General features: G+C 40.3%; 1 protein-coding gene and 1 long non-coding RNA gene across 5 annotated transcripts; one reads left to right on the top strand and one right to left on the bottom strand.

Annotated features, from left to right (window-relative positions):
- Positions 1 to 7,148: 7,148 nt before the first annotated feature.
- On the bottom strand, positions 7,149 to 33,011 carry MARCH7 (membrane associated ring-CH-type finger 7). 3 transcript variants are annotated; one of them, XM_014966527.1, is made up of 11 exons: positions 32,876 to 33,011; positions 27,061 to 27,217; positions 23,108 to 23,266; positions 20,736 to 20,907; positions 18,967 to 19,134; positions 15,345 to 16,139; positions 15,023 to 15,176; positions 14,593 to 14,762; positions 13,287 to 13,396; positions 11,971 to 12,084; positions 7,149 to 8,291 (listed from the first exon to the last, which is right to left on the bottom strand). In XM_014966527.1, the coding sequence occupies exons 2-11, from the start codon at positions 27,205 to 27,207 to the stop codon at positions 8,130 to 8,132; spliced, it is 2,151 nt and encodes a 716-aa protein (XP_014822013.1). In that variant the 5' UTR covers positions 27,208 to 27,217; positions 32,876 to 33,011; the 3' UTR covers positions 7,149 to 8,129. The 3 variants fall into 3 exon arrangements, with proteins under 3 accessions (XP_014822013.1, XP_014822012.1, XP_014822011.1); XM_014966526.1 differs by having other exon boundaries at positions 15,267 to 16,139; XM_014966525.1 differs by adding an exon at positions 10,107 to 10,155 and having other exon boundaries at positions 15,023 to 16,139.
- Positions 33,012 to 33,078: 67 nt separating this feature from the next.
- On the top strand, positions 33,079 to 36,890 carry LOC106902751. 2 transcript variants are annotated; one of them, XR_001414583.1, is made up of 3 exons: positions 33,079 to 33,316; positions 34,585 to 34,732; positions 36,008 to 36,890. It is a non-coding gene; the product is annotated as an uncharacterized LOC106902751 (long non-coding RNA). The 2 variants fall into 2 exon arrangements; XR_001414584.1 differs by having other exon boundaries at positions 33,088 to 33,220.
- Positions 36,891 to 70,620: the final 33,730 nt, after the last annotated feature.

A 70,620-nucleotide genomic window follows, 5' to 3' on the forward strand; every position in this document is an offset into this window, starting at 1 on the left:
CTCAGTTTCTTGCAAACATGTAGGGGACTCCTTTCACTGAATGTCCAGCTGCACGTGCAATTGCTGAACTCCTTCCTCTTTATTTTCTAGCTCCCCTCGACACTGCTCCAGCTGCTCCTCAAGGTTTGTGACCTATGTTTCCAAAACAAATGGTGGAAGAGGAATAGACAGCCATACCAAAAATTAAAGGTTGTGATTTTCCAGAGAAATGCCTACAATAAGCTTTTTTGCTATGCACAAACATATGTTCCTCTCCTACCCAAGGGGGAGGGACATCTGCCTGGTGGCACTGCCCAAGGGAGAGGCTACGGCAGTGCCGGGGTAACGCGCCACTGAAAGGCAGGCAGAGAACTCTGCACGGATTCCAGAGGCCAACTCTCTGCAGTCTCTGTTTGTGGCGCTAAGAGACATAGAGACACAAAAATGCTGTTGAGCATGCAAGGAATGACCAGCCCAGTGTCCCTGCCCTCCGCTACCAGGCTCCCCTCAAACCCTCACCCATTTCAAAAGGCAGCCCACAGTGCCTGCACCCCGCGCACAGACACCCCGCCCCGCAGCGCCACGGCCCCGCCCCGCCCTACCATAAAGGTTTGTTTCCGGAGGACTGAGAGGCACCTCCGCCGCTCTGGTGCGTCAAATGTCATAGAGGCGGATTTCCGGAGGACTGAGGGTGAACGTCCGGTGCCCGGTAACACCGCGGCACCATAGAGACGTGCGCCGGAGGACTAAGAGACTTCCGGTCCTGGAGGACCGCGGAACCATAGAGACGTACGCCGAGGGACTGACGGGGCACTTCCGTTGTCCTGGAGCACTGACAGGCCATAGGACCGACCGGTACTTCCGGGTGCCCCGGAGCGCGGTGTGAGGCCGTACCGCAGCACGAACGGCCGGTCCCGGGGCTGGGCAGCACCGAGCCCGTTCCGGATGGCGGGAAGCCCATCGGAGCTCCGTGTGTATGGCCGCTTCTCCTTCGGCCCTTCTCCTCCCGAGAGGGCCAGGAGGCGGGGCCACTGCCCGCCCGCGGCTCCGGCCTGTGGCTGCCGGGTGCCTGGCCGCCCTCCTCGTCCCCCTCCGAGACCTCACCGGGGCGAGCAGCGGTGACCGCTCTCAGCCCGCTTCCCTCCACACGGGGACCGCAACCCCTTACCGGCGGGCAGGGCTTCCCGCTCGCCGCCCGCAACCATCGCCTCGGCACCAAACCCCTGCGGTTTTCACCCCGCAACCGGCCCTAGGGACGCCGCGGCGCTCTGCCCTTGGCCCCGGCGGCGACAGCAGCGAGTCCGGGGCCCAGGAAGGCAGGCGGGGGTGCCGCCTTCTCCGCCACAGAAACTTCGGGGAGTTTCGCGTCCCTGCAGGAAAACCGGGGTGGGTTTTTTTCCTCCTTTCCCGCTGCAGAGAATCCAGCTCCCCGGAGCGGGAGGCGAACGGGGGAAGGGGCAGCTTCTGAAAGCGCCTGGACACCGTCAGAGAGATGAGAGGGGAGGGCCAGTTCTGAAATGCCTTCTAGCAATAGGCCGCCTTTGCCGTTTAGAGCCATCTGCAGCACAGGCATGTACACCTCTGCGTTCATTTACACCTGTATAAGACTTAGAGAAAATGTATTCTCTTGTTACACTTCAATGGAAGATCTGTTTAGGCTTAGATTTACACATTAACATACACATTAACACTTATGTAGGATATCTATTTAAAATACCTGCTTAGACTATCCATTATTACACTAATACCTTTTATAAACATTTAAAAAATATTTTTATAAGATCTTTTTTAAAATACAGAATCATAGAATCCATAGAGATACAGCGTTTTGTTCTGAACTCCTTTTATACACATAAATTTATTTTTCCATCTATATATAAATGAGAGATGGTTCTCTATTTCAACACTTCACACTTATATTTACAAGTTTTTGTTATTTTTTAACCCCACCCCATGAATTTTCAAACATTTTGAGGCTGTGACCCACCTCTTTTAGGGGGGAACCCCATGTAACCCCATATCCCCAATTCACCTGCTCCTCTGCTGCATCATCACCCTCTTCAGTGATGCTGGGATGGCCCCAAATGACATCATCACTCCCCAGATACCCTTCATTTTTATTCACCACAAAAAGACAGCACGAAACGCCCAGACCCAGGGCTGGCTCCCCCTCAGGTGGCTCCACCAACCAGCCACAAACCCAGGCTGGGGCAGCTATCGAGCAGCGCGGGACGCGGACAACGAGGCACCTGTAAAACAAACAACAAAGCCCAACTGGAGTTCAGCAGCATCAAACAAAAGAGCACCCAAGAGAGTAGGGCAATGCCCTCCGACCGAGGGACAGGACAGGAGCCGAGCAACAGGAGGATCCCGGGGAAACAGCTCCGCTCGAAAGACGGCACGGCCTGACAAAGCCGGAGCCATCCCGACGCTTCAGGTCCCTCTCCAGGCTGATCCATGCCGCCTGGAACACCCTCTCAGCCTAACAGTGAACCTCTGGCGGGTGCAGGGAAATGCCCGGCCCCTTCCTCTCAGCGTGGTGCAGGGAGATCACTCTGCAAGGGGCAGGAGCAGGCTGTGCTGTGACCAGAATGACGCTGAGGGACCCAGCACTGCCGCTACAGCCCTGGCGCTGCTGCTGCTCTTCTCGCTCAGTCAATGCGGCTCAGAGGGAAGGGTAAAACCTTGAGGAATACAAGGAACAATAAAGAACAAAGTTCAATCATTTACTTTATGCTGAAAAGGTATGCCTGTCTTTATATACATTTATGGTAAAAGTATTTTTATTGAAAGTGTCTGACTATCCTTTGGCACTGATTGAGCTTGGACAGCTGTGCACTGATACCATCGCACCGTCCATCTCCAAAACACACAGTTATTTGACTATGGGGTTTTTTGTGCACTACCCAACGAGGAGTAGTTTTTGAGTACTCCTATAAGATATTCTAAAAAGCTTATATAATGAAAATAAAATCTGTTTCTTCTGAATATCTGCATTCTAACAAACAGTTTCTTCGGTCTTTTAATACAAAATTATTTTCATGGTATCATTTCACTAGTAAGTGCCCAGAAAGAGAAGATTATGCTTTCAGGAAGAGAAGCAGGAGGAAGTAAGCTTTGTGTGGGCATAACATGCTCCAGAACAGACATTATTTATGTTAACTTCAAAGTTCACACTATAGGGACCTTAGGAAAATGCAGACACACATCGCAGATGTACCTTGTACTTGCAGAGCACTCTGGATCCTCTCCATCTGTCCTGTGCTGTTGCAGCAGAAGAAAGGGCAACCCCAGAGAAACGGTGGCAGTTGACATTCTGCCGAGAAAGGAAAAAAATCCTTTAGCATAAAGCTGGGCAGGAATCTAAAGCTTCCTTCTTTTGTGAAGGTTCGCAAAGACCACAGCCAAGTGGAGGAAAAACTATTGGCATCACCTCTGGCACAGCTGTGGATATGGGCCATTAGAGCTTTTGCATTTTTTAGACTACCCTGCCCTGTTTTGACTCACTGGCAGCTTCAGTTTCACTAGAGCCACTTTCCCAGATACACGCAGGGGACAGGCACAGATGCCTACCTACCTTTTCTCAAGCCTACATAGAGCCAAGGTTTCCTCACCCTATACATCCCAAGTTGAAGATTGTTGTTAAAAGGTAGAGCAATCCACCTGTCCTTGTAAACTGCCTCCTTGCAAAAAACAAATTATTTTTTCCAGGCTGTTTCTCCCAACGGTCAAGAACTTTTCAAACTGCTGTTGCACCACCAAACCTGCTCAGGGTCCCTCACAGCTTTTGACTGCCCTGGGATTCCCCAGGCCCACGCTCTGTTCTGTCCCCCGACAGCCAAAGCAGGGCAGCTCGCAGAGCAAAGCGCAGCCCCGCGGGTGCCCATGCACACTCTGCTGTTTGATGGGGAGCCCCCAAGCACCCCGACAAGCACAGCCCACAGGCCCGAGGGCTGACTGATGGCATACTGACACATATGCCATCTTTAAAGGAGCCACCAAAGGGATAGGCCACTGTGCAGCCAGTGATTGGCAAGTGAACAAATTCCCAGTTTGGCAAACCGGTAGTGGGAAGCAGCTGTTAAGGACTGGAGAACAAAGGGTGATACACATTGGTTGGGTAGAAGGACACGATCATTCAAGCTCAATCACTGCCCAGTCCAACCCATGTGTAGACAGCCTCACGCGGCTGTGACAAATCGATATCATGAATGATGACCAAGAAAGGGAACACTAACGGCTACATGTGAAGCGTAGCCACATGGGACAAGCTGATTTACATGGGGAAGGCATAACCTGAGGATGGTGTGTAGCAGTTAAGCTCTGCGAACAAGTAGTGGCTGCCTGTTCACAATGTCATTTACAACTTCACAAAGACCGTCCGAGTAAAGCACCTCTCCTACACACCCAGGATAAGAAAACATTGTGGCATTCCCGGCAGATCAATTATATCAGTCTGCTGCAACCATCAGGTGGGAAAAAATATGTCCTGGTGGGAGTAGAAGTTATATCTCGTCTCACCATGGCCACTGACTTTACATAAGCCACTGGAATGAACACAGCAAAAGGCCTTGAAGCATGGTTCAGTACACTTTCCTTTCCAGAGGAAATTCTGGCCATGACAGTTCTCATTGAACGCGACCAAGCTCCCTAAATTTGGCCACGCTAGTTCATTCAATGTGACTAGACCGAAGGTGCATCACTCTATTATGCATCTGTAATCGTGATAGTTCAATACATTGAACATACCAGATCTGTAGTGCTGAATTGGGCATCACTCAGGATCTAAGCCCAGCCGCCACCAGCCCCCTTGATACCCCTCTAAAGACAAGCTGAAACACAAGGGGGTTTATTTTCTGCCAAATTCCTCTACCCCTTAACGCAATGATGACACTCACCGAACAGGTCCCAGGAGTGAGGCCAATCCACAACAGAAGTCTCACTTCAGAGATCGTCGGCATCGTGGGGTCTGGAGCCAGCCAGGCATCCCCGGTGAAGGTCCAGTAGGTCTCCTGCAAAGACGCTCAGGAAGGGAAGCTCATTTTGGGGAAGACAGCAAGTTACTTTTTATACCTTTTTGCTGTGGATACATAAGTGGGTGTAGGACATCAGTTCCTGGAATAGTTGTTGCTGACTCCTGTTGTCCAAGACGGTCAGTTCATTATTGCAGCTTCTTTGTCCTGCACCCATCAAGTGTGGGTTTGTTTGTTTGGGGTTTTTTTGTCCTGCTAACTACTCCTCATTAAGGATGTTTCAGCTGAGGTTATCAGGGACATCTCAGGAGAGAGATCTGTCTTTCACAGTATGTTCACCGTGTCACCTTCGTGGCAACTCCATCCTATGGGCATGACTGGAAGACTAAAGTAATCATTTATTAATGAAAGCCCATAAATGAACCTGGGACTGAGTGTATCGCACAGCTTGATGCCAGCACACTCCCCCTTCCCCTGTTACACCCGAGGAGCCATTCCACTGCTCATCAGTCCAGGAGGGAAGGATTGCCTCCTGCTCCTACCCTTGATGAGGCAAGAAACTTCATTAGTCATCAAACCAACCCCCCACCCACTTTTTTCTTCAGGGACAGGATTCAGCTCTGGCCTTTTAAGAGGAAAAGCCCCAATTTCACCATTCTGTACTTGTGCCCTACCTCTGGCATAAAGCCCCACAAGACACTTCCATGGCTCTCTGCTCACTCCCACCTCTGTGCAAGGTGGCTGTACTCACACAGTACAGGCTAGAATTTAGACATTTCCCTCACCCCCAACCCAGAAGAAGCTGTAGAAGCCCAGGATGGATGCTTGAAAGTATCTCCACCTGAGGGTGCCACAGCCCTAAGGGCTCACAATGGCATTGAGCAACACCTTTGGGCACCATCAACCCCACAGCTCTTAACTGGCCCCAGGACAAGATGAGGCACTCAACTCTGCCCTTAATTCCCATCCACAGCATGATGCCATCCACACCTGGACTAGTATCATTGGCCTCGTTGGGGAGATCCGGGCCCACCCCTAAGGATCATGTACACCTGGGAACAGCTAGAACCAACAAGCTGTCACCATTTCCTGTGTGTCCAAACCCAGGGAGAGAACATGGTGCAGGAGTGACACAGCATCATCAGGCAAAACAAATGTATGCTTGCAGAGACACCTGCATCAACATGTATATGCTTTGTGCCAACACAAACACACTTGCATGGATCCACAAGGCCTCGCGCAGAGATATGCTCCCACAGAGAGAGATCTCACTGCACAGGCATATGGAAAACAACAAACAGTGGCTGTTCCAGCCTCTACGCTCCTACCACTGTGGGGGTCTAGGTTGCAGGGCAGAGCCATCCTCAGGGGAGGCAGATGGGGTTGGCAGCAGCCTTCTTCCCAATTGGGGCATTCAGAACCTCTGCTCTTCACCAACTCCACCATGAGACTCCCTCATCACTCCTTCATTCGCACTGGAGCTCAATAAAGCTGCAGGACAACAGAGCGACAATTCACTTGAACAGCGTTTGTATGTGGAACCACAGCTACCTCAATTACTCACCTCTATGAAATGCTATTTGTTACAACATCAGGAAAAAAAATTAAAATATCCTTGAAGTCATCAATTTGTTACGCAATCAGAGCTCATGCTTGTAACTCTAAATGTACTGAGTGCACATGAAATACTCTCTGCTTCACTGTATGTTTTATTAAGCTACACCAACTAACTCAGAAAGGATTAAACATTTAACTTTTATTATAAACCTGAATTCACTTCAGAACTGAGTTAAAAATGTTTTCACAGATGCCTGGACCTTCACTTTTCAAATGAATGTCTGAAAGAGAGTTGTATTTCAACTGATTGCTGGAATGATACTTTTGAGTGTTGGCACTGAATACTCAATGCCTAATGTTACCACAATGAGCACATAAATGTGCAATTTCCTTAGCATTCCATTTTCTTTCAAGTGTTAGAGATGATGCGCCACCTTATGTAATGCTTGCAAAGTTAGCTCTTAAAATCACATGAGTTCATTTCACTGTTAAGGCACATCCTTTCTCCTGCTCAAGTTAGTTTTACATACTGTAACCACAAACCAAACTCAAGGAATTTCAACATACTGTGCTCTTTACAGATATGCTGTTACTGCAGTATTTAAAAAAGCTAACAAATATTTGTAGCAAATACAATTCCAAGACGTGTATGTCAATTTATTGTACCACCATTCATATAAAGCATTTCAATCCAAAATGGTCAGAAACAATCTTAAATATCTGCATAAGAATTTACAAACGTTAGTAAAGATATAGGACAGGCTATAGCTTTCGGAGTTTTCAAGTGTAAGTTCTGGTAGGTATCCATGTTTAAATAAAATGGACAATACCAGTAGAGATGCATACCTCCATCGTCTTTATTTATAAAGAAGTGACAACACTAGAAAACACATTGATAACCAGTGCTTTGAACAGTGAAGGTGGGATCTAAAAAAGTCTGGTTAAACTAAACAACCTTAGGTCTGTATCAAGTTGCATATCTGCCAGGAATGCTGAAATGCAAGAGTTTACACCTGCAATATTCCATAACGGAACAGCCACATAATATCAAATATAATCTCCAATTTCCAAATCGGTACATAAAAAAGCCACCACTAACGCTAAGTATTAGAAGACCACTGCAAGTTCTTATTGCTTTTTGAGTTAAATAATAATCTTCAAATAAACCGAAACCCAAACAATCTTTACAGTATCTTGCTCATCATCCTGTTCATTCATTAACACTGGAAGCAATCAGTTATTATATGATGTGGCAACAGAGGCATTTAAAAGGAAAAAAAAAACCAAAAACCAAACCAAACAAAACCTATTTTTAAGTACATGGACATCCCCACCCTCCCTGCCCACCCTCACCCTGAAATCCACTATAACCACTTAGTGCCAGTAGAGGAGCAAAACTTGATAGACAAAACCAGAAATCTGACTACAGTAAGAAGGAAACAAAGGGATATATAGCTTCCTTAAATATTCAACATCTGATGTCTTCCAAAACAAAGCACATCATCCTCATTATTTAAAAAGGGAAGTTGCTTTATATGTATCTAATCCTCGCGCATGCTGAGTAGTTCTCAAGTTCGCCTGTTCCACTGTGCAGCAGCTGATTTTGAATTCAACAATACTTCAAAAACTACAGTAATATTCAATGCGCTTTTTACTAAGGAGAGGAAAAAAACAAATGCATGTTGATGATGTTCTTGCCAGTTCAGCATTTCTGCAGCAATTCCATTTCTCTTGCAGTATGGAAGTTCTACCAGCATCAGTCTTCAGAATCATCCTCAGAAGCTGTTGGAACAAGAGTATAATCAGAAGCCTTGACAGAGGGCTGTGAAATTAGAGCACTTTAAGATGACTACAGGAAAAGGTAATTTTATAATATTACACAGCAGACTGTAATACCTGCCCAAACCTTGTACAATTACATGGCTTAATTTTCAAATGTATCTCACTTCCGAAAAATATAGCATTTTCAAATCAAAACTCGGCATTACAAAATGCAGTGTCCTCCTGCTGTTCTTCCTCAAAATAGAAGGAAGAAAAATTAATTACGCCAGAGATTCAACTTTTAGGTAGTGTTTACAGTGGCTAATTCCAACAGTAGTCGGAGGAGAATATATTCAATCCATGACAGCAGCACCCAACACAAGGGAAAGCAATTACTCAAGAAGTTAACAAAATGGATACTAAAATGTCTTAAAAGGTTTAGCAGTCTTAACAAACAGAAAGACCCTTAAATTTTATATTTTTTTTTTTAACGTATATATGTTGCTTAATGCAATTAAGTCCCACCTACTTGGAAGCAGCTCCTCTCTCCACCCCCACTCTTACAGCATACGCAAAACAAACATAAAGCTGACATACGCACGGGATTTTGTTGTTGCAAAGTAAATTAAGAGACAAAACCACACTTGTCAACTATGAGAAAACAGTCAGTACACACATCTACAATAGGTTTGTGAAGTGTTAGCTTGTCCGTAACAGGATTTTAATCTGTCCTCTTAAGCAACCTCTGCAGTCAAAGCAGTATTTACACTCAAGTAACTTGTTCCATCTCTGAACATAGAAAGACGCATGGTCTGTCTCCTTCCTTCTCCAGTTCTCAGAAGAGAAATGTAACTAAAGTAACATCAATTATAAATCTGAAAGTCAGTATTCCTCACCTGCCACTTAGATAAAGCCTGAATCAAATGTAAATTAAATTACTCCAATAAGGATGCACATAACTTAGGAATAAATTCTCAACTGAAGTCCACCTTTACCTGCTCTGAATGAAGAATAATCTTCTGCCCCTTGAACTAAAAAGATTACACACACACAAAATTCCTTACTGCACTCCAAATACCTCCTATGCACTGAAAATTCATATATAAACTTTGAATGTTGACAGATGTTCACATGCACACTTAAAAAAAAAGTTAGATCAACTACACTTCTACTGTCTATTCATCATGCCCACAAATAATACTTAGATTCAGGATACCTTTACCAGAAGTCAGCATACAGTTTTGAATTTAAGCACGCTGAAGAAGCCATTAGGTGAAAAGTAGGCTAGTCCTTGGCCAAAATTGCCAACTGTTAAATTTAATTCCTATAGTAAACAGGTCTGATCAAGGAACACACACAACTGAAAAGTGTGTGTGGACATAAAAAAGAACGGGGTGAAGAGGGCAAGAAAAGGAAGGGGAGAAGATGAAATGGCAAGAGAAGCACGGTAATTTAAGCACAGTGAAATACAACTTTAAATGTTTCTTTTCTATTAGGACTAGTGTAAAAGGCTACAACCTGAAAGTCACCACCAACTCCATAACTATGTACTACTAGAATTACAACCCCCAAACTGTAACTAGTAAGGAATCTTTTTTCACTTGCAGAAAATACTTCTGTGATCTGAACAACTCTATGCCGTTGGGAAATTCATCATGGAGAATTAAAACCAGTTCCCCCTCAGAATAATTCTACTGATAATGGAAAAAGCACTGCTGGGTTAAGTCAAATTTTTGGTAATTAAGTCCAGTATTGTGAATCTTGGCAAGGAGGATTGTACTTATTTAAGTTTGAGTTGATCTAACGGGAGAGGAGGGAAAGAGGGGAAGCACCTACTTTCAATATCTTCCATATGTGCCTGAAGAGTTCTTGCAAGGTTAATAAACTAGAAACAAGGCAGAGAGAAAGTAGTTTAAAAGTTGCAAAGTTATCTGCAGAAATTTGCAACAAGTTAGCAAAGTTTTCTTCACTTTTACAACCCAAAGCTTCATCCCAAATGTTGATTATCCTAACACATTTTTCCAATTTACATAAATCAATACAAATTTTAACATAAATCCCCACACATTAGAGTTCAAATTGCTACTGCACAGTTATTTCAGCTTCCGCTCTATGTCAAATGTTCCTGGTGGCAATAAGCGGCATCATCTTCACATTCTACAGTCTGTAAAACACATCAATATTGAAAGTAGCACACATAAACAAGTGCCAGTTTTATGAAAACCGTTCCTAGAAATTGTAATGCAGAAAAACATAATCTGTAAGGACTGCGCTAGCTGGATCCACTTCATTTACTTCACCACTGACATAGCAAAACAGAGCCCTCTGACTAAGGTTAATGAAGAACGTACCTAAGATTTTAACTGTAAATAAAAGGCTTAAGAGCAGGATTACTATTAGGCAGTGGTGGTAGTTTAATGTTAGAATTACAGAGTATCAAAAACCAAAGCCAAAATCCATAGGAATACAAATTCCTTGCGCAACTTTGGAAGTCTCAGCCAAGTGTATTTTTGTCAGTGACAAAACTGTCACTGTTTCAGAGAGAGTTCAGATGTTGAGACACAGCAAATAAAATTAAGGGAGAATAATAATGCTACAGTTTCCACACTTCAGTTGTATGCTCGGTATCAAACACGCATTGGTGGTTTAAAATGCAGCGTCACACAAATGTAGTACTGCCTTTGATGAAAAACCCGTAAAACCATCTTACTTCTGCAATACACTCAAGCTAATAACCTGTACTGGATACTGGCTACTTTACATTATAAGTCTTCTGTATCTCTACACTTGTAGTGGAGAAAACTGGACAATTCATTTGTGGATCATGGAACACAAGCTCTATGTTAGATGTGCAGAGAAAAGAGGATCACTGTTCTAATACAGTAGGATATTAAAGCAGAGTCCTGCCTCTACCCCATAGGCCTAGTAACTGCTAACAACCATTCCAGTAAGCATTGGACAAGCTTAACATTGTTAATTCTTTATATGTCATTAAAAAAAAATAAAAATCAGCTTTTCAGGAGCTCAGTTGACTAAAAGAATTGATTCATTATCTTGTATCAAATAAACATCTAGAATACTGGACTTCTGAATGAGTCACTGTGCAGAAATAACTTTCTATGATGATCTCTTACTGTTAAAATGTGTATTTACTGCATTTCTAAGTCAAGCCATTTAAGTGTCAAGAATCCGGTCAAATACAACTAATAAGAGTTTTGACTAATGCCAGAAAATCACCCTAGAGCTAGTAAGTTTCAGAACGTAACATTCAACAGCATATTTGAGCACAATCCAGCTGATAAGCATTGCAAGGTCTAGACCTTTGCAATGTAGACTGGCATAACAAGAAAAAATTCTCAAGGTAGTCGAACATTCTCAACTGCGTGTTTTGTACAGAGGGAGGTTAACCTTCCAGTTTCGCCTAAGTTCACAATAATCATGACAACATACATGCAAAACAACGAATTACCAACAACCTAGAAAAAAATTATTTTGCAACACAGTAAATGCAGTAAAGTAGTACCTTCAGTTTCAAATCAAACAAGGTCTTACTGCATTGACAAACTCAGACCATTTCAGACCTGAATTCATTAAATAAGCTTGCTTCTTGGGTATCTAGCTCCTAGGTCGCTCAAGGTTGCAATCTAGTTCCAAGTTTTCTGTACAAGCAATTCCTGCCACAAAATCACCGCGTACTTACTCTGACACGTGTGCTGGCCTCGCTTGCAGTTCCCAGCATGTCAGAGAAGCGCTGCTCACATAAGTGTAACAACACTACAAGGTAGAGACCAGAGCTGATAAATTCATAGTCTGCCTTAAAGGAGAACAGAAGAAACATTCAGAATGTCAGCGATCTGTCTGCATATACAACTCAAGAAGTAGAACAAGAATTAAATTTTACTGGAAATATTATATATATTTGATCTCTAGTTCTTCCAAGAGAATTAGGGAAATGCAATACTAAAATATTTTAATTACTTGAAAAGCTATTTATAGTTCGTGTTCTTCCTAGCCATCCCAGACCTAACATGTTATCCTCGAAGACAGAGTTCTACAAATAAAATTTTAGCCAGCATGATTAGTTCACAAGGAGCAATCTGAGAATCAGAGTATTCTGGGGAAAATAAAACCAACAAACATTGTTGGTTTCTCTTCAGTGGTCCCAACACTTTACAGAAAGCCAAAATAAAGGGAAATATTGTAAGAACTTTATCATGTCATAAATATTTTTAGAAATTACTTACAGAATCAACTCTAGGTAAAAGTTTAAAAGGTCTTATTTCTACCAAGGTGCACTGACAGTAACCAACAGTCAGTAGTGCTAAAACACTGGAGAAAGACTTTTCAGAGTCTGGCCCAAGTGACAGGAACTAAAGTGGCTGAACGACCTCCCCTGGAGGTATTTAAAAGCCAGGCAGACATGGTGCTGAGGGACATGGTTTAGTGGTGGTTTTGGCAGTGTTAGGTTAATGGTTGGACTCAGTGACATTGAAGGTCCCCTCCAACCTAGACAATTCTATTATTCTAATGGACCTTCAATTATATTTTAATTTATGAAATTACTTGAAGGAGCAGCAGGAAGCTGTTAGAAGAGAGGTTAGTTTCTACCACTCTAATGAAACAAAGGAAGTTTTTTATGGTATGTTTAAAAACAACTGCTTAAGTATGTTAAAAATAGTGAAAAGCAAATACAATTCATGACTTAATGTGAAATTCAATCTAATCATACTGGTACTGGATCTATGTGGCAGAGACACTAGACTGCAAAGCTAGACGATGTACCTGCAACTAAGAAAAGGATAAGAGATGTATTACACTTACTGAAACCTCAGCTATAGGGAACACAGCAGGAAAACAGATTTTGTCTGAATATTGAGGAGAAACATTTGTTCCATGTTGATGTTACTTTATGTGCATAACAGTCCTTCTGAAAAGGAGATGCATTTTCCTTCTCTAAAGAAGAGTGCCCTCCCAGCACTAAACCAACACTTACCAAATTAGGTAAAATATACTAACTTGTTCATTTGCATGTGCCCTATAGAGTTCATGAATGTCAAAGTCTTCCAGGTTCAGGTGCAACTTCTCCTTGCACAGTTCACAAGTTGTTACTGCTTCCAAAGAAGAGCCTGGTGGGGAGAGGCAGGGGAACATCAGTGTCAAGTTGTAACAGTCTTTAACACAGATTATACACCTATACAAGCATTACAAACTCTAACCGATTCTTGGCTTTGTTTTGCAGAGCAAGATTAGAAGAAAAGAAAGCCTCTAATACAAATATAGTGACTGTCTACTTATGTCAGAACGTAAATTGCATAGAAAGTTTATTCGCTACCCAGCTTCACATATTTTGCCTCATGTTCACTCTGGACACTACATGCCTCTTGCTGAAAGTCTGGCATAAAGTTGCCGCTTGAGCTGTTTGAATTCTACAGTGTAATCCAAATGGTGTAAAGTTATTGCCAGAATACCATTTTTTCTTGAAGTATCAGGTTTAAAACAAGCTGCTCCATACACAACAAGATGAACAAAAGCAAGTTTAGGGTAGATTTATGTCTTCTATAGTTAAATACTTCAAACAATTTCTCCTACAGGCTGAGGCTTCTAATACATCCCTACTCTGATGTGCGTCCTCTGATACTGAGTGAAAAAGCGATGCTAGCTCCTTTGGTAAAAGGTATTCCACAATCTTCATGTCTTCTACCAAGCCACCTATTTTTAAGTCTTAAAAATAGTACAGATAACTTAGTTGTAAACTGGTCAATTAATTTATTACAAAAACATTTGTACAGTGCACACTTTCTGAAGTATTTCTTAAAAAAAAAAAATCTGTATGCATTTTGAAGTAATTTTTTTGAACTAGTGGTTTTAACTGCCTTGAACAGGAGTTAGTATCTTAAAAAAAAATTTAAGTATAGTTACAACAGAAAAAGATTTCTGGATTTTCAAATTCCTATCACTCTGTTACAGTCAGCCTGGCTATAAAAGCCTTACAAACTTATGTCACATGCATGAGGAAGGATGGGAAACAAACTCACCCAAACTGGTAGAGTAGCTCTAAAGCTACACTTCTGCAATGATATAGTTTATCTAATATCTTAGCAGACGATACCAAAAAAAGTAAATCTCTGGATGATAAATACAGTTCTTGGAATTACCGATATGAGAAGCTGCACAGACACACAATAAGGTTGGAAGCACCACAATACCGTTTGTCCCCAGCTGCTTGTTTTGCAAATAAATGCCATGATATTACTAAGAGTAATCCTCCTGATAAGCCTCCTAACGTAACTGGAAGTCTACCTCAGTCTAGAGTCTGCTTTACCTGAATTAATCTTGGACTGTAGCCATTTTTTCATGCACTCCTGGTGAACATACTGCAGACTTCCAGTGCATTTGCACGGCTCTATTAAAAGGTTGTCAGAACTTGCAGAGGACATCTGACAGATTCTGCATAAGTCACCCTCTTCATCTTCAGAATCTTCTAAAAGCAGGCTGAATAAAAAGGAATATTTACAAACGCTGTGACACATTTCATCTAAGACTTTCTATAATGACAATTCCATTCATCAAACACCCAAACCTACAAGAATTAAAACAAGCTTCTCTAAAGACAGAAGTGAGAACACTAGTGACAGAGGACTGAGTTGCCGCCTTCTCTGAAGGAAAGCCTCCTTTCAACATCATGGTTACAGAAGACCCTCTCATGTTAAGTCAGGTACATTTTCTTATCTCAAAAGAACATACTAATTTACCTCTCTTTTATCTTCTGGAGTCTTTCTGGATCTCTTGAAGGCGGTATTTTAGACTTGCTGCTTTCTTGTCCATCAGACTGATTCCAGCCAGAGGGAATAATATCTACAGTTATCATAAGATTGTCAGACAGACTGCTTCCTAATGTTGGAGGCACTGCAAAGCGAAAGAGAGAACCAGGCAGAATTCCAGAACTTCTCCTACTGTGGACTGAATCTGGAGGGGAGGCAGTAGCTGTAGGCATACCAGATACTGCAGGTGTTGGTGGTCTGTTAAGAGAAGCCCGAGGAGGGCCATCTGATGCTTCAAGAGAGGTCTCCTCACCTGACTCTCTTCTTCTGAAGACATGTTGTGATCTAGCAGTTGTATCAGAGGTAGAGATCCTTGCAGATTCATCTCTTCCTTCTCTTCTTCTTCTGGAAAAGAGAGGTGTACACCTGTTCCTCAAAGATGATGATAACCAGGATCCCGTGCTCCTACTTTCAGAGTCTGGTCTGTAACTTTCCCCATCTGAATCAGAGTTATGATTTTGTGAAACTCCTGATAAACCCCATCTTCGTCTAAGAAAACTAAATCCCTGAGAAGCTTCAGATGCCTGAAGTCCTGGAACTTCTGGAGTTGCAGCTCCACCAGTGCTCGATAGAGTAGAAGCCTGAACTCTTGGGACCACTGTTGACTCTTCAGAGCCTAATGACCTTGTATGCAACGAATCTTGGCTAGATCTTCGAGAGAAAAATGTAGATGACATACTAGATGCTAAACGAGACAGCAGCTGTCTGGTTGTGCGCCTCCCTTCACTGTCAGCTGCAGGTTCATTCAATGATCTTTGAGAAGATAAAACCCTTTCAGAACTACTTGAGGAAGGAGTTTCATCTCTAATGGCAGTAAGAGAAAATGCTGGCTGCATGCTCCTCTGGGGAGACTCCAATTCATTTCTCCTTTGTCTTGAAGAATAGTTGGATCTTGAAGAGCTCATACTAGAGTCTCTGTTGAAAAAAGATGGCTGATGATCAGAAGGCAACTGGCGGTTCATGGATGCATTCAGCCTCAAAGTGCTTAAGGAGTTCTCTTTTGGTCTTGCTCCCTCCGCATATGAAGACGCAGGTCTGTCTTCAAGATCTGTTGCAGAAAAGCAGAGGAAAATACTATGACAAGGTGTTCTCTAATTGTTGCATTCCAGATGGATAACTCTGATGTGTAAATACAGAAGTTCGTGATTTCGTGATCCTTACTCAAATTTTTTTCAAATTTGGCATGTAGATTCCAGAGCAATATTATGTTTAAATTTACCTATTAGAATTCCAAAGTTAAACTGAAACCTAGACTGGTTTCAGTCCATTTGGAAATCTAAATCCATTTGGAGTCTAACACCCCCAAATTCTTCAGATTATCAAGGTACGATTCACTTTCTTACAGGCAAGTATGAGAATTCTGACCATCTGTCAGAAGTTACATAAGAACAACATCTGAACTAAAACCAGGAAACTATACGCAATACTATTTTTAACTTAAAGGCCTGTAAACTAAGATGGGTTAATAAAAATTTCAGCAATGTAGCAGACACCAGAGCACCTAAAACAAACGTACGGATAAAGCCAAGCACATTCTTCATCTATTACAAGAAGCTATCCTTCTCCTTCTCGTAAGAACAGCTGCTGCTACAAACACTACTTAAAGGTAGCATAAAATTATTGACTTTGGATAACAGAAATTGAGTAGCATCTAAATTCAATGTGTATCTTAGTATAATAATGTTTTAAACCAAGAACCTGAAGATAAAAAGAATAACCCAAAGATACTGTAATTCCACTGCTCCAGCCCAAAAGGGTTATCAAAGAAATGCAACAGCTAAATTAGTTCACATATTCAGCTATGCAACTGGCTTAAACACAATCAGATTTACCCATTCTGGATTAGTAATCTCATCTGCTTTCCCAATTACCTTGATTATCTCCAGTCAATTAGGTAACTATCACTGCATTGTTGTGTCCTCCCCTGCTTTTTAGGCTATGTTTGATCATCCAGTGTTTCACAGTGGCCAGCAGTGCAAAGGAGGCAATTCTCCCTCCTTGCTCTGCTCTGGCGAGACCCACCAAGTTCTGCCTCCAGCTCTGTGGCCACCAACATCAGAAGGACACGGACCTGTTGGAGCAGGACCAGAGGAGGCCACAAACATGATCAGAAGGCTGGAGCCCCCTTGCAGTGAGGACAGGCTGAGAGAGTTGGGGGTGTTCAGGCTGGAGGAAAGGCAGCTCCGGGGAGATCTGATTGCAGCCTTTCAGAACTTAAAGGAGGCTTATAGGAAAGATGAGGGGGGACTTTTTGACAGGGCTTGTAGCAATAGGACAAGGCGTAATGGCTTTAAAGTAAAAGAGGGGAGATTCAGACTAGATACAAGGAAGAAATATTTATTATTTTTTTTTACGGCCAGGGTGGTGAAAGACTAGAACAGGTTGCCCAGAGAGGTGGTAGATGCTCCATCCCTGGAAACATTCAAGCAAGGCTCTGAGCAACCTGATAGTAGCTGATGATGTCCCAGCTCCTGGTGGGGGAGGGGGTTGAACTAGATGGCATTTAAAGGTCCCATCCAACCTAAAACATTCCATGTTCCTTATAAGCATATCTTCCGTAAATGCTGCATAAGTAACTCAACACACTGAGAAGAATTTTACTGTAGCTCAAGTTTAGTTAAAATTACATGAAGCAGCTGGGGAGGCTAACATCAGCTAGTCTCCTTCTTACATAGCTGGATTTGGGAGGGGAGATAGGTTGAAGGAGAAAGCAGCTGAAGCCTGCTAAATACATAAGATGGCAAACTTCTTCAATATTTTAACTATTTAACAAGCATAGGTAGATTAAGGTAGGAGGTAGAAGCTTTATGTATTCTGGAATCGAAACTTTCCACATTTAATTTTGGTGGTGTTTTTTTTTTTTAACGGGTTCTGCATTGCAATCACCATTTATTTTTGAAGCTGAAGTTTATGCAGCTGACAGATTCTAACTAAAGAAACATCTGCACAGATGCCAAGCATCTGCCATGTGGTTTTGATTACATAGCAGGAACTCAGTTGGGAGTCATTTTTGTAACACTATACAGTGGCACTACCACTAGAAATGCAGCATGGACAGTACAAGGCTGTCCACCCATCCATTTCTCCCATTAGGCCTCTACCAGGTAAACTCCAACCATCCACTTATGAAAGAAATGTAGAGTACGATGAAATTAAAATATACTCTTCTTGTAAGGTAAGACTGCAGGATGAAATCTGGAACCAGTTTTCATCTTTTCTGCTTTTCATCTATACTTGTAAAAATGGTAAATTTTTTTTTTTTAAACTTCTGCATTATAAAATACCACTAATGCATCTGGAAAAGGTGGCAAACCAAGACTGATGACGAGCTTCCCCCAAGACAGCTCCAATAGACCACAACACTCTTGAATAAACAGTGAAAAGAACAGTGCACAATTCCATTCTAGTCCTAACAAGTTACCAGGGAACAAACCTCTTACCTCACGTAAAGCATGTGTTTATTCATTTTTACTTTCTGTGGTTTAGCAGTTTTACCTAATAACCACTCAAGAACCCAAACAGGAAGAGATAGTATGATATGGGAACCTTCATGAAAAATCTTTCCTGAGATCTTAAATACAAAGAGATCTTAAGATGAACAAAAAGAAGAGGCTGACTGACTATTCAAGGTTACAGTGGCAAACACCCATACCATTTTCTTGCAACTGAATACACCTACAAGCTAGACCATTCATATCTACGTTGATGATTTAGCCAATGCATGGAAAGTGGCCAAACAACTTTATTTAAAAGGATACCTTAAAAAAATAGATCTTTTGGCTTTGTGTTTTGAAGAAAATATTAAAATAACATGTGAAGAAACTAACAGGCAAGCAACCTATGGGTTTACAAGCTTTCAGTTGTACAATACATACATGTTGAAGATGAAAAGTCACTGTTTCTGTAGCTGTGATCCACTAGGTTATTAACAGAGAGATCTGTTCTTCTTTCTAACTCTCTTCGCTCTCTCACCAGCTCAGTTCCAAGGGAGCCAAGCATCACTGAAGAAGATCTAGGAATCCTACTGTACCTCCAAGACGAATCTAGAAAGGAAAAGTAAATAGATCCCCTGTTTTGTAATAATTTAAAAATCCATTAAAGCTAGTACTTACGCATGCATTCTGGTTATACCATATCAAGGGAGAGTTTAACAATACCACTAGGCTGATCAAGTGGCCAGCTGCCAACATAAAGCCAAGAGTAAGCAGCACTCTGCTGATGCTGGCACTTATTTAATCTTGCAGTAAGTTAGCTTTGAAAGCTAAACCAGAAAAAAGTTGTAATACTTTTGTGAAGAGACAGACCCATTAACACTCATACAGGACAGGAGGAAGAGAAACCGCATCTTGCTTTCTAATGGTAACTAGTTATTAAATAAGCTTCATAATACAGATAAACAACAGCTTGAGATTTGGTAAATGCTGCCACTCTAATGATGCTTCTTAAATGCTCCTAAAATTCTGCTGAAGTTTAAATGCAGCTTAGACACAGCTTTAAGAACAACGACCAATACTGTTCTTGATCATATTGCAGAGTAAAACACTTCAGTTTAAAAAGGGACCTTGTTTTTTGCTAACAGCTTCAACAACTAAATAGAGAACTGTACATACCTCATCTGTGAGCAAAACTCTTGTTCTAAAAAAGTGTTCTTACATGCATCTGAAAAATCTACCTTGATTTTCCTTTACAGCTAACTTATAAATCAAAATGCGAGCATTCATTGGTCAGCAGTGTGATGACCAACCAATCTGGAAATGTAAAGACAAAGATAGTCCTACACCATAATGAGAAATGTAATGGTGATCATTTTATTAACAGAGTAAGAAAGTATCCACAATACTGGTTTTTAAAGAATAATTTAATAAAATTTTATCTGGTTGGCTGTGTGGTTCCGTAAGAGGATATAAAAAGAACATTGATCCATACTCACAAGGGTAATCTGAGCGGGTCTGATAACCTATTTCAAAACATCCTAGGAATAACTTCAATATAAGTTTTTCACCATTATTTCCTGACCTTTAGACTTCCATTAACATATTGCTTAACTTACATTTATCTGTGTATCACATACTTACTTACAGCTTCAATGAAAATCTCAGGTTTTTACTGAAAGAGCTCCTCGTGTAGAATGTTTAATTTGGCCCAGCCTATAGAATGGGTTTAGGCCCTTCTAAAAAAGAACTCCTTCGTCCCTGACCCCTAACAACAGTGCTCTAACCACCCATGACACGGTGTTTCTTGGAACACAGAGCTAAATAAGGTAAAATTTCCTTTCTGCTGTCCCTGGCTTATGTAGGTTTACTGACACAATTTGACCCATGAAATAACAGCAGCTGCACTCATTCTTTCCTTGAAATCTTAATCAATTAAGACATATTTGAGCCATGAAGTTCAGCTTCCTCACGGAATAGGTACAGTAATAATTTTTTCTTGACATCGTACAACTGGGTTTTCAAAAGACTGTTAACAGCACTCTCAGTACTTTGGATACCGCTACCAGCGTGAACATACTCTTCCGTTAGGCATAGCTTTTTAAGAATAATAAAAGCTTAATATTTCTAAGCAAGTCTTTTAAACCTTTGTAAAACTTGATCTTATTATTCAGGCTATTTTCACATAACAGCTTTAGTAATCAAACTCTCACCTGAGAAGGCAGCCAAGCCATTGCTTCTCACAGAAGAGGTAGATGTACAAGATAGCTTAGGTCTCTTTGAATCGCTGTCTCGCTGCTGGCTATGCAGTCTTGAGTATGCTCCCTGAGTTCTCTCAGACTCACCATAACACCCAGATGTAAAAGGAGAGGAAGAGGATGTAGACTGAAATAGCATTAAAAAAAGAAAATTACAGACGCGGTATTTCAGATGTACTTACACTGAAGTGTACATAACATAAGACTCACAAAAATAGTAAAGAACAACTTTAAGATGTAAAGTCTTTTTATTTAAAAAAAAAGTAGGATTTATACTTGTGCTCTTGATCAGTATTCCCAGGTTTACTCAAGACAGTCCTACCAACAAAAGCCATTTTCTATTACGATCAGCATTACTCCTCCCTTATAGGTAGATGTAGCTTACAGGGAAAAAAAAGATATTCCTTCCTTACTTTTAAGATACTATAAAGATCATCAAATATAGCTTTACAGATCTCCAAGGAAACATAGTTTTGCTGTCCAGAAATGGCCCAAACTGATCAGTTTTGTTATTTAACATTTTAACTAATCCAGTTTAATTTTTACCAACCTAAAAATATACTTAGCTAAGGAGTCAGCTCTAGCTTCTAGTAAGCTGTTTAGACCAGACATATTTTGATTATATTAAGCTCAAGTCCAACTTAAACAGTTCAGAGTAAAGAATGAGTACAAAAGAATTTTTGCAGTGAACAGCACTGAAATAAAACTTCTGAGAAACTAGTACTAAAAAAAAAAGAAAAGAAAATTGGGAGAATCTATAAGCCATTGGTCTGGTTACTTGCAGTCAAAGCATTAATTTTCTATTTGAAATCTGTTAATTATAAAGCATTCGAGATCAATCAAAAAGCTCAATTGAGCTGTCTGACCTCCCAGAAAGTATCTACAGCCAAGATCCTTTAAGGATCAACCAAATTAAAGCCGATGTTTTTGTGGTTGTATTTTATTTTGTTATGTTTCTGCCACTACTTTTTACTTTTTAAAACTAAGAATTATCTAAGCATTTCTCTTATCACATCATGAAAGACAGATGGGGAGACACGGAAATTAGTATCACAAACCAAGTACAAAGCTAGGTTAACTTCCTTCATGAATCATCTGCTTAATATATAACTTATCTTTTAATAATTTGTTATTTTATAAGTGGAAGTTTCAGGGTGTCTTCTGCAATGTTCACTTGCATTAGAACTTCATTTGAGAGAAAAATTAACCTTAATGGGAAAAAAACCGTATCATTTTGGAAACTCTACAGCACCATCTTAAGTAGAGGTGTAGACCACTTACAAGGACAGACTCCATTTGCATTTTGATTCTATGTAGAGACACCAACCATGACTTCCCCAGAACGCCTGCATCTCCACATTGCTCCTCCCTCCCCCTGACTTATGTAAGTGTCACAGTAAGAAAACAAACACCTATTTAAGGTGCAAGCACTCCCAAGCACCCAAACAACTTTCAGTCCGAAAGCGAGCAGAATTTTCACTTGTTCACTTTACTATCTTCCTGCCAACACTTTCACAGTTTTGTGCTTTTCCCACCTTAATATTTCTACTGCAATTGAAAGTGTTTTATTGTCACTCTACAGTGAGTAAGCATGTCAAAGAAGCAAAGTACTCATTTTGGGAGTTAGGAAGGCACATTCTGGAGCCTTGTTCAGACAAGCTATTAAGGCCTAAGCCTTGGATCTCAGTCAGGTGACAGTTCAGCCTCAGGATATGAACTGTTCCTCCACAACTCAGTTTTCTAAAGCAAGTTGCAAAAAGCATAAACATTGTGCTAACTCCCAAGCTGGTACCATTCAAAAAACACACCCCCTAGAAATACCTGATGGAACGAGTATAAACAATATTAATTTTGTGATCCATAGGACTACAACATGTATGAGATTCTAATCACCCCCTCCCCCTTTTTCTTTCTAAATGGATACTTGCAGAGCCACTCCCACTTCAAATGTATTCTTTAATTATTAGTATATCTAATATATATTATTATTACTTTAATTCTCGGAATAATTTCTTACTATCATCATCTTCTTGCTTTCCGAGTCGTTTAGATGTGGTGTTGGGGGATATGGTGTAGGGGAGAACTTTGTAGAGTAGAGTAGATGGTTGGACTCGATGATCCCAAGGGTCTCTTCCAACCTAGACAATTCTATGAGTCTCTGATTCCCTCCATCTTGATTTAATAAGATGTACTTATCTAGAAACATTACAGTGAGCCCTTGCTAGCAGGTTTTCAGATTGGGAAGACTAAGGTAAAACCTTAATTTTATATTTTTTTTATATTTATATTTATTTTTTTTTAAAGCGTTACACATTAACAATTCTCACCAATCTGCTTCTGCTTCCCAAAAATCTTCCAGAATGTGGATGATCAAGTGTCCCTGAGTAGCGAGTTGGAGAGGATGTTGTAAGCTTCCAAGGAGTTTCATGGGTGTCTCTTTCTCCAATTCCCCAGTCTCTACTGGAGCTATTCAATACACTGGATTCCTGAAGAACAACATACTTATCATATGCATCTCGTAACTCAAAATGAACTCAATATCTGACCTAAATATTGAAAATACAGGAAAGTGGAGGTACTAATAAATCTGGAAACCTTTCATGAGAAACCTCAAGAGATAACCAAGAAGAAATGAAATTGGCTTAAGAGAGAACTGCTGGCAAAAGGAAAGCTGCTTTTTTTTTTTTTAAATTACTTTCTAGTAATTATCAGCTCCTTTATCTGTCCTCTCATTTGACCATGGACAACAAAGAGTTGAAGTGTAAGATTTTTGAGGCATCAGCCCAACTTAATTCCAATTGCTGGAGCACCTAAGGACCTCATTTTCAAGTGTTAAGTAAAAAAAAATAAATCACACACACATTAAAAAAAACAGTCTCCATGACAGTAGAAGTGTCACAGCAAAAGTGGCTTTTAGGCCACTAAAACAAGCCATCTGTCTTGTCCTGGTCATCATATTAATACAGGAATGAGTGGGTGCAAAGAGGGGGAAAAAGAAGAAAACACATGTTTTATGCCTACTAACAGGTAATTAGTTTTACATAAGGAGCATGATCTGTCCTAGGAAAATAGATGGGACAACAAATGTAAAATATGTCCTCAAGTTATTCTTCCTTAAAAAAAAACACAAACCAACCACATACCACTGTACTGCAAATTACACAGTATCTTCTCAGGCTCTTAAACACTTCTTATCACTGCTTAAGTAAGCTCTTTATTTCTCTGCAGTGTATGCTAATATTCCATCATTGTGCTATTGGTAGGGAAGGCTTGCAAATTAGTAATTCTTAATTCCAAAATTAAACCTGAAAATAAAGTATCAGTCAGTAAGTTCTCTCATATTTCAAAGTCTCAGTAGGATTCATCAGGTTTCTAAATTATTTCACATATGGAGAATCTGCCCATGGGCACAAGACTACACAATTTTAAGAGAAAAGTAAAGCTCTCTTAAAATGTTCTTTATACAAGCCATACCTGCAGATCTGGAAATACTTGCCTTTCCTTTCTCTCCAGCTGTTAGATTCTGAACATCTGAGAATTTCATCTTATTTTAAGTGTCTGGATCACCACAGTAAAGACCTTAATCCAAGAACAACACACTCACACTAGCACAGCACTGAAAGCCAGTTCATGGAACCACACCATCTACTGATCTAATGCCAGAACAGCTTTTGGGAGCTGTGACATCTCTGCACTGTGCTCATTTCTTTGAAAGATGCCCCAAGGACAAAAAGCAACACATTGGGTATAAAAAAAAAGTGGCTGTAAGAGAAAGTAGATGATCAGGCATGATGTCAAAAACTCAAATAAGTTGCTATATCTGAAAAAAAAAAAACAAAAAACAAAAAACAAACAACAACCTAAAAACCTCAGTTTTCTTTCTTCCTTTAGTTCACCTTAAGACTACTTCAAATCCTTTGTCAGAACTTAACAATTAAAGCATTACAAAAGGTATTCTATTTTTGGTGTCCATTTTCAGTAGCAGAGAAAGATGATCAGGAAAAAATTCAAAACAATTTTATACATTACACTTCAACTCCATTGCTCCCAAACTTTCACTTCATTTCTCATGAAATGGTTAAAATATTGTCTCATAAAGCATAGGAATTTTTCTCATACCATTATACCAATTTGATTTTTGCATTGTAATTCACCTAGAAACAGTGCTATGTCACATGCATCAGATTAGTTTACAATTAACCTGCTTGTCATGCCTTCTCAGATGAGCAGACGCTACTGATCTCAAAAGTGTATGACATACAAGAATTCATACCTATATGAAAAAAAAGGAAAGTGGAAGGAGAACAAACCCCTCAGACAGAAGCCTGGTTTATTTTTTTAGCCCTAGTCAAAGCTGAATACTCAAAGTTTGACTGCTTTGTCTCCAAGAATTTTTGAGTTAAGCTATGATCAAGTATACTTTCTAGCTGCAGAAATTATTTTATACTAAAAAGGCAAGTCTCCAAGTTCTCTTTCCTCTCTATACCCAAAGCACTACTGATAGTCATACATTTTTTCTTCTAAATGACAAATCTTTTAAATTATTTGGAACTGTAGCAGCTCTTAATATTTTAAGGTATGCTTTCGAATGGATTAACAAAGCCAAAAGGCTTGCCTGTTCCATTCCTATCTGACTGGACCTAATCTTATTTAGACTGTTTCTTCTTGCCCCAGCCACTTGTAGTCTTAATCTGCAAGCAATAATGGAGTTTGCTCCTACCAGCTCTGTAAGTGCCAAAGGTTAGTCAAGAAAGAGAGCTTCCCTATACCTTTATTGCTAAGCACCAGTCCTGTGTAAGAAGGTCTCAGAGTACCTTCTATGAACTGGAGTGGAAAGAAGGGATACAACATTATCTTCTACACAATTATTTCTTCCCCCCCCCTTTTTACTGGAAAACGTTATAAAGATCATTCCTCAGATTAGAAGCACTTTGCTCAACAGGCAATAGTCAAAATACAATATTCAGTGCAGTGAGCACACTTCAGTTCATGTAGTAAATGAAATAACATAAAGCACATCAAATTATAACACAAGAAAGTTATAACAGCAGTAACACATCTAACTTCATAACACCAGTTCAGCTCAAGACTCATCATCTGATCAACAGCTTTCAGCATGATATGTAGACTGTGTGGGTCCATAAATCCCTACAAATGAGTAAGACTATCTGATTTGGTTTTGCTGAGCAGCCAGCCAGAGAAAAAAGTGTAGAAATCTAAAAAGCAAAAAAAATGACTGAAGACTACCCTTAGACACACTCTGTAGGCTTTATACTGATGAAGGCATGCATGTTACATATGACAAAATACAATGCATACACATATACTAGTGCTAAAAATAATCAATGGTCTATTACTTGTAAAACTGTTCCTAGAAAAGGCATTATATAATAGAATGTCCCAGATGGCTTGTCAGCAGGGACCAAACCCATAGCCATTTTATGAAAAAATGCAAACATTTAATCATGGAGTTAAGTTTCTGCAGTTTCAAAGACCAAGATGAGCTTAGATTTCTGGGCCCAAAACTGAGTTAAGAACTGCTGACAGCAGCAGAAACAAAATAAGAGAATTCTGCCGAACAGCCACATGCTGTTTGCAAGTACCCAGCATTATTTCTGAAGTAGTTTAATCTCTACTTCTCATAATACTCTTTCTAAGTGAAAGTACCTGCAGAGTGTGACTTATCCTTGATCATGGCTTCCCCCCCAATGCAATCTGGTCAGTGTAACATGTTGCATGTGAAACAGCAAACACCTTTACCCTGTAGTGACTATTGCAGTGTGATGTAAGCCTAAAGGTCCTCTTCTTACCTTCACAAAATTCAAAGAAAGTAGGCCCTGCACCACAACTCTTAGAACTGCAACATATTCCTGTACTTTCTGCATCATCCACACATGAAGTGTAACCCCCTACACACTTCACAAATCAAACAAAAGCCTCACCTCCCCTCAACAGAAATCCCCGTTTGCCCAGGTTTAAGACTGCAGTGACTAGTGCCCTTCATTCATCAAACAGCTGATTTTTAAAGGTGCAGCTACAAACAAAAGCAGGTAAAGATGGCAAACCTAGAACTACTAGTTGATACTGCAGAATACTGTCATTGGCCTGGTAAGTAAATCCTCACATTTTAGAATAAGTCTTGTGGTTTGTTCACAAATGCAAGGCCCTGGGCAGGATTTTTTCCTTGTATTTCCCTTTTGTTCACGTTTTAGGGTTTTTCTTGGTGAAAACCAGACATTAAATTAATTTATACTTTATGTAAAGAAACAAAACACATTACCTGGTATCCAGATTCTAATCTCCGGGAAGATTCTCTCACACTATATGCACCAGCTAAACTGTTTCCAGTCAACGTTCTAGATCCTAGTGAAGAGCTGGAGGCCTGAACAGATATCCTTCGAGGAATTCTTGAGGGTTTTGACTCCATTCTTTGTATCCTGTGTAAGGACACACTGATTATTTTTAATTTTAGAAGCAGGGACCTACATGCAAAACATGCACAAATCATTCTGAGTGTGTATCATAAATATGATTCATACATACAAAAATTCACACAGCTCTTTGATCCACCTGTGCATCAGTAAGATGGGGAACTAAGTTCTTACCCTAGTTTTATAACCTCTTATTTACATCTCCTCCCATTCCACGTTGGAGAATTAGAAACATAGCCCCTTTTGCTATTCTTATTATTATAACATATTCTTGTTATTAAATTCCAAGTGTGACCCTGTAGCAGCACTAGTATTAACACAAGATGAGTCAAGGAAAGAGTCCTCATATTTCTTAAATTCACATATTACTTTTTTGTTAGTGAGGTGCATCTCAACACTTACAGAAACTACACTCAGACTTATTCTTCAGGGTCAAAACTATGAAACCTCACCCTCTTGTAAAAAAACCCCACATTTGCAGTCTACCTGCCTCAAAGAAATATTAAAGACAAGTCCAAAGACAAGTCCCATGAAAATTAATGCATACAAGCAAGCATATTCTGTCTCACAGGTATATATAAAGTTACTGTTGAGTGACTGAGTGTTTTTTTGCTCTTGTGGTATTTCTAGACATTTCAAAAGAAATGCTGGTGCCTTTTCAGCATGAGAAGTGATCCTGTAGTCATTCCTGTCCTTGAGAGGATATATTGACTTAACATTGCTCAAAACCTCCACACAGCTGACTGTTTTACTAACATTCCCAGATTCTTCCTCCTCAGGATGGTACAGACAGAATCAGACCACAAAACATAGCTAATAAATAAAAGTATTTAAGAGAACTGCAGTATCCACAGTGATGTGGTATGGGAGGAGTAGCGTGATAATTAACAACGTGATAACTCTAAAACTGACAGCCAAGAACTCCATTGGTACAGGGTGATTTGCAGAAGTGACACTATCTGTTTTCTTTAACCACTTTTAATTCTGGCCTAACATTCTGAGAATGGGAATAAGCTGTATCAAAAAACCACCCAAAATTATCAATCAGTACAGCACATTTGTTTTCCCACGCATCAGCCATGCTCTTCAGTAACAGTCTGTGAAAAACTGCTCCATCAATTCTGAGATATCTCATGTCTGGCTGCAGTTTCAAGTTGCATTCACATACTTAGGGCTTTTAATCTTAGCTGAAAGTCATGCTGCATTATGTATTCTACCTGGTAACAGCTAGTTTGTACAGAACTCCATTGGCCTAACAGTTGGACAGCTGAGGTTAATTTCCTTAATGGAAGGTTTTTTAAGCACTGTTGTGGTGCATGGTAGTTGTTAGCTTTACAACACAGGTCACAACATAAAATAGCCTAAATGCTTAATCTTGCAAGTAGGACTTTTTTTTTTTTAAATTGGAGAAAAAATTATAACATAAAGCATACTAAGTTTAAGTGAATGTTTACATTTGTGTACAGAAGAGCTACTGGGTTCTATTATGGAGAAGCACACCAGCTTCTAGACCATGCTTCATCACCCATTAGCAAAACACTCTGGCTATTGCCAGAGACATCACCAGTAAACAAGATCAGTTCAAGCATCTGAAATTCTCATTTGCCTAACTGTGGATTAGGAACCTGAAATCACAAATTTGTTAAGTTTCCCAGATCAAATTTAAACCCCTAAGTAAATATTGAGCAAATCTATGCAATTCTCAAAGCTGCAAACACAACTATATCAGCAAGAATGCTAAGCAATGTTCCAAAGTACAGAAGAACACTGTCAATCGTGGAAGTTTAAAAGAAATTCATTAAGGACAAATCAATCTAAGCTACACCACTTCAAGTGGATCATTTGTGCAATAAAATGTAAAAATCGTATTTGTAACATTAGATAAGACAGAGTAATGATGGTTAATTTAAGCTGTAGAGTAATCCGCCATAATATGCACTGCAAATTTAGTACTTGTCTGAAGCTGCACCAAGTGTGAAAAAGTGACTATTCCAAGTTGCAAACTGCAAAGCTAATTTAGTGTGACAATAACATAGACTCGTCTGTATGGTGGACAGGACAGCTGTAGGCCCTGACGAGATCTGACATCCAAAGCACTATTTATCTACATTTTACCCTGATACAAACCTTAAGGGACAGACACACAGAATAATGGATCCCATCCTGTGCTATCAAGTACTTCACAAAGAGCACCAGCATTATCACTTTCATTATGGATCATTCTGTTTCTGGATCACTTTCCTTCAAACGTGTGTGGAACCAGATGAATTAAATAATGTAGACAGAAGTCAGACACAGACATATGCAGAATAAACAAGAATTCTAGAAGAAGGGATAGGACCGTGTCAACCCGTCTTTTGAACACCTCCAGGGATGGTGCCTCAACCCCTTCCCTGGGCAGCCCATTCCAATGGTGAATAACCCTTTCCGTGAAGAATTTTTTCCTAATATCCAATCTAAACCTCCCCTGGCGTAACTTGAGGCCATTTCCCCTTGTCCTGTCTCCTGTGACTTGGGAGACGAGACCGACCCCCGCTTCTCTACATCCCCCTTCAGGTAGTTATAGAGCGTGATAAGGTCTCCCCTCAGCCTCCTCTTCTTCAGACTAAACAACCCCAGCTCCCTCAGCCGCTCCTCATAAGACTTACAAAGAAGACTTAAAAGAAGTTCTAAGAACTTCAAGACTAAACTAGAGATCATCTACAAGTAATAAAATTGCTTATGCGTTATCCACAAAACAGATGAAATAGTAACATCCAGATAGGAAAGGACTGGGTGGAAGACTGTGGACACTATCTCTAGAAGCTGAAACGGAGTCCAACATTAGCAAATTGCTTCTACAAAAATACATTAAGAGGTACAAGACTAATTTTCCCCTCCAGCGGTAACCCCAAGAGGATAATGTTATCTATCAGTTTAATATTGTAAATTAGCACAGGTTGTGATTTCAACCTGAGTATGTCTGGATGATACTATCTATGTAATATTTTCTTTTGCTAAGTAAATAAATCTTGCAGAAACTATACACAAAAAATGTGTTAAAACAAGATAAAGTCAGTATGTTAGAAAATTATGATTACTTTCTTTAATACAACCATACATTTTATCTGCAGTCCTGGCCTCAGCCAGCAAATGAGAAGGATCTGCTATAAAAATGAATCACAGTTGTGTAAGAACAGACATTTGACAAGAAGAGCTCTTCCTTGTTTGATGCAGAGGTGGAAAGGTACTGGAAAAAAAGGCTTTATGGTCTAGGCAAAGAACTTCTGCTTGAAGAAACTGGATTTCATCTTTGCCTTTCAACAAAGGTTCAGTGACATGAAGCACGTGATTCAGATTAATCATTTTTCAACAACCACTACACAAGAACTCTTCAATTCTGGGCACCCATCATAAAATTTAGTTGGAATCCAACTGGCAGAAATCATGGAAGCATCTATATGCAACTCAAGTCAACAGAGACTGACTTGAATATATTAGATAGATAAAACTAGACACTAGGTATCTCAACTTTGCTAACCAACACTACTAAGAAGTCCTCTCGTTTCTTTGGGGCTTTCTTCTTTTTGTCCAGAATTCTTTGAAAACCATTTTAAGCACCGTACCTTGGAATCTTGAGAAGCAACCATCTTCACGGTTGGCTTGAACATACACAATACACATATAAGGCTTATGCTGATCATGGTACCACAATGAGATGGTCAAGGTAAACGTGCTGTCACAGAATACAGGATATAGCAAGGCAGTGGTCTCACAATAATAATAATAAAAAAAAGTAATCATTTTATTCAAGCCACATGACTTGTCTGCAAGGGGAATACCGTGGTATTATAGGATATTTCAGAATGCGAATGGTTCCCTTTTATAGTACCAGCATCTTACGGGTTTTTAAATGAGCACAAAGACATTCAAATTAAAACCTCAAACATTTTGTTTACCCACACAGGAATCCAACAAATCCCAAGGGCTAATTAACATGCTGTAACGAGTTCTATAATGACAAAGTAGTCAGCTCAATTTACACTGAAGGTAGTGAGGCCAAAAAATACTTAAGTGACTTCACTGAGGAACAAATTAAAAAAAAAACAAAAACAAAAACAAAAACAACCAACCTGATTTAAAAGCCTGTTGTTGCCAAAAAGGAAAGGAAAGGAAGACCTTACTCAAATATGACACCTGCAGTGTTCTTTGTTGAGCAACCTCAACACACTATCCTGGCAAAACAGACTTCTGGCTTCTCCATCATTTTGACTCTACTCACAATGGCATCCAACAGCAGAGAGATGAGAAAGAAAACAGCAGGGTGAGAAGAATCCTCTCATCAAAGCAACATATTTCATCAGCACATGCCATGTTATACAACTTAGCAATCCAAACCTCATGGAAACATCTGGAAACAACTCTTGTCCCCTGGAATACGGGATAGGTGTGATGCCTCTGAAGAGCTGGTAAGAAAACAAGTTCTGAAACCGAATTTTAAAGTTGTACCTGGGAAGCAGATGGCCACTTGTAACGGGAGATGGAGATGAACAGCCTATTTTGAGTATAAAGCTCAGATGTCCTGCCCTTGTTGATCTGTCATTATAAACGATGAACTAGACCTAACTTAGCCATGGATAGAGATAACATGAGATAAAAGATCCAAGAGGCCTTTGCGGGAAAGCTGTGTAATCTCAAAAAGTAAAAATAACACAAACAGCAAATATTTCAAATTAAAACTTCTCACTCCTCCTCTCTTCTGCCCTGCCCCCCTCTCAACTGAGAAATGAGGGCCAATTTGAGGCAGTCATGTCTACCGGTACAGGAAGCCTTTGACAGTTTCCATGCTTTCTACTAACTATATAATTCTTCTACCCTCAGAAAGCAGCACACACTTCACTCTCAGCTCCAAAATTCAAGTTCTGTATGTTGGAACTAGGCAGTGACACTTCTACCTGAGACTCAAGCTTTTACACCTACAGGTTTTTGCATGGCTTGATGCACAGCTGTTCCCAAGACTCTCTCCCTGTCATCACGTGTCTTCCGCGGTGTTTACTCACAATCACGTTTTTATGACAAACAAGATGCAGTTCAGCGGCAATTCTCTCAGTCTGCACAATTCTTTGCTCGGGCTATTCTGTCAACCTTCAATCAAGGAAGGCTGACAAAAACCTCAACAGCCTCTCAGGAGTCCCATGAATAAAGGAAACGTTTACAAATACCTTTCGTCTGCCTACGCTGCAGCAGCCGGTGCCCCGGCGCTGGGCTGTCCCGCAGACCGGAGCCAGCCGGCTCGGGGCTCGGCAGAGCCGCTAAAGAGGGCACCGCACCCTCCTCTCCGGACCCGGCCAGCAAGGTTTCCACCCGGCCAGCAGCTCAGGGCCGCGCCGCGCTCCAACCCAAGGCCAAACCGGGGCTCTCGCCAGGCCGAAGGGCAGCGCCGGCCTCTACGCCGGCCCGCCGGGCAGCGCCTCCTCAGACGGAGGGAAGGGGCGGGGGGCAGCGGGTGTCACACAGCTCCGCTGCCCGCGGAGGCCGTCAGAAGCGCTCGGCAGAGAAAAGGATGGAGGGGCCGAGCACTAGCCCCGAGACAAAATGGTTCCCCCCCGGCCCCGCACACAGGCGCAGGCTGGGCCGTGCGGGGACATCTTCCCCTCCTCGACACCGCAAGCGGCCTGTACTCACCCTCACGACACGGGCATTCAGGGGCGGAGGCGCCAGCGAGAGGGACCACGTAGAACCGGGCCCAGGGTCCGCCGCTCCGACCCCGCCGCTCCCTGAACACAATGGCGACGGCGGCGAGCCCGCACGGCTGTCAATCACCGCCCGCGCCCCGCCCGTGCCCGGCTCTCGCGAGAACTGCGGCGGTGCGGGGCCGGGGGGCGGCCGTATGGGCAGGCTCCGGGCCGGGGGCGGCGGGTGCGGGCCCGGCGTGGGGCCGGGGTGGCGGGGAGCACGGCTGCCCTCGGCTGTGGAGAGGGCGGAATGACGGCACTCCGCAGGGTGAACACGGCCTGAAGAATCCTCACGGTAAAGACAGAACTGCTTTTCTTCTTGTGGAGAAACATCCCAGAAGCCACACTTTGAACCGACTTTCTACGTTCAGCCTTGAAACTACAAGCAGAGGTTTTGAGTTTTCTCGCTATGCTTCATACTCTTCCCAGTTCTGCTGTTGATTTATAGATAATCGCTGTTCCGGGAACGGCCACGGGAGCCGGAGCCCGGTCTGGCTTCCCTGGGGATGGGGCGATACTGGGAAAAGCCTCCCCAAAGCAATGGAAATGCCATTCGCTTTACTTGCATTCAGATTTCATTTTTGTCCTCTTGAAAGCAAGACTTTAGCAGACATTTTTACCCAAGGGAAAGATTTTCCGTGACTTAGGAATTCAGGAGATAATCTTACTAAATTCTGAAAATGCTAAGCTTTCGCAAAATCTCTGTCAATCCTAAACAAATGCTGGTTTTCCAGTGTCCCTGCCCACTACAGAGTACAGCAGAGACCTCGCGCTCTTGTGTTTTCTGGACCAGGCTCTCCAGAAGACCTGATGTCTTACTGCTATGGAGTCAGGGCTTCTTATCACTGCTGCCACAGTGTTTTGTTGATCCAGTATCATGTGTCATCAGCCTATAACAGGGCTTTCCCAAATCCCAATATCACAGCGAGTGCCCTCGATCGCATCGTTGCAAGTCAGATAAAGGGGTCATTCTTTAAGGGAGGAAAAAAGAAAAAAAAAACAACAACCCCAAAACCCAGGAAACAGGAGCAGCCGCTCTGGCACAGGGTTACAACACACACAAATTTAATGCGTGCATGCCTAATTGCTCTGACAGATCTGGGACACGTGCAAGACCAGCCAGGCTGGTTAGAAACTAGCCAGGTGGCATCTCTAAATTACAGGACAGTCCTATGTTTGGCAATATCCTTGATTCTGTTTCTCATTCATGCTTTTCCATGTGTTTGGATTGTGACAGGATATGTTCACTGACTCTTCCATACAGAAACGGTGGGCGAAGTACTAGTGAACTGGAGATGAGGACCAAGGGCTGGGAAGAGGCATAACCGGAGAGGGAAGCAATTGAGCAAAAACTGATAGGAGGGAAAGGCTGTGGGCTTTTTGCTGGTGTGCATGTTGCTTTTCAACAGCATGCTCAAAGCATGCTTATTGGGCTTGGAAAAAACTTGTCTATAGCAGACAGAAGAAGTCTGCTGCCCCTGACAATACCATTTATTTGGCATATCTGTCTCCAGGGAAAGAGGGCAGCTGGGAATGGACTTTATGAATCATTCCAGCAGTGGTGGCTGCCCTTTTTCCTGGTTAGCAAACAGGAACACTTACAGAAACAGTCAGATCTACATTAAATTCAATCCTTAAAGGAGGCATTCTGTCTTTCAGTCATGCACAAACCAACTAATTCACAGATCAAGCAAAATGACTGTGTGAATGTAGAGGACAGAGCATACAGCCCTCCTATCACCAGAACAGACCATGGCCACCACTAAGCAAGTCCATTTTGCTTTTCTTTATAAAAGCAAGTTAAAAGGTAAGTTGGGTAACTTCACAGCTCTTCAACTCAGTCTTCCTATCGTCAGAACAGGATTTACTGGGGCTGCTAAGAAAGATCATAGAATCACAGAATGGTTTGGGTTGGAAGGGACCTTCAAGATCATCTTGTTCCAACCTCCCTGCCCTGGGCCTACCACTAGACCAGGTTGCTCAAAGGTGTTATCTCAATCACTACACTAGCCCTTTTCAATGCAGCACACAATTTGTATCACTTGAGGGTTGATGCAGTACCCTTTTTTATTAGCAATCTATGAGCTATTTGTTGGCCATACTCTTGTCACAGCTTTGTCCCTCTTCTTAGAATAAAAAAAAAAAACTACACTATCACCTGAGCTCATAGGCTTGATTTTTTTTTTTTAATCTGCATAATGGATCCAAGATCTACCCCGTAGTATGCAACATTGCATAAATAGATTAGTTTAATTGCAAATATACAATACTGGGAAAGGGTAAGATATACTGATCAGTATCACCACATCACTCAAAGAGTTCTCCACATTGTGAAACCTTGCTAAAACGGCACCATCTAAGGAGCCGGGAATACAGCTTGGGATTTGTCTTAATGAAATTGTCAAAATGTTGGGTGGTTAAAGTCACAAGCACCTGTGTAGTAATGGACTTGTAAACATCAAAGCAGCAGATTTAGAATACATCTACTTCATCATGTCCTTTATCCATATCAAGAATATGCAGGAAATATGCAGATTCAAGTCAGATTATTAAAATTATTCAGATTGCTCAAAGACAGGTTGGACGGGGCTTGGAGCAACCTGATCTGGTGGGAGGTGTCTGTGACCAGGGCAGGGGGGTGGAATGAGATGATCTTGAATGTCCCTTCCAACCGAAACCATTCCATGATTCTTTTAACAGAGTTACTATCCCTAACTGCCCATTCTTACATCCTCTCACAAACGCTGCTTTTGCACAAATGACTGAAATTTTAATAGAGTATGTCCTTAACTTCAGTAGATCATAGTCTGAAATTTTTAGATGATCTTAAATCTGTGTTGTCTAGTTGTCTAGTTTTAATCTATCCATGTTAGTAAGTCATTCGTAAGTAAAATTCACTTCTAATAACCATCTGGAGATAGACACTTTAAAGAGTTTTAATAACATTTCTGGCCAGGCTGCAAGAATTTTAGTAGAGAGCACAATTTTTCTTTTTTTTTTTTTTAATGCAGTTTAGATTTCATCTTGAATATTCATTTGTTCCTAAGGCAATATCCTAAGAATTTTGACCCTCTCCTTTCAGTGAGAAATGGCAACAAGAAGATCCCAAATCAAGACAAGGTTTTTGGATGTGGCATGTTGTCACGTAGATGGTCCCATTCTATCTAACCATTCATGTTGGAAAGCTGGGCACAAGCAGAAGGAAGACTTCCATGGACAGCAGATATTGTGTCCTAGAAAAAGGAAAATGCATCCTTGAGTCACACATCAGTCCATTCAACACATACTATGAAACACAATTTTTGGAATACACCACCTGCTCTGTGTGCACAGTTTAGACTGCAGAAAAGGATAGGCTGAAGAACTTGCAGACAGACGAAACCAGGGCAATAACCAGGGCAATCTCAAATCATCCTTATACTCTGTTTTTTTCTGCATTAAAGAGTTACTTTAGGTCATGTGTGGACTTGTTCTTTTTACTGTATCAGCTAAAGCAAGTACTATGGAGATAGTCCCTACACATGACCCTATGCAGTTTCTAAGGGCCACCTTCAATTGGTTTAACCCTTGCCTTTTCCTCTTTGTGTTGACTTTAGCAGCAGGCTGTTGTGAGCATGACGCTTAATACTTGATAGGTTCCCTGGTTTCCAGGCTCCCGGGAGGAGATGTGGGGCTGCTTCTGGTTGACTTGCTAAACAATAAGGCAGCACCATATAAGTAAGTTTAGAACACGTTACAGAGGAGGGAAAACTGGGATGTCAGGAAAAGCAGAGTTCATGTCAGATCATCTATGGTAAACACTGCACAGGGAAAATTTCTGAAAGTGGACAGTGAACTCGGAAGTTGTCCTCAGAGGACAAATCCAAACCCTGGTCCACAACTTAAACAAATCTTGTAAGTATGTGACTATGAAAGGCTCATTTTAACCATCCAAACTGCGGAGTACACAGTTGTGATATGAAAAAGAAAAAAAAATAGTTTATTGCAGAGACAAAATAATTAAGAACAGATAAAGCCTTAAAGAAACGACTGTAATACTGCAAGTGAGAAAAACTGCATAATAAACTAAATTAAAATAAATTAACAAAATATATGTCTAGCCTTTACAATGCAGGCATTATTTTTTTAAGGCAAGGTCAAAATCACTGCTTTTAAACTTTTGGATATGGAAAACTGATTTAAATAAATCTAATTTTGATATGGGAAGCTTTGAAACTAAAACACTTTTTAATTTTATTGAAATCAAACTTAAATAATTTTGACGCTTACAGATCCCAGTTTTGTGAGATAAAACACTGCAGTGCACACCCATTTTAAATGGGTTTTCTTCTTCCTGTTACTTTACCTTATACATCTGTATTTCCTTTCCAGTATCCAGAAAAAAAAATTGTCCAGTGTTCCTCATAAGGAACATAAGCATAAAAATATTTACTTCATTCTGTTAGCAATTTCTCTTAATCAAGAAGGTTTTATGTGCCTTCTGAATTATATATGTTCTTGTCTTAAAAGAGTGCAAAGTAGAAGGCAGAGAAACCATATTAATAGGTTAAATTTCTCAGGTAATAATACTTTGAGCAGATAGACCAAGGGTACCCCTATCTTCTTTTAAACCTTTAATTCTATACTACAGATATATTTTGCAGGCTAAAAGAATGCATCTTAAACAGTACAAAAATATCTTAGAATTGTTAAAAGTTGTTTGGTTTTGTATAATAAAGGCGGTTAGTTCTTTAGTTTTTACTATAGCTACTATTTCTGCAATTCTAATATTATAAAAAGTGTGAATGTTTTAAAATCTTTGTTTAAAGTCTACTTCCTTCAACTGCATACTCTAAGTCAGGAAGAAGTCTAAAGCTCTATGAGGCACAGAATTCAAGTTCTAGTAATGTTTCATTACCAAGGAGCTGATTTGAACTAAAAATTGATCGAAATGTGTCCGTTGGTTGGTCTTCTCAGAATACCTATATTCTCTTTCATTCCTTTCTGTGGAGTAACTGATCTTCTTTCTAAACCCCAGGCAAATATTAAACAGAGATACACAAACTTTAAACAAAAAAATAATTCACAACTAACATATTCTTCAGCAGACAACAAGAACCATAACTACCTTGCCCCTTCCCAGTAGCTTTTATTATATGCTTAAAAAAAAAAAAAAGTGCATTTGTATACAAGGTATACAAATATCCTAATAAACAGGAAGAATTCTTAATCTGAAATCACATATATGGATTGATTCACATTTTTTAATACACGAAGCTAATAGTGAAAGGTCACAAAACATTTTAGAGAAAACAGAATATTTAAACAGCGATATTCTCTTCCATCTTCCTATCCAGGGTGGTGTCTTCTGTTAGGGACAGTGCTTGCAGATTTGAGAATACCTGATCTCTGCAGGTACAGAAAAACCCATGTGGCAGTTAATCTCTATTGCTTAATCCAGGCTAGAGCAGTGGATATTACTCCTTTGAAGATGAAAAGGTCTTTGCTTATTGTCATTTAGTAAGAAGTTTTTGCTACTGAAAACTTAGGAAAACTTGGACAGCCTTAAGAGATCTTTCTATGTGCCTAAAATATACAAATCTAATAATTGCACCAACCCAATGCATATATATACATAAACAAATGGGATTTAAAAAAGGTTTTGAACAAGCGTAATAGCAATGTAAGATTTTATCAAAATCTATCTGAGCTCTGTTACTGAAGACAGTACGTAAGTAGGGTGGGGAGCACAATATATTTTACTACTGTGTTGATGAGAATGGACTGGAATCCAGTAACAACATAATTATTGTTATTGTGTTATTGTGACTAATTTAGCGTTAAAGCAGAGGAGGAAGTGGGAGAAGCAAAGCATTAGGAATTACTAGTTGGCGTGTACACACAACAAGGCAATCATTGTGCTTTTCCTGTAATTGAAACACAGGCAGTAGAGTTGTCTCTCTCTCTACCCCTCTCAAAATAACTACTTGAATTTATTTATTTATTTTCTTTAATTTATATTATGTCCGTCATTTTTATGCTTAGGAACAAATGACTATGATTAAAACAGAAGACATTTTCAACTCTTGGTGAAACTACACCTCTCTGTTGCTCTTGCTGTATGGCTGAAAAGGTTCATACCCCTTTCTTGAGGTTCAACAAAGAAAAGACCAGACTAAATCTCTTCTTCTTGTGCCTAACACAAATGAGAAAATAAGTATCACAAAGATTTGACTTAATAAATCAAGTGTAGGGTTAGGAACATCATCTGGGTTCCAACTGTTATATGTACAAGAAGTGCATTTCACCTGTGGAAAAGCTGCTCAGCTGCTTCCTACAGCCTGATTTTCTTCTGCATTACAGCACCGATGTGGTAGATAAAGTCATGTAGTTCCTAAAAAATACATGTCTTGATCTAAAATAAAAGAGTACATAAATACAACAAAGTTCTAGTTAGAATTTACCTGATAATAAGTGATTTGCACTCAAAAAACAAGCCGTATTTTCTATTCTGTTTATTTTATACCAGTTTCAGATAAAGAAATTGAGGGAGAAAAGAAAAGGATTTTATTTTGACCAAGGATGGGGAGCCACCAGTCAGCAGAAACGTGACGGGGAAAGAGAGGAGATACCTTACACTTTTGGTGTAAGTTGTTCTTGGAGTTTTTTATCTGGGAGGGCCATGTGGGGCTGCGACAACGTATCCTCAGCTTTGCCTCCCCGAGAGGATGGGAAATAATGAGGACAACACAGACAATGCTGGAAACAGATCAGGGAGTAAAGATGCTCCTTGACTCCATGGGATATTAGAAAACTGGGGCATTTTTGTTGCTTTTTGTTGATTTTGTCACTGGTGTGATGACAAGAACACAACTGGTTTTAATGCTCCATGTCTTTTTTCAGAGAATGTGCTATAGACAAGTCACCTGAAGCAGGTTTCTGCGTTCATCTGGTTTGAATGAACTTGGGAGTCTCAGACAGCACATGGTTCTCTTGGAGAGCAGGAATCACACTGAGCTGTTCTGACCTCCATAGAAATGCTCTCATTTATTTTTGTCTCCCATCAGAACAGGCTGCCCATAGCACGCTGCTATTGTAGGCTGACATTCAGGATCTGCTTTTTGCTGGTACTTTATATGAGGTCAATATAATTTGCTTGTATTTGGCAGCAGAATAAAGAACCCTACAATATTTTCATACTTTAAAATATTTTCATACTTTATAAAACGTCTGTTTTCTGCACTCATCGGTCTTTGCGAGAGTGCTCAGCTTTGCTGTTCCTTTCCACAATCCCACACTCCCTCATCAGAGCCCAAAGCCGTGGGCTCTTGCATGACTATTAAAAGAAATGTAAGGGGGACGGTGCTAGGTGGGGGCGTGTGTTGGAAAGGATATTTATGTCATGGGTGTCAATACTTATAGTGAGTAATGAATGGGAAATACTAAGGGACAGCATACCTGGGCAATTGCATTCCACATTACCTGTCATGACTGATAAAGCCCAGTCTGCTTTGCATGTGAGCAGAACTATACTTTCATCTGTTTCTAAAAATGAGTGTGACTTAAATAAAAATGCAATGTGTGTTCTTCTAGCCCTGGCCCAATTTGGCATAGCACGCTGCAGGGCTGGCCTGATAGTTTTGACCAAAAGCAGCATCCAGCACATGTTCCCATGGGCACACAGTAATAATGGACCTGATGCCACCATCTGCCAGAGCCCATCACAGGCACCAGATTCTTGGCAAGGACGTGGTCTTACCAAGGGGAGCTGCCAGTCTGTATGAGTGTTGTCTCTGTATCTGGTGTTACATAAGGATCATCAGGTAGCTCTGTCCCACCACTTGCAAGCTTTTGATCCTTTCCATTTAATTGGAGTTACAAGGACAGAAATATAGGAGTTGGCTCTACATCTAGATTAATGGTGTTCCAGCTGTACTGTTCTTAATAGTTCATCGCTCTTTTAATCTCCTAAGTATGTGAAGGAAGCAGAGGTGGTTATTGTCTCTGTTTTTACCTAAAACTCAGGTCACTACAAAGCAAAAAATTATCTTGCTGATCTTGCAGTTCTTCAAGTATTACCCCAATGCAGACCACACACATGGAATTTCTACACTAATTCCAGTAGATAAACACTTGTAAATACTGCAGTTGTGTTTCAATGCTATTGTCCATTTATCTTCTATGTGTGAATGATGGGAAAGAAGAATTCCTACAAATTGAATATTAGGTTGCTGACACAATGTAGTCAATTACTTTTTAAAATATGCTAAATACAAGTCTTCAAGGGCATATGCAAGACTAAATAATTTACCAAATAATTTTCTTATTGATTTAATGGTAATAAAATGCTAGCTGTCAGCTCTATAATATGACTCCACATATACTCCCTCCTCATTGGAAAAAAAAGGGAATACAGCCCTGCTGCTTATAGCAAACATAATTTGGAATGTCGTAAATAGAACAGGTAATCCCTTCTGAAGTAACAAGTACAGAAAAATCCCATGGGAAAAAAAAGAGATTACTCCAATCTTAGCTGGAGTCAGGATTTTTTAAGACTCTAACTTAGAATCAAAATTTAAAAGTCATCTTGAAATGCGTGGAAAACTCCTGATACACACACACACACATAAGTATATATATGTATACACACACACACATACACACGTTACCAGCAACGTCTTCTTGCTCTCTGTTTTATACAGTGAGGGGATTTCTTGGAGATTTTTCTTTGAAGTATGGACTTGAAGTAAGTATTGCTAAGAAGTGAATAGGCTCAATCTGAAATAGGGAGGATCTAGTTCTGGGTGAGTAGTCATGGGAAAGGACTTTGAGTGCAGTGAAGCCAAGGGGTTGAGGCTGAACTGAACTGCACTCCCTTGTTAGGACACAAGAATAGCCATATTAGGCTGATGAAAGGTCCAGTCAGTGTGGTATCTCATCTCAAATAATGGCTGTTAGACAAATCTAGCATAGAGCAGAAGAACAGGGCAAGCACACTGTGAAACTTTCCTCTTTCACCCAGATTTCAGCAATTCAGACATAATACCCATATTTTCAACAGCCTTTGACGAATCATCATTTTACTTAATTGGGTTTTGGAACCTTCTGGATATTTTTATACATCCTGTACCAGTAATTCCAGAATTTACCTTTGTGCTGTGCAAAAAAAAAGATCCTCTTGTTGTTTAGAACATGCTACCTGATCATTTAATTTGATACTTCCTAATTCTTCCAGCAACAGCAAGTAATTGTTTCCTTTTCAAGCTCTGATTTTATTGATGCCTATCATCTTGACTTTTAAGTTTTGCCTTTTCTGAGTTACAAGACTCTAGTCCATTTTTCAATCCTTAAGTTCTTCTATAACTTTGAACATCCTTTCTTTTCATTTTTGGGTCCTGCTATATCTTTTCTGATGGGAGCAGCTGGAACAGAACTGATTGTTCAGGATGTGGGCACACCATGGATTAACAGTGGTTTAGTGGGGCTTTCACTTTTGTACTGTATTCACTTTCTTGATTTTTTAAATCAATATTTGGGTTTTAGATCACTACAGAGCATGAAGAAGTACAGGTGTCTAAGGAAGGACTCAGTCTGGAACAAATTCCATGCTGCTGCCCAGGAGGGCTGCACAGTGTCTCCTCTGTTTGCTGGATTCTAAAGCAAACCGGAGAAACCGCCCGTCGCTGTATCTTGTGTTACTTCTGTACTCTCGCTAGATATCTGCTATTAGTTTGTACTGTGCTTATGTGGCAGGGTTTGGCAGCAGGGGGGTTGCAGGGGTGGCTGCTGTGAGAAGACACCAGGAGCTGCCCCCATGACTGACAGAGACAGTTCCAGCTGGCTCCAGGGCAAACTCTCCGCTGGCCAAAGCTGAGCCCATCAGCGATGCTGGTGGTGCCTCCGTGATAGCATATTTAAGAAAGGTTGGAAACAAGATACTGCCCCGGGTGTGCTCATTTTCTGACCCTGTATAGGCAGACTTGTGTGTTTATTCCCATTCTTTGACTGTGCCGTAAGCAGGAAAGGTGGAAAGGAAACTAAATCTCTGCCAATTACGGAGTTGTTCCTTTCTTGCAGCGTGAGTTTGATAGCTCTACTGGCAAGATGGCTTGACATCAACCTGAGGAGAGATCTACTATTTAGAACAGGTAATTGCTTGACAGAAGGAGAATTAGAGAGGAAACTGTCAGCTGTCATGTAGCAAATATCTTTACTATTTTCACTATGTCTGAGGTTGTATGGCTGTTGGAGATTTCAGTACAGCAAGCTGAAAACGCCAAGCTATGGAACAACCTCACTGCATTTCACTGAATTTCACTGATATTTTTAGAGTCGGAAGGGACCATAGAGATCATCTGGTCCAACTCTCCTGCTGAAGCAGGATTACCTAGAGCATGTTAGAGCATGTTACTCAGGACTTACCCCATGACATAGTGAACTCAGAAATCCAACTAATTTTGCTCAGGCCCCTGTCTAGAAACATTTAGGTGCTGAAGTGGAATTTAATTTTGTACATCTGGGGGTAGGACTCAGGAAAGCAAAAACAAAACAGAAAATCGAACCTCTTGTGTCTGTCTGTAGGCGACCATGTTTTTTCCACTGGTGTTTTACAGGCACTTGATGTTCTGCCACTGTAAGCAGCTAAAGACACTGCCACAGATCTTCAAAGTCTCTTTGTGTGCACAAAATAGGCATCTTTAAGTCCTTTAATGATGGAGATTTGATAACATAACTAGCACACAGACAATATATTCAGCATAGAGTACATCAGCAATTTAATTCAGCTGGAGGGAGAGGTAGTGATCTCCACTGCTTCTGAAATAGCCACACGATTAGCTAACTTTATTACTGCTATGCATGTGCCCCTAAATAAACCTGAATCTTCCTGCCTGGAAGGAACCTAAATCAGAATCTATCGTTAATGATATATGACTTTTTCATCCAAGGCAAGCTTCTGTGAAAATTTGCAAGCCTGAAACAACTTAACTATAGAATCATAGAATGGTTTGGGTTAGAAGGGACCTTAAAGCCCACCCAGTGCCACCCCCTGCCCTGGCCAGGGACACCTCCCACCACACCGGGTTGCTCCAAGCCCCCTCCAACCTGCCCTTCAACCCCTCCAGGGATGGGGCAGCCACAGCTTCTCTGGGCAGCCTGGGCCAGGCTCTCACCACCCTCACAGTAAAGGCTCCCAGTCCCTGCCTTTGCCTTCTGTGACTCGGGCACTGTGGCTAAAGCACTTGCTAGTGAAGTCCAAGGCAAAAAAGTTGTTGAGTGCCTCAGCCATCTCCACACCCCGGGTAACCAGGGGTCCCATTTCCTTCTGGAAAGAACCCACATTTTCCCTTGTGTTCCTTTTATCACTGACGTACCCGTAGGTTTTCTTGTTGCCGTTGACATTCCTGGCCAGATTTCATTCTACCTGGGCTTTTGCTTTCCTAATCTGATCCATGGCTGCTCGGATAATTTCTCTGTATTCCTCCCAGGCTACCTGTCCTTGTTTCTACCCTCTGTAGGCTTCCTTTTTGAGTCTGAGTTTGTCCAGAAGCTCCTTGTTCATCCATGCAGGCCTCCTGGCTTTTTTGCCTGACTTCCTCTTTGTTGGGATGCATCGCTCCTGAGCTTGGAGGAAGTGGTCCTTGAATATTAGCCGGTTTTCTTGGGCCCCTCTTCCCTCCAGGGCTTTATCCCATAGTACTCTGCCAAGCAGGCCCCCAGAGATGCCAAAGTCCACTCTCCTGAAGTCCAGGGTAGTGAGCTTGCTGTGCACCATCCTTGCTATCCTAAGGATCTTGAACTCCACCAGTTTGTGGTCACTGCAGCCAAGGCTGCTCTTGAGCTTCACATTCCCCACCAGCCCCTCCTGGCTGGTAAGAACAAGGTCCAGCATGGCACCTGTCCTTGTTGGCTGCTCTGTCACTTGGAGAAGGAAGTTATCATCAATGCATTCCAGGAACCTCCTGAATTGCTTATGCCCTGCTGTGTTGTCCCTCCAACAGATATTGGGGTGGCTGAAGTCCCCCATGACTTGTGAGCATGAGGCTGCTCTTAATACTGTAATAATACTGTACCTAAAACTGTGTAATTCCAGTATAATTACGGTGTAATACTGTATCTAAAACCATTCGGTGTCTCAAATGCAGCACCTTACATAAAAAGGGATTCACTTGTGATCATACTGCCTTGATCCAGAAAATGTGAATTTCTACGTGTTATTTTCTGTTCCAGTTATTGTAGTACATCTAGCCCTTACCCACATGCATGAAGGAGGTGGCAGCTGTTAATACCCTTCCCTCCTTTCTTTTGTATACACAATCTCAAAGATAATTTTTTGTCTTCTCCTCCATGCCAGACCAGGTGTGTGATCTGGAGAGGTTCTAAAAGTGGTTGTGGACAGGGAAAAGGGACAGTAGAGTTATCCAGGACGCGCAGGTGGCATGTTCCCACCCTGCAGATAACATTTTATTGGGTTTTTTTGGGCAAAGTCTAAGGAGAAATAAACAGTCCTCATTGAATAGAGGACCTATTGCTCTTACTGTGTTCCAATTAGAGGTCACGTGCTAGTGACTTGGAGGCCTATGTTCTTCACCCCACAAATCAGGACCCAATATTCAGCAATAATTATATGCAGGCTTCTCCTATTTCACATGCATCTTAACTTTAAATGTCTAACTTGTTTTTTAGGAAAAAAGAATGCCTTTGTCTCCCCTAGCTTAATGTAATTTATTTCTGTTTATCTCTTCATTTTAAATGTCAAATGCAATACAAAACATTTATATAAAACATTTAGATGTTTTGTACCTTTTTTTTTGGTTTGTAAATATGGTGGTTTTTATCCAACCTCTATAGCCTGAATAACAAATATATACATCAAATTCATCAGATAGAATAAGTAAAATCAGATCTTACACTTTTAATCATATTCTTAATGTAGTTATTTAGCACTTCTTAATATTTTTATTATTAGAGCTTAAGACTACTAACAAATCTATTGCTGCCTAAAGTAGTCGGGGAGGGTTTGGCCACAAGAAATTATCACAGCTGGAAGTATCTACTTCTTTTGTAAGTGTTTGTTGGGTAAACGGAAACTAAAATGTTAGTGAAATAATCACATTTTTCAAACCACTATTCAAATTATTCTTACTTTTAACATAAAAACCATTAGTGTTTTGCCTGCTGATGTAGCTGTACTTGGCCGAAAGTCATAGAAATAAAATGCATGGCAGACTATTAGCATTTTCACTTCTCATTAAAGATGTAAAGAATATAAAACCCCTAAAAATAGAACCAGTAACATTTTACTCCTAAAACAACGAAATGTGGGAGAAAAGGCTTTTACAATGGCAGCAGCTCTTACAGACTGAATAGCAGCTGGTAGAGGCCTATTTAGAAGACTTTTGTGTGAATGCTGTGCTGAACAAAATGTGGAATTTAAGCTGTTGTTAAATGCAGACAAAGGTCAGAGATCATGATCTCCAGAAATGATCGCTTGCAACATTTCTAACTTCTTTTGTGCACAGGAGGGATGTGCAATGCAAAAAACTAGACAATTCACTGCAAAATAAGGTTTTCTTGGCAACCAGGAGGAATTTACTGCCTCCTAACAAAGACCAGCATACAAATAGGTTTGAAATTCAGACACCGACAACTGTTGGAAAAGAAGTGCAGAATAGTATTTGTCTCGCATCAGCTGGCTGCTAGGGAAAGGATATAATTTGACATTTTTTCCAGGAAGTTTCCCCTTCATTGCTGGAGCTCTTTCTTATGAGTTCACACTTACAAATTGTAAACTTCATTTTTAGTCATAACCATTTACATATGTAAATAATGTTACAGAAACTGTAGTTCACACTTATTAACGGACCTGTCCCATTTACTTTCATTGTAAAAATGTATGTAAAGATTCCCACCCACACTGTTGTAGAAATGGAATAGCACCTACATAGTATATTTACCATTTTATCTATTAAAGATTAACATGCGTTATGTTTTGCATCATTTTTTTAGTTTATTTTTCATATATCCTCCAATGAACCACAGATACATGTTTTGAGTTGACCTGTGCAGATATTGACACCTTATCATGCTCTTCGCATTCTAGTAAAAACTAATACTGCAACTAGTCTCTGCTAGTGGAGTGACTACTGATATATTGGAATTGGTCCCACAGACTTCACTCAAAAAAATAAGCTTTGTATACGCAACTGGAAATTTAATATTAAACTTATATTTACAGATATTACTGGGTTGGAATATTAGGTGTCATAGATGTCGTGCTCAGGACAGAACATGGGGTTGGCTGTGGGGTGGGAACCTGTGATCATTGCTCAGAAAAGTACTGATTCACTGTGTGGTGAGAGTGACTTGTGTCACTGTGGCGATTATTATTGTTATTTCTCTTTTCTATTATTGTTCTATTAAACTGTCTTTATCTCAACCCACAGGTTTTTGCTTTCCCTTTTCCTCCTTTTCACCCTCAACTCCCTGGGACCTCCCTGGTTAGCCAGGACTGCTGATAAATGACGGTATGTGGCTTGGTGAGCACCTCGGCCACCTCAGTACTCTCAGGTTGGATCCCATCCAGCCCCAGAGACTTGTGTGTGTCTGAGTCACAGGTGGGTAACCATTCCCCCTTGGATTACGGGGGCTTCATTCTGCTCCTCGTCCCTGTCTTCCAGCTCAGGAGGCTGGGAACTCGGAGAACAACTGGTCTTATCATTAAAGACTGAAGCAAAGAAAGCATTAAGTACCTCAGCCTTTTCCTCATCCTTGGTCACTCTGTTTCCTGCTGCATCCAATAGAAGACAGAGATTCCTTTTAGCTCTCCTTTTGCTGCTCATGTATTGATAGAAACATTTTTAACTGTCTTTTACAGAAGTAGCCAGACTAAGTTCTGGGTTTTGGTCCTCCTGATTTTCTCCCTGTATAACTTCACAACATCCTTGTAGTCCTCCTGAGTTGCCTGCCCCTTCTTCCAAAGGCCATAAACTCTCTTTTTCGTGCCACCAAGCTCCAACCAATGCTCTCTGTTCAGCCAGGCTGGTCTTCTTCCCCACCAGCTTGTCTTTCGGCACATGGGGACAGCCAGCTCCTGAGCCTTTAAGATTTCCTTCCTGAAGAATGCCCAGCCTTCCTGGACTTCTTTGCCCTTCGGGAAGGACTGCCTCCCAGGGGACTCTGCTAACCAAGCTCCTAAGCAGGCCAAAGTCTGGGTCCCCCCAGAAGGGAGAGAGTACTCCTAATTGGAGTGCATTTGATTGTGGTGGTGCTTACAAGTATCACTAAACATCATCTTTCATGCACGTGATTTTTCTTCTATTCTTCACCCTGATTAAATACAGAATCTCAAAATATTTTTGGAAACAAATTTATACAAGCTAGTATTTGCTTAATGAGGTGTCAAAAGCTTGAAATGTGATTAAACTGACAGCATCCTGTAGCTATGGATGTGTTGAACTGCATTCACTAAATAGGACTGCAGTTTTGTTTTGCAGAAATTTTATGACTGACAATAAAAGTGGATTAGGTGCTACAGTGGTTTGGGGGGTTTTGTATATAGATATGCATATTTCTGCTGAGTTTTTGAAGTAACATATACTAATGCAAGGTTCAAGGTCCTATGCAAACTTGCAGAATATTTTACTGACCTATCACACCAGCTGAATCACTTTTAAGCAAGAATTTAAATGGTTTTCGCATTTTTGGAGCAAAGACTTAAAAGGAAGGGAAAAAAATGGGGCTGCACAGGCTGCATAGGAGAAAACACTACGAATGCAGTAAAGGCACCAAGACACTTTAAAGCACATCTGAATCAAAACAACAGACCGTTACCGGAGTTATTATAATTAAATACTAGTGTATTGTGTTGCTTCTTACATGTAAACAGTGGTAGAGATATACAAAAGCAAGAGCTGTAGTTGCTGGGAATAGGAGTGAGTTCTATGGCTACATGAAGTTACAGCAACAGTCACTTTGACATTGTGACCTGCATCCCACTGTGATGTTTCCCAAGACCACTCCTGTGCCTGCAGTCTGGATGCTCCGAGTGGGAGACGAGCAATACATTTGTCGAGTTAGGACTTAACCACAGGAACAAGTTCTTGGAGCTAAACAAGACCCTGCTTGTTTGCTGAGCTATGTGTACCCTGGCAGAGGGCCCAGTCTTGGACCATGGCATATGCTGGCTGATGTATCCTAATTTAACTCTCTTCCCTTTCAGTGTAAGCCAAATTAACCTCAGGTTTGCTATGGGTAAGGAGCACTCATGGGCAGTTAGGATGGCTCAGCTGATACAGTTAAATTCCAGTAATTTGAGCTTCCATCTTCTTCCAGATGTCCTTAGGGTGAAGCTGAACAGCACCACAGGCTGACCTGTACTAGCACTGGCAAGGTCCATTCCTCCTCCCTAGCCGCAAGGCCTGTTCAAAGGCACAAGTATTCGTGCAACCTAGTGACGTTCTGGTTCAAGGGCCAGATCTGGCCATAAGCCTTTTACTATTTACTGTGTTAACTGTCTATCCTTAGGCTGGTTCCATGAGCAGCTGAGCTCATCTAGGGGCTCATGACTATCAAAAAGCAATCTCATTGCCTTTTCCATCTGTCCGTCCTTGCTCATCCCCTTTCCTGCTCCTCCTTAGGTCCTGACTAGTGGATATTCACAGATCATACCCTTCCTTTGTACTCATTCTCCTCTGTGATTCTCCAGTGTGTGAATTTATATCACTAAACTGCTGAAAGCAATCTACACCATTCATGCTGGAACACAAAAAGTAAATGAGGGAGACAAATGCAAATACTCAGAGTCAGAAACTTGGGAAATATGCCATTTAGTCCAAACAGAAAAACGTCAGGTCATTCTTAAATGATGTCAAGTCATCAAAAACGCAAACTCTGACTTGGACCTGTAAGAGGAGTTATGCATATAATACAAGAATCCCATCTTTCTGTGGTCAACTGACCCCTTGCCTAGCAGAGGTAAAAATCAGGGTCAGTCTCCTTCTGGGTAAGCTCCCTCATATCATTTATGTCCTTACATTAAACTATTGGCTAGGCCACATACATGAGAAAGTGAGGAGGGTGGGTCCTGTCATGGGAAGCTGTTATGCAGAGAAAGGTTAAAAATAGTTCAATATCCATGAAACCAGGAAATAAGATTGTCTCTTTTAAAACATGATTGCCTTTATCACTAATAATCAGACATTCACATATGCATAATTGGTTTGTTTTCACAGCAACAAATTATTCTTCTGGATTAAAAGATAACTTAGAGATTTTCACATCCAAAACATTATTTAAAAAATAAGTCTATCGGGAATGTTGATGAGGGTAAATACATTTATGAAGGCTTCATCCAAAATCCAATCAGAAGTGTTGCTTCCAAAGACATGTTTTCCTTTTGCCGATTTACAATATTTTCTTTCCTTTCTAAGAATTATAGTTTTGTATTACATACATTTCTCATGCCTTAGTGACACTTCATATGTGGTCCACGAGTCAATGCCTTAGTGATACTTTCTAATATATTACCTGTAGCACGAAGCACGCATAAGCTGAAAGGACCTGTTGGATCTTTTTTAAATACCTGCTCTTCTAATATAGAAAGAAAAAACTAAGATGGTCTTAACCATGACAGAATGTAAAGCTGACAGGAAACAGGACAGTAGACAATGAAACAGCATTTCACACTAGATAGACACTGGTCTCAGCAAAAGGTCATCATGTATTTAAAGACTGAATCCTAACCCATACGTACAGGAGACCAATACAAAGATGGTTAAGATGCAAGTGCTTGAAGATTTCTAAATGCAAGATTCTCTTGATGAGGTTATCCTGGGAAATACCTTATCTACATTGGCCATTCAACAGATGGCACCCTCTCCTCTGAGTAACTGAAGTACAAATGTCCTGTACTGCAATGGGGGACAACATTCATCTACAGTTGATGGGCTGCTTCTTTCTCAGTTTGGACATAAAATGGAGATCCTTAGCATTTGTAATTATAATTTTTAGGCCATTATTTGCAAGAGCTAAAAAAATGGTATTTGTGTACTACTAATATCCTCATTTGAAAAGCATGAGTCTCGGTCTTATTTTTTGCAGTTTCAGATTGAACACTATTCCTGTTTGTTTTAAATGGTCTGTAATGTTGCCATACATTGTCAAACAGGTGTTGAGTTCCACTTTGAGAACAGATTCAATTAGCACTGAATGACAGGATCACAGAAGCACAGAATTGCCTAGGTTAGAAGGGACCTTTAAGACCATCTAGTCCAACCATCAACCCAACTCTGAAAAAAATAAAAAAAAACCACACCAAACCAACATTAAAGCATATTCCCAAGCACCATGTCAACTCATCTTTTGAGTATCTCCAGGGATGGTGCCTCAACCACTTCCTTGGGCATCCCATTCCAATGTTTGATAACCCTTTCAGTGAAGAAATTTTTTGTAATATCCAACCTGAACCTCCCCTGGCACAACTTGAGGCCATTTCCTCTTGTCCTGTCACCTGTGACTTGGGAGAAGAGACCGACCCCCACCTCTCTACACCCTCCTTTCAGGGAGTTTTAGAGAGCGATAAGGTCTCCCCTCACCCTCCTTTTCTCTAGACTGAACAGTGACAAATCCCTATATACAGTTTGCATTTTGGCTTGTTATGTTGCAGTTATAAAATATTTTGACTCTTCAGGATGAAAATTGCTAAATATCTGTAAAATAATTACTACTGTTATAGAGATACTGCAAAGCCTGGGTAAATAAAATGTATTTAGTTTTTAATTGAATTTTCAAGTATAAAAATAAGAATATAGCCAGAAACAAATAAGGAGAGAGTTCTAAACACACAGGCTGTCAACTACATAAATCCATTGGAAATTTTTAAGACCACTAGGTGGGGTTGTAAACAATATTGTATTGGTGTGATTTGTTAGATTTCACTGAAACTATACAATGCCAAAAATGTAATCTCCAGGAAATAAAGCATGCAATAGTTCACAAACTAAACAGCTTTCACAATAATTTATTTATCTTAAAATACTAAATCTCATATATAGGTAGGAAAAGGATTCTAAAACATACTCCAGGTTCAATGAGTCTGTTGTGTAATCACACAATATCATGTTCTGCCTTTTTTTCCTTTTTGTATCTTAGAATCCATTTTCCTTACTGACACAGCATGTTCTTTCCCCCTTTGTGGTAATAGTTTACTGTCACCAGTTAACACAATAACACTGACTGGTGAAATAAGAAACCTTGTGCTCCAGTAAAAACTGATCTTGATGTACTCTTCCTGTTTCTTCCTTCTCCTGTTAGGAAAACCATTCCGACGAGTAGACCTTTCCCTGGAAAGCTACACATTGAAGCAATTTTATAACTTAATTCTTATTAACGGTATCCCAGTGATATTCAAAGAGGGACAAGACCACACAGCAAGACAAACTATACCACCCCAATCCTAATGCTCTCAAACTGCTTTAAATACCCTTTGAGAAACTGCTTTGTTGCAAGACATTATGATGTTTTGTTGTGTAATTCATGTTTACTTTTTGAACGCAATGTAAAAAGGACAAGGTCACTTATTACATCACTGAAACGGTGAGTGTACATTGTGGGGATAAGTTACCCCCTTTAATTTTGGAGCATATCCATTGCATTTTCTAGTAAATTTACTCCTTTTCTTTGTCTCCCTTGCAAATAAGGCTTGCATCCATGTAACTGCGTGCAAAACCACCAGTATTGTTTGTTTATATGTCTTTATCAACATTGAAGATTCTTTTTATAATACATTAGAGATTTTTTCTTCAGTTACAATTATAAAGGTTGATGTTATTTTCTTTTTTCCTTCTGAGTCTCAATCAATTAAGCATTGGTCAGCTTTGAAATCAGTCATGGATTTTTTAACTGTCTCCTGCTCATCTTCAAGATCATCTGTCTTCTTAGCTCCAGCTACAATAAGAGTTTAGCATATTGCTGAACAAGTAATATTGTCTGGAATTTAAATAATGTAGATCCAGTAAGAAAAAATATTTGCATTTGAGGAAGAGTGGATCGAATTACAGATTATTGCTTATCTGTGAAGTTAAAACCCCAGGATTTGAATCTAGCAAAATAAGGGTCTGACAAAAAGAAAGCTTGTATCTTAAATTTTTTGTAACATAACTTGGTCTACTTCTATTTACTCTGCAGAATTATAATATTGTTATGCTAATATATTTAGATTCCTGTGATTACACTTGACATAATTAAATTTAGAATGTGTTTTGTTTGGAAGTGTCACTTAGCCTCCGTATTGTTGTCACTTAATAAGATAAAGAATAAATGTGGTAAGAAACACCCATCTCATAATTTAAGGCACATTCATGGAATTAGTTAAATCAATATATTTTATTTGATATCAAAACCATAGGTTCTTTTATTTGCCTTAATAAATAAGCATGACTGGCAGTTTCATATGAAGAGATAATGCAGGGGAAAGGAGAACACATTATTTTAATTCCATCACGAAGTTCTATAAAGCTCTATAAGCTTCAAGTGAGAGGTGCAAATAAATACAGTACTCCTTTAAAATAATCAGTCTGCATTTATCATTGTCAGCTCTAAAATAACTAGTTAAGGGTAATGTTTACTTTATGATAAACAGTCATTCAAGCGGTTATCCAAAACAAATACATGCAATTAACATTTATTATGGTTCTGAATCTAAATAGTTATTGAACTTAAAAAAAAAAAAAAAAAAGGATTAAAAACCCCCCAAAATCCGAATGACCTTAATAAGGGCATGGAGTTTGCCTATTGCACCCTCCCAGCAATTTTGTCAGAAATCATTTAGGCAACAGTTCTAGGCTTTTAAAAGCCTAGAGCCGTCTGAAGTTTCACACAGGATTTTTAAAAGTCCAGATAAAACTGATGTGCAATGCCTTGGGCTCACAGACGCCTATTTGATTGGCATAGTATTAAGTTCTTTAAAAGAATCCAAATTGCTGTTTTCTGTCCAGGACTGAAATAGAGTTTATATTGTGGCTCTCCAAAGATGCGTTTACTAGTGGGCTTGGTGCTTTTTGCAGTGTCTTTTCATCAGATGGGTGATTATTATTCTGGCCTGAGATATCAGTGACAAGGATCCCTAGAACCATCGGTGGGGTTCACCCATCATTAAATGCTAAGGCACAGCAGATCTGGCTGAGACAGCATTTGGAAAGAGGACTTGCAGGACTTCTACTGCCTGTAGAAGGCCAATTGTTATGATACTTACTATCTGTCAGGATTGCTTCTGAATTATGGAAGAAAGGGTGACATATGACAAGGGGAAAAATTAACCACTAAAACAGTTATTCACTTAATGATAGCTTACTTATTGCACCAAACGACAAATAAAATGACAGTTTACTTACGTTGCACGTCTCTTTCTAAAGTTAGGTAAATTGTTCTCTGTGTTCTTTTCTTCCTCTGTGTTGTGTATACACAGTGACTGATTTGGGAGTCCTCCAAATACAAAGTGGAGTAGCTTTTTTAATATTATACTTAACCAACTATTTATTTTATTTTTTTTGTCCACTTTTGCCAATATATGCTTCTTTCCATCAGCAATTTATAATGAGAAAAAGGAGCATCCTGTTAGAGCCAACAACCCAACACTCATGAGAAACCATCATTATTGTCAAAGTAAAAAGAACAGACAAACATGAGAGTATTGTATGTCTTTATGGTATGTCTTTACCATATGGGAAAAAAAAAAAAAAAAAGGTAATACTATTTTGAGGAATTTTCCTCCACTTTGTACTAAAATATTCTATCTATCTCCAATCCTCTGCAGTAAAAAAATACAGATAGCAATGCATACATATTCTTGGAGGAGTCCGCAGTCAACCATGCACGTTAAGGACCCAGCAAAACAGCTACTCCCGTACTGCTGGAAAATATGCGAATGTCAGGAATCAACTGCCCCTTTCTTACCATTTACTTACTTGAAATGAAACCTTTCTGAAACTATTAACCAATGTGTGTGTGGCAATTGTTTGCTTTGTCTAGAAGATTGCCAAAAGTCTTACACCCGAGTATTATACAAAGACAATGCACCTGCTTAGTTTTAAATACTAAACCAGTCTGAGTGCACTGTGTCAAAGTATATATTGGCAGGTGCCTGCTCCTGCTTCAAGTGAAGATCAGAGTCAATCTTAAAAATTTATTTGAAACAAATTTTGATGGAGATTCCTTTTTATAGCCTTAAGTCATTAATTTTCTGTCCCCACCATGCCTCTGTTTACATTAAGAAGGATCTTTTGCAGATGTCAGAAACCCATAGCTCCCAAAAACACCCATGTGTTTTTGCCTGCTTTCTTCCTTTCTCCTTGCACACAGCTGACTCCTGCTGCCTTTTCAGTAAGGTTCACTTTCAACTCCTTTGCCATTTCTGGTTATCACCTTCTTCTGGACTTGAAAAAGACAGGAATAACTGTGCAAATCACTACCAGTTGCCTTTTCTTTCACACATATCTGTCTAATGTGAACATTTAGCATACATAAATTCCAGTGTTTTCTTAGAGACTTCTTGTAAAATCACAGGAATGGATGTGCCCAGGCCTCATGGATAGACTACAGCAGAGGTGTGCTCCCAAAGAGGACAAACGTGTATCTCTGCTCACCCTGGAACTGGAGCTCCCATAGGCCACAATGCTCTCACCAGCATGGCTGGGAGACATACATCTAGCATGTATTCCCAAGGAAATGAGGCTCATACAAATGCCCTGTCAGTCACATTGTTCAGTGCCTTGACCAATTTCAACCCATCTTGAAAGATGGATAGAAATCTCAAAGATAAGCATGTTCCTGCAAGTTTACTGAAAATCAGTGATCGTACAGAGGTGAATGACAAAATAATAGTGGCTGTTTCAGTGATAAACCCGGGGTGCGTGGGAGCAGAGATTTCTAAATGTAAGCCTGAACGGACAGAGAAGTTGCTTGCTGAGACAGAGATGCTCAGTGAAGATCCCAAGAAAGCAGTAGAAACAGAGCAAGAAAACTTACTGGAGGTCTCAGCAGCTGGATCTTTCCAGTTGTGAAGGAGAGTAAAATGAATTAATACTTTAAAAGAGGAAAAGCATGCTGGGATGCATATGCTGTATGTTCTGGCTGGAACAAACCTCCTGGCCAGTCAACACCCATATGGATTTATATTAGCATAACACGAGTCGTCTCCTGCCCTGAAAAGGATATCAAAGAGATCCTGGAATAAGTTTACCTACTTTGATAAAAGAGGAGTCAAAGGACAAAAATCCATAGAAATGCTGCTTTCCTGATTCTTCTGTTTACTGAAAACTTGTGTTTTGTGCAAACATAAATAATCGGGTGAACAGTTTTGCTTTAAAGACACCAATAAACACAAAATACAATAGCTCTACGACTAGTGCAACTAGCAAAAGGAACAAAGCCTAGTTTCCCTTCCCTTGTCCAGAAGGCCATATTACAGCTTTTTCTGTAGTTAACAAAAGGTTGATAGGACCTGGAATCAATGCATGGACTATTACATAGTTCTTAGACCAAAATCTCTATTTTTCAATTCAGTTCCCTTGAAAAAGTTGGATTTCCACAGAAGAACTAAACTTATGGAAAATCAAATGTTTAATTTATCGAGACAAAAATACTCCTGAAATTAGTAACAAAATAAAACAGATTCACCACGTTTTTCACAAATTAAGGACGTCGAGAAAATATTTTTTAGTTAATTTGCCGTGCTTATACAGCAACAGTAATAAAATCACCTTTGGACTGAGATGCATGAGTAAAATCCTTCTGTTTGTTACTGCATTTACCATAAATCAATTGCAGTCTGAAAGCGACTGAAGCTAAACAACAAAGCCAGATTATGTTGGCAATTGCTTGTGTGTACAAAATGAAGAAGGACAAGCTTCTACTTCTTGTACTGTAGCAAGTACACACCAGAAAGGCACATGAGGAATTTATCAACTCAGTTCACTCTGGAATAAGTAGTTCTGCTTTGGCATACCAGTTTATATGTATCACAAAAGATTTACTCATTTTTCATATGTAGCATATTGAAATACATATCTGCTAACTTTGCTTGACCAGTTTGTATACTCAGATCAAGCACCTGTGTTTTGCAAAGATCTTTGCTCAAACAACAGCTCTAAATTTATGTAAATTGCAGTTGTGAATACCCTATACTTTCAGAAAACAGGTGGTCAAACTGCATATTTAAGTAATAAAGATTAATTACTGACCAGCTCTGAAAACTCAGTTTAAGAAAAATGTCAGAGGTGGAGATAGAAAGCCTGCTCTCCTGTGTGGTGTTTATTTTCCTTAACTGAAAGACCAGCGACTGAGTATTTCATTAATTCTGTTCTCCAACTTCTGCAGCAAATGAGTCAGGAATTCAACAGACAACTGCCTCCTTTGTCTACAGCCCTGGTACACCATCAAACCACACTAGAATCATAAGCTCATGAGCACAAGGAAGACAAATTGATGTCACACGTGCAGCTTAAATTCAGTGTGTTCTTAACTCAGAGAGCTTGTATTAGCAATCTTGACAGTATTTTTTTATATAATAGCAAAATGTAAGGCCAATGAAGAGGCACCGGATTATTTCTATGATATATGTAAATTTCTGGTCCTTAGGCCTGCTCAGCTCATAGATGATTGACATTTGTAGTCCCTGACAGGAAGCTACATCTGAGATGGTTGTACCTTCAGTTTACTGAAAAATTTAAACCAATGGAATAGAACCAAAGTTGTCAGCTCTCACTGCTCCCCTCCAAAAGTTTGATCATTCTTTCTTCTTCACAGCTGCCAACCAGGATTTAAGAATCCAGACACTTCTTCCATGGCCATCCAAATCTCTATTGCACAGGAGTGTTATTACAGACATACACATCAATATATAGTTGCCTTTTGTGATGAAGGATTTGTGTGTGTGAGCAATCCCAGCACTGTCCTCTGGTGTGGATTTTCAAGCATCCATGAAATAGAGGTATTTGGAATTTTAACTTTCTTAGGTCAAAAAAAAAAAAAAAGCAACTCAAAAGATGACAGACAGTTGCACTTGTTATTCTGCATACATCTTAATATATAAATACATAAATGAATGTGAAGCCAGCATAGCTGCACTTAGAGTAGATCAGACTGAAAGGGATCTCATGAACACCATTTCCAGTCCACTCAAATTAAGAATATACAGGCAGGTGTGGAAGAGATAATTTCCAGGGCTGACTGTATCAAGCCAGCCCTTCAAAACCGAAGTTGTTATTAGGGGGCTAGTTGTGCAGTGCTTTCCACCTAGCCCAAGTTGAAATCCAGCTAGTGTCTGGACTTGAGAGCAAAAAGCCTAATTTCTCAACTTCCTCAAATTGCGTATAAATCTTAGGCTTGTTAGACCAAGAAACCTGCACCCCAATTTATTTTGATCCCGTATACTTCAGTGCACATAGAAGACACCCAAGAAATCTAGAAATGCCGATGACTGTAAGAGTTAAGATGAAGTTAAATCTCAGACAGCCTTAAGAGATAACTTAATAGCTAATACTAAATACCTGCTGGTGTGCTTATACAACTCTATATGAAACTGGAGAAAGGCCAATGGGATCCCAGTCTTCAAAAAGGGCAAGAAGGAGGACCTGGGAAATTACAGACCGCTCAGCCTCACCTCCATCCCTGGAAAAGGTGATGGAACGCCTCATCCTGGGAGTCATCTCAGAGCATACAGAGGAAAAGAATGCTATCAGAAGTAGTTAACATGGATTTACCAAGGGGAAGTCATGTAAGACTAACCTGATAGCTTTCTATGATGTCATGACTGGTTGGACAGATGAGAAGAGGGCGGTGGATGTTGTCTATCTTGTCTTCAGCAGGGCTTTTGACACCGTCTCCCACAGCATCCTCATAGCTAAGCTTAGGAAGTATGGGTTAGATGAATGGACATTTAAGTGGATTAAAAACTGGCTAAAAGACAGAACCCAGCGGGTTGTGATTAGGGGCACAGAATCCAGCTGGAAGTCTGTAACAAGTGGCGTTCCCCAGGGGTCAGTACTGGGTCCAGTCCTCTTCAATATATTCATCAAAGACCTGGACAAAGGGACAGAATGTACCCTCAGCAAGTTTGCTGATGACACAAAACTGGAGAGGTGGCTGACACCCCAGAAGGCTGTGCGGCCATCCAGCGAAACCTGGACAGGCTAGAGAGCTGGGCCAAGAGAAACCTAATAAAATTTAACAAGGGCAAGTGTAGGGTGCTGCACCTGGGGAGAAATAACCCCCTGCACCAGGACAGGTTGGGGGTGACCTGCTGGAGAGCACCTCTGAGGAGAAAGACCCAGCAGTCCTGGTAGACAATAGGATGACCATGAGCCAGCAATGTGCCCTTGTGGCCAAGAAGGCCAATGGCATCCTGGGGTGCATCAAGAAGAGCATGGCCAGCAGGTCGAGGGAGGTCATCCTGCCCCTCTACTCTGCCCTGGTGAGGCCCCATCTGGAGCACTGTGTCCAGTTCTGGACTCCCCAGTTCAAGAAGGACAGGGAACTGCTGGAGAGGGTACAGCAAAGGGCCACAAACATGATTAAGGGCCTGGAGCATCTCTCCTATGAGGAGAGGCTGAGGGACTTGGGTCTTTCTAGTCTTTAGAAGAGAAGGTTTAGGGGAGATCTAATTAATGCATAGAAATACTTAAAGGGAGGGTGTCAGGAGGACGGGGCTGGTCTTTTCTTGGTAGTGCCCAGTGACAGGACAAGAGGAAATGGGCACAAACTTGAGTGTAAGAAGTTCCACCTAAACATGAGAAGGAACTTCTTTACTGTGAGAGTGGTAGAGGACTGGAACAGGCTGCCCAGGGAGGTGGTGGAATCTCCATCTCTGGAGACATTCAAAACCCGCCTGGACAAGTTTCTGTGCAACGTGCTGTAGGTAGACCCACTCCGGCGGGGGCCTGGACTAGATGATCTCCAGAGGTCCCTTCCAACCCCACATGATTACTTTTGCAATTCATTTAACTAGAGACAAATTGGTGGAAGTTAGGATGGCTCAGAGAACTGAACTAATATATTTGACATTGGGCAAAATAACTGCCCCTATTTTTATCTGAACTCTTCAGTAGAATGAATGAGAAAATATTAGTAAAAAACAATGCATAGCTCAAAGTCCTAGAGCAGAAGCATACCCTTTTGTACCCTGTAAGATGGAAAATTAATGCTTGGTAAGAATGGGTTCAGAAATTCAGCGTTTCCTTAGTAAACACATTCTCTTAATAAATGCCAAAGGGAGGAAAAGACAGACTATTGAGGACTTGCTTAGCGATAGGTTTCAAATATAACTACTGGAACTCTTTGCTAGCAGTTTCCTTGCCAGTATCTAGATCTCTTGACAGTAGCACTATAATGATATTATAAAGGTCAGCTATTAAGGTTGTCTGTGACTTACTTTGATCTTCTCTCTTGCAGTCATCATTATCTATAGATTTCTTGGCTGTCTTCTATGTGCACTGAAGTATACAGAATGAAATCATTTGAGGTTAGTCTGCAATGGGAAAATTGCCTGTTGTTGGCAATTTCTCCTTACTCTTAAAACAATGTTCAACACTGGACAAACTTGTTGAACTGCCTCTACTACCAACACTGATTTTTGTCAGCAAATAGTATGCCTAATAGAGATCAAGCCTTTTTATAATTCTTTGCCATTGGAATTCTTCATTCAATTTCCACATTGATATCTCATGGGAAGAATTATTCCTCTCTTTCTGTATGTATTGAGAGAAAAAGATCCAATGCTGAACTGTGTTTTTTTTTTTTCCTGTAAAATTTGGCTTGCACTCATGATTAGTCCAGACGCATTGTTTTTACCTTGTTGGTGTTTACATTGACAGTGTTAATGCACAGAGTTCTTGGCTTCATAGTTCAGAAAGAACTATTTCGAAATGTACATCTCTTTCAGGCTGAAGCTCATATATTTGCCCCAAAATGTTAGAAAATGCTTCCATAGCCTCTTGTTCAGATACTGTCAATAGGAGATTGAAAAGAATTTCTGCCATTGCCTTCAGTACTTTTACTCCAGATTTCCATGCTAGAGCTACACCCAGCAGTGAAAAAATATGCCTAGTCTAGCTTTTTCATACTCCTTTCATAAAAGGCAGTCTTTTAAGAAATACAATTACTCACCTGTATGAATAACTGCTTTGAAAAATTAAATAACTGTCTTCTGTTTTCCATCTAAACTGTGTGTTTATGGCTACAACTCCTTTCCCCCATTGTCTGCATTGATTCCTGTGGGCAAATATGTTCTTGCCCACTCAAAACATTCACATATTTTACATTAAGCATTTCACTCGCTGTTGCCTAAAGCTTTTTGTGTATGTATATTGACTCATTCAGAAGCACCACCCTATTTGACATCTGCACACATTTTAAACAAAGGAGCATAAGCTGGATTTCACTGTGTTTACAAGAATCGTTGCCAACGAGTAAGGTAGGTGAGAAAACTTACTTGTGCAATCAACCACTCTAGCTGAGCATGAGGTTACCTCCAGTCGACATTATTCTCGCAAGATCCAGCTTCAAGCAGAGACATGGCTTAATAGCCAAGGTGGGCCCTGGACCCCAGTGTCCTCAGGCACTCAAAGGCTGGGGCGGCAGTGGGAACGGCAGAGGGCAGCGAAACGGAGCTGTCTGGCCGCCAGCTCCGCGGCCCCACCGCTCCACGAGGCCAGGCCGCGACACCCCTCCGGAGCCAGGCGGGCCAGCACGGCTGCCCGACTGTAACTGAGCCTGGCCAATCACTGCGAGCGTTGCTGGCTGGCCAATCAGCGTGCAGGCAGCTCTGCCCGCTGCCCCTCCTCGCTGGGCGGGGCCCTGCACTGTGGGCGGCGGGGGAGGCTCGAGAGCTCGCTGTGAGGGCGAAGGCGGGGCCGGCGCGTGAGGGCCGGCACGCGGGGCCCAGCGCGTGAGGGCTGGGCCGCACCGCACCGCAGCGCGGGGGTGCGAGACCTTCGCCGTGGGTGTGAGGTAAATCGAGGGCCCTGTTCCCTTATGTCACTAAGCAGATGAAACTCACGTTGTTCTATATAGAGTCGTTTAGGTTGGAAAAGGCCTGTAAGATCATGGAGTCCAACCAGTAACCTAGCACTGCCAAGCCACTACTGAACTGTGTCACTAAGCATATGTGAGCCTACACGTGTATGAGCTTACAGTGTATGTGTACGAGCTTATATGTATACGAGCTTACAGTGGACCTTGCTTGATATGGATGATCGTAAGGGAAGAGGTGGACAACTGGGAGACACGCTTGGGGCTTCAGGCGCAAGGAAGGTACAGAGATGCTCCTTGGCTTGATGCTTCACGTGTGCTGCTGTAGGACTCTGAAAATCCAGGTCAGCTCTAGTTTGTGTGCTGTCTTCAACAGCTAGAAATCAAAGCCATGGATGAAAACGTGGCCATTAATACGGTAAAATCAGAGAAAAGCTGCAGGGTCTAGCAATTACCTCTACAGGTATTCCACTATTTGAGCATTTGGGGGTTTTTTATACCTGTTTAAAGTTTTTGCTGAACTGCTGAAGTACCACAGAAAAGGATCTTTAATTTAGTATACATAGCTTATTAAAAATGCTGGGGAAAACATTGAGTTTATTTTTAACTCTTGCATTTTATAAATGTATGCAATGTTTTCTATTATCTGTCATGCAGCTGTATTTATATTTGCTGAGCATGACTTAATGTTGAATTTAAGACTAGACATTTGGGATGTTTTGGAGTTTATTTTTTAATATTTCTTTGTTTATGCTAAAAAAACAATGACATGAGAAGCATCAGTGGAACCTTTACTGATGTCCTTCATCAAAATGTGATCAGGAACCGCATTTTTAGAAGCTAAAATTTGGATTGACATGCTTAATTTGAGAACAGCATCTATTACAGTCATAAAAGGTCAAACATGATACACTTTTCCCACTTATCAGAATTCTTATGTGTGTTCACAGAACCAGAAATTAGTTGTTTTACCGTGCGAGCAATTGCTTTAGGTAAGGTTTTGTCATAGGGCTTTGCCAAAAGTTCTCTGCAGGGAATGGGAATGAATTTATGCAGTTTTAACTTCAACAAAGGAAATTAGCATAATGTGGGGGGAGAGAAGAAGGGAAAAGGTAGCAGGAACGCCAACATTGTGAAAGTTTTGAGTTAGCAATATGCATATGTAAACTTTCTACTTTTCTAGTTACAGTAAGTAGGTTTTTGTTACAGTTTTTTGCCTAAGATAACCCCAAATAGATAACAATAAACCTAGGGTGTTTTAAATTTCCACTCATTAGGAAAAATGCTTGCTTTTTATGCTTGCTTTCATGTCAAGGAATGCTAGTTATTTGCTGCACAAAACAGTGTAAAATTTCCTTAATACATGTTTAAATCCTTTCAGAAACACCTTTGAAAAATACTCAAGTTCTGATAGATGCAATAATAATTTCTAGATCTGTAGTTCAGCACTCTCTAGTCCTGAAAGAAGCCTGATCTGTATTTGAGTTATGCTCTGCCATGCATGGTGACGATGTCCTGAGGTTTCTGAGTGGGGAGAGTTGAGAAATCAAACTGATGATGCAGAAAATGTGCTCAGATTAAGAAATAGTGGATTAGCAAGAGTTTCTGAAGGTGTGGAGATAAGATAAACATTTTACAAATATGGCAGTAGTCAGTATTGCATTCAGGAAAAATACTTCTGAACTCTTCTACAAACTGTAGAGACCAAATTCCTGGAAAACGGTCACTTTCTGGAATGTGTATTCCTTTATCAACATGCACAACCAAGCTTAGTACAAAACTCATCCTAAAAAGTTTTTGTCTGGTGTTTGGAAGGTGGCACTTTGTAGGACTTAGAATCACAAGGTTATGATTTCAGTTCTTAGCTCTGCCTACCTCAGTCTTTATTTATAGAAAGGACATAATAATTAGCAGTTTTCAAATTTAAGGGTAACTGTGAGGCAATGAAGAAAGAACAAGTAAGTGTAACTGTCAAGGATCATTGTATAATTTACCTTCGAATCTAGCCCTCATCTAGAATAGCATTTATGATACAAGACAAAAATGAAATATACTAATTGGTTGATTTTGTTATGCTAAGAACATTCTTTGGACATTAGACCCCCATCCTCTGTATTTCTTTCACTTAATGGTATTGTTAGAAAAGCCATTCAATGCCTGTAGAGATGAATCAGAGCACTTTGACGTAATGTGTACTTTGGCTTAAATTACTTCACCAGTTATTGTACCCGCCATATTTAATCAAATCAATAGAGTTATCTACAATGATACAGTATCAGATTAAGTTAAATCATTTTCTGGGAAGTAGTAATTAACAGAGGCTTTGTAACAGAATGGTATTGGGTTAATTTGATCAAACATACATGTGTATGTTGGTTAAATGGTATTTTAGGATGTTGGTTTTTTTTAATGAACATGGTTTTGTAAATTCATCCAAGTTATCCTCCAGGTTAGCTTTCTCGCAGTTATTCTGTTTTGTATGTTTTCTATTTTACGGATACATCACTAAATTCTTAAAAGATAAATCGTGTTAATAATGTCTTTAACAACATTATTTCTAAACACAATAAAGGCAAATTAACAGAAGAATTAGAAGCCTAAGAATCTGAACTGCATAAGCAAAGACAGTTTGCACCTCAAAACTAGATGTTTTGCAGGCACAAGAGATCTTAATCAAATAAAATCTGGCCAGCATGCATCTCTTTAAAAAAAGAAAAACAAAACACAAAAACCCAACCAACTAAAACCCATCTGTGTTGTGTCACAGTATTGGTGAGTGTTGAAAAGAAATTCTGCAGTATTCTGTTTTAATATACTAGAAATCAGCTAGACAATACGTATAAATTCAAGGTAGCTTTAAAGGTAGCCAACTACATAGTATTTTAAGGATAAAACTACTTAAAGTATACTAAAGGTAACTTATCTTTAATAGCCCAAGTCCAATTTGAATATGTATATACTGACAAAATAATTTGTCATAGCTTCTTTAGGTGCCTACTGTACTATATATGCAGTCACAATATGCTGTACTTTCAAATTAAGTTAATGGACAATTAACGAAGTGTGTGCTGAACTTTTGCAAGAGTTCTTAATCCTCGTGACCTGGCCAAATTCCAAGTTGGCTAATTACATAAGGTCATTTCCTGCTTAGCTATAGTTTAATAAGTGATGCCATCACTTCCTGTCCTGAACTATTGTGTAGTCTTGTCTGCTGTGTAACAGCTGTTGTACTCCTCCCCCAAAGAGCTTCTTTTCACTTGTGGGTGTAATTGCTACAGATCCACACTAAATTTTGAGGTGGGCTTTTTTGAATCCTTGTGGTTAAATAGGCAACAGGAAGGGGGAAAATCCCCCATACTACATGCTTTCATCAGAGAAAACTCAGCTTTAATTTTGGTCCAGAAAAAAGAGAGTTTTATAGACATAAAGAAAATTAATGGAGCTATTTTAGAAGGTATTTCATAGAGTTACACAGGGAAGGGGAAATGTTAAATATGCCTAAATAGAAAAAAGGCATCTGGTTTTTTGGAAGAAAATAAAAATGAACTGGATTTGCAAGGTCGTATTTCCTTATAAGTGACTTAGAAAAAAAAAATTATAAACCCTCTCCTTCCCCTCTTCCCCCCCCCCTCTGATTTTTTGTTTGTATGTATCTCTTTATGTCACTTTATTTAGCAAAGATTTTGATAGAACAACGTGGTAATAAAAGATTTTCAGTACCTTAATTGTTAACATTACTGTTGGTGGGGTTGGTGTTTTTCCAGTCAAATAGAAAAAAGGCAACCTAAGTCTTTTCTAACGCTGAAGTATTTTATTACCTGACTGAAAAATTTAAAATAAGCTTATTTTTCATTCATTCTAAGGGTCAAAATTACATCCTGAATATCTGCTCCAATCAACTTGCAGTTGAAAGCACGCTAGGACGTCAAACACGGGTTCCAAGTACAAGGCAAAGCCGCATATTGGAACTGTAAAACAGAATGAGAATACTAATATAGAGGGGATATTGAAAAAAATATATTTTTATATATTAGTGAAAAATATTAGTTTGTCTATCTAACAGGGCTAATAGTTTAATTGTTTAGAATGAGCTGACGTTTCTCATTGTTAGTGATTAAAATGGTTAATACAGATACTATTTTTGTTCACACTGTGGGCTTTCAGATGGGACAAGACGTGAAAGAGATGCTGGGGGAGCTACAGAAAGCAAGGTTGGAGTATGAGACTGCTAAAATGGAGTTGGCAGAATTAATCATATATATTTCTTTATATTTTAAGAAGAGCAGAAGTACCCTTTAACAATTGAGGACGGAAGGGAAATAAAATAACTTGTAGCTAATTTTGTCTCTTTCACAGTGAGATCTGTGATGACTGCACTCTCTAGTAAGCGTATTTGGGAAGTTGTCGGTAACATAGGCTGATGCAGAAACTCCTTAGGGAAGGTTTTTAGGCTTTGATAGTATGTGTGAAGTTGTGGTCTAAATTCTTTCCCATCTTTTGGAGATTTTTATTTTGGCCCTTGTTTAGATCATCTGACTTCCAGTCTGTATTTTCTGCAAACAGTTACGGCTGTTCTTGTGGGGATTCATTTGCCTCAGCCTCTTTGCAAAGCTTTAGAAGAGAAGTTACCTACATACTTATTTTCAGCAGGTAAACAGCATGTCTTACTGGAAGCAACGTAGCGGTGAACACATCAATCCAGTTGCAAAGCTATTACATTTGTTTTATATTGTATATAAACTTATTTGTGCTTTTAAAGATTCCTGGCCTTTTGTACTTCCAGCCTCTTTCATTGTAGCAAGGAGAAGCAGATCCTCATTTGACCACTGTAGGATGATGTAATAAAACCAGGGGTGTAAGAGCATAAAGCCAGCAGTGTTTAGACATATGAACTTGTAAAAGTAGCTGTCAGAGAGTGGTAGCATAATGCTTGTGATGCCAACAAGTACCTGTGATGAGAATCAACCTCCTGAACACAGAGTAAATTCAGCAAAAAGTGTATGCTCTTAACTGGTTTACTCTGTTACTACTTTTGAATGTAATTTTTTAAAACATAGATTGCACATCAAAATTGAATGATACATTCAGACATTGTATTTTATTAAAATCAACCTTTATATTTTGTTATTAATAGCATGCATAAAATGCTAACTGTTTCTACCCTTAGTCAGAGGAATACTAGTCCTACTAACCTTGCAAAACCTTTATTATTTTTTTTGTTGGTGGTAACTTTCTGCTGGTCCTTTCTGTGTGTCAAATCCATCTTAATATATTTTATAATAATAAAATACATGATTTGCAAACACTACGCCAGGGTATCTGTTAACAGAAGCATGTAGTATGGTTTCAAGCCTCCAGTGAGTACTGCATAGCCTTTTAAAACGCTTTCAAAGACTTATTGTTTCTTTAGGTCTGCCTAGAATAGACTGTGTTACAAGATCAGAGTCTGAAAGCGCTTGTGTGGGTTTTAACTTTACTCATTGACCTTAGAGCATCATCCCCACAACCAGCCGAATGGCTGCGGGTGAAGGGCTGTAAACCCGCGCTGTTAACCTGTGAACAGGGGTGGGGAAGAGGGGAACCCCTTCAACTGGCTTTGCCTTTAGGGAGATTGTTAGTGTGAGCTCCGCCTACACAGTCCCAGAGGAATTCTGGGCTTGACCTTCCAGACATTTATGTATGGTACGTAAATTGTACTAGTGACATCAGCATAATTATTCAAATGTGTGAGGTTACGTGTCTGCAAAAATGGAGCTTATGTGATTTTATTTCTGTTTTCTCCCAATTCAGAAATTAAGTTTATGAATGCATTGGTGGGTGCAACTAGTTAAAGAAATATTAATGATAGGGTCAATAAGCATAGTGGAAAAGACAGAATGAACTACAAAACAATACTCTGACATGGTACATTTATGGCATTTACACTGGAAACCTGCAAATAACGCAAAGGCTAACTATATTTGTAATTATTTCATCATACAAAGAAAGCAAAAGAAACAAGAATCCTGGTTTTGTAGTATACATGCCACTGTTTGAATTTGCATTTTTTTGAAATTGAGAATTACAGCTTTAATATTGCCTGTGGGAGAACAGCCAAATTTGAAAGCTAGGAACCCTTCTGATGTAATAGTTAATAGCTTTAAATGCATTAGTAGCATCCACTAACAACAGCTTCTGTTGAATAAGCATATTAAAACAAAGGAATTGCTAATACATTTTTAAAACCTTAGTAAGTTTTGCAGTAGTAAAACTGATTTGTTTGTGACCAATGGAAAAATAGTACCTTTTAAAACATTTTGGTGTAGACTATAAAATACTATGTAGTTACCTAAAACTACCTTAAATTGTTGACTGAAGGCCAAATTAATAATCATTGTAATGAGAAAGATATTGTTCATATTTTGATGTCAAATATATCCCAGTGGTTTAAATTTGGATAGTTGACTGATCTTTGTGGCGAGGAGAAGAAGTATGCGTTGGGGCCTGTGGTTCTGTATTCAAGTTGGTTAAATTCTGTCCTGCTGAGCATTATGGAAAACAAAGATTACGTAATATTGTCCAAACATACACACTTCTTTATTTTTCACAAGATTATAGGGTTTGGCTTACTAATGGGGAAAAATATATTTAGAATGGTTATTTTGAGTAATTGTAATAATAACAGATACTAGAATTTATTTTAAATGTTACAAGCAGAGATACTAAATATGTACATAACAGCCAGTAAATGTGCTAGTAAATTATCTAAATCCATTGTTTGTTTCCCCTTACAAAATCCTGTTATCTCCTGAGTCAATATTGTTGTCTTGGAAAATGCATGAGTTTTTGATGCATAACATTCTGAGCAAAACAGCTATTTATTTTACCCATACTCATTCTTATCCCACACTCTTTTACCATTATTAGTAAATTTTGAGGTCAGAGAGGTACTGACCCAATCAAACATGTACAGAGCTTAGCCTCCAAGTTAATTAAATATGGGTTAATAACATATTATAAGGAAATCATTGTCCTTATTACAATTATTAGGTAGTTAGTCAAATTATAGCTTCAAAGGAATGCAGAGCATGGAGAACTCGGGTCTAAATTATGCATTTGAACCTTAGGCCAGCTTTTACTGTTGAGACAGTTTGCTGCTAAAAGAAATTGTGTGTCATTGAAATTAAATGCCTTTCTGAGGATGGAAGGTTCCAGTTTTTAATGAAATTACCAAGTGTGGTGTAGTGAAATGATTAAAATCTGTATTCCGGGAATGTGGCGGACAAAAAAATCAATAAATGCAAGCAAACCTTTGCTGCTGGATGTGAATCTTGGGAATGAAATAAACTAGTACAAAAATAATAATTAAAAACATAACAGCACATTAATGTATTTAGCATGAATCTCATGAGACATCATCTTCACTAATTTTTAGCATACATTTTACTGTGTAATTAGAAGGATTCTTTTCTCATATCCGTATTAGGCAGCATTTTTGCCCTTCCCCCAGTGCTCCTGCATCGCAATCATTGTGCTTGCACTTATTATGTTACAAATGACCGAGGTAAGGCTGACATTCTCATTGCATGCAAAAAGAGCTAGTCTGCCAAGCTTTTTTTTTTTTTTTTCCACCTAATGAAGCAGCTTTGTGAAATCTCCCCATGTGTTAATACTAATGAAGATCCTCCAGCACAATTAAAATCACAGCCAGTGGCTGGAGAGGAAACAGAAAACAATGGCATCTTTCTACATATGCATATTTCTTTATGCTGAGATCAGCTTTATTTAGCAGTAATGTTGATTTTTAAAATGCTTGCGCGTAGCATTTAACAAGGTTGACAGGCTGTGCAGAGTCTCGAATTCCGCACGTATGGTTTTTACTGGCTCGTACTGAAATCTCTGGGATGTTCCTCCGCGCGGCGTGGCGTGACCGTGGGGCGGGGGCGTGCGGGGCGCTGGGCTCCCCGGGCCGCCCAGCCGCGCGGTGACGGGCGGGTGCGGGACGGCGCGGGAGGGGCCGGGTGGAGGGGCTGGGGCGGGGGAGCGCGGGTTTCGCTTTTTTACACGTAACCCCCACGGGTTGTTTCAGGAGGGGCAGAACATCGGTATTTAAAAGATAAACTGTATTTAAAAAAAAATTATTGTGTCAATAGCTGATGAATTTTAATGCTTCCCCATAACTTTAACGCAATTCCCCCAGCGTTGTCGCCTGTTTTACTTGAATTTAATTTATCTAGTTCTTCTAGAGCATAAAAGTTGAATGTGGCTTCCACTGTGAATTTCTGATTTGCGAGGCTTCTTTAAAATGTCTCCTCTTTCGAAATGGGTCGCCTTTTTATTTTCTTTTCAGGAGACGGCTATTGTTTGTACCACAGATTCTTTGTTGCCGTATCAAAATTAATATTTGTGCCTGAACTTAATCTGCAGAGCGAGAATTAATTCAGGCGCTGAAGGTGGGCAACCACCGCCCGCCTGGAAAAGCCAGGGGTAAAAAATGACCCAAAGCGGGTTGCGCCCTTTCGTCGCTGTTTGAGACACAGGCACCGTCCGTAACTTTTTGGGGACAGCGATGGTGGTGGGGGGGATCGGTACTGACGGGGCCGGGAGGGGACGACTCTTCCCTCCCCCCACCGCCGGACCAGCCGCGCTTTGTCGGAGACCGGCGCGGGGCCGCCTGACGTCACTGGCGGCCGGTACGGCCGAACCCCCCCTTCT

This window comes from Calidris pugnax, unplaced genomic scaffold, assembly GCF_001431845.1.
Source record: "Calidris pugnax isolate Ruff unplaced genomic scaffold, ASM143184v1 scaffold48, whole genome shotgun sequence".
Lineage (NCBI taxonomy): Eukaryota > Metazoa > Chordata > Aves > Charadriiformes > Scolopacidae > Calidris > Calidris pugnax.

Bases quoted from the DNA above. Each gene is read 5' to 3' on its own strand.
- MARCH7 (XM_014966525.1), bottom strand. From the start codon at position 27,207: ATGGAGTCAAAACCCTCAAGAATTCCTCGAAGGATATCTGTTCAGGCC. The intron at 23,267-27,060 runs GTAATGTGTTTT...GTTGTTCTTCAG, and splicing joins GATTAGAATCTGGATACCAG to GAATCCAGTGTATTGAATAG. The intron at 10,156-11,970 runs GTAAGTACGCGG...CCTTGTTTCTAG, and splicing joins AGGCCAGCACACGTGTCAGA to TTTATTAACCTTGCAAGAAC.